The 55,761-nt window shown below is 47.8% G+C and overlaps 4 protein-coding genes, 3 non-coding genes and 1 pseudogene across 7 annotated transcripts; 6 read left to right on the forward strand and 2 right to left on the reverse strand.

The window, feature by feature from the left end:
* Positions 1-1,482: 1,482 nt before the first annotated feature.
* Positions 1,483-2,657, reverse strand: LOC137302055 (zona pellucida sperm-binding protein 3-like). The gene is made up of 6 exons (XM_067971750.1): positions 2,485-2,657; positions 2,273-2,399; positions 2,113-2,192; positions 1,912-2,033; positions 1,705-1,839; positions 1,483-1,626 (listed from the first exon to the last, which is right to left on the reverse strand). The coding sequence occupies exons 1-6, from the start codon at positions 2,586-2,588 to the stop codon at positions 1,508-1,510; spliced, it is 687 nt and encodes a 228-aa protein (XP_067827851.1). The 5' UTR covers positions 2,589-2,657; the 3' UTR covers positions 1,483-1,507.
* Positions 2,658-13,968: 11,311 nt separating this feature from the next.
* Positions 13,969-14,040, forward strand: trnah-gug (transfer RNA histidin (anticodon GUG)). The gene has a single exon. It is a non-coding gene; the product is annotated as a tRNA-His (tRNA).
* Positions 14,041-17,057: 3,017 nt separating this feature from the next.
* Positions 17,058-17,132, forward strand: trnaf-gaa (transfer RNA phenylalanine (anticodon GAA)). Its single transcript has one exon. It is a non-coding gene; the product is annotated as a tRNA-Phe (tRNA).
* A 2,335-nt stretch (positions 17,133-19,467) lies between these two features.
* On the forward strand, positions 19,468-19,539 carry trnae-uuc (transfer RNA glutamic acid (anticodon UUC)). The gene has a single exon. It is a non-coding gene; the product is annotated as a tRNA-Glu (tRNA).
* Positions 19,540-32,638: 13,099 nt separating this feature from the next.
* On the reverse strand, positions 32,639-35,941 carry LOC137302231 (ferritin heavy chain-like; annotated as a pseudogene).
* A 990-nt stretch (positions 35,942-36,931) lies between these two features.
* Positions 36,932-40,606, forward strand: LOC137302054 (ferritin heavy chain A-like). Its single transcript, XM_067971749.1, has 4 exons — positions 36,932-37,123; positions 38,614-38,760; positions 39,371-39,496; positions 39,921-40,606. Exons 1-4 carry the CDS (start codon positions 36,968-36,970, stop codon positions 40,071-40,073), a joined length of 582 nt encoding a protein of 193 aa, XP_067827850.1. The 5' UTR covers positions 36,932-36,967; the 3' UTR covers positions 40,074-40,606.
* Positions 40,607-42,876: 2,270 nt separating this feature from the next.
* On the forward strand, positions 42,877-45,857 carry LOC137302232 (ferritin heavy chain B-like). Its single transcript, XM_067971886.1, has 4 exons — positions 42,877-42,978; positions 44,239-44,385; positions 44,795-44,920; positions 45,274-45,857. The coding sequence occupies exons 1-4, from the start codon at positions 42,877-42,879 to the stop codon at positions 45,427-45,429; spliced, it is 531 nt and encodes a 176-aa protein (XP_067827987.1). The 3' UTR covers positions 45,430-45,857.
* A 6,085-nt stretch (positions 45,858-51,942) lies between these two features.
* On the forward strand, positions 51,943-52,599 carry LOC137302233 (zona pellucida sperm-binding protein 3-like). Its single transcript, XM_067971887.1, has 4 exons — positions 51,943-52,115; positions 52,201-52,327; positions 52,408-52,481; positions 52,584-52,599. Exons 1-4 carry the CDS (start codon positions 52,012-52,014, stop codon positions 52,597-52,599), a joined length of 321 nt encoding a protein of 106 aa, XP_067827988.1. The 5' UTR covers positions 51,943-52,011.
* The last annotated feature ends 3,162 nt before the right edge of the window (positions 52,600-55,761 follow it).

Below are 55,761 nucleotides of genomic sequence, written 5' to 3' on the forward strand. Positions count from 1 at the left end.
CCACCACCTTCTCAAGGGCAATTAGGGATGCCCACATCATGAACGAAAAAAAAAATATGATGAGCGAGAGGAAAGTCACCTGTTTCTGTAGTTTAAGATACTAATGATTTAGTGAAGAATTTCTGCCTTGGGATCTTTCACAATGTTACAAAAAAACCTAAAATAATTCTCCTGGCCGATATCCACTTTGTAAAGTTTCTCTGCGATATTTACATGTAAATCAGACAACTGTCAGAAGAGGGCAGAATGAACTTACTCTACAGATGAATGGACTGTCTTCTAGTGAGGTTTAACATTTCCTATCACTATAAAAATAGGGGTCAAAAAGCTTCCAGCTCAGTAAAGTTAACATTCTCTTATTAATCTGAACACCATTTTGTCAACAAAATTCAGTATTTCACAAGTCAAGGGTGTCCCAGACATGAATTGTATCCACCTCACCAATTCACTGTAAAAAATGTCATAAAACAGACAATTTAGTGACTAGGGGACAGACTAGAAATTAGAATCAGGACACACTTGTACACGGAAAGTGTGGGAGAAGTTTGGAACTCTTCTGCAAACGGCAGTTGATGCCAGCTCAACTCTTCATTTTAAATCAGATTGATATCCTTTAATAAAAATCTAAGGGATATGGGACTAAGGTGGGTATTTGGAGTTAGGTCACAGATTGACCATGATCTCATTGAATGGTAGAATGGACTCAAGGGGCTAAATGTCCTTCTCCTGTTGCCATGACAACCCCTCAAATACAGTGAATGATCAATAATTTAAACTGATAGTCGGACTAACTACTTACAATACAATCCTGGGGGCCTGTTGAGGGGAAGCTGGGGATATAAAGAAACTTCAATCTGTGCTCACAAAAAAAACCAGGTGATTTAACTCTGCAGGATTTGAATTTCACAACCACTGGGCTCCCCATTCCTCGCACTCTCACTGTGCCTGTACCCGATGGGCACAAAATTGCTCCACCCCCCCACATTCACCTTTACACTGAGCATTTGAAATCTACCTGGAGCCCCACCCCCACAAAACAAGAATCTTCACACCAGGGGCCGAGATCTTCAATCTTGGAGGAGAGTTCCAAGTCCACTGACTTTCAATCCTATTGGTGTTTGGACAATGAGCTCCAAACAGGAAAGTTTAACTGGAGTTTGGAGCCCGTGTGGGGATTAGTGTGATCAATGGCCACAGAGCACCAAGGGAATGACTGGGCTGTCAACCAGCCAGCACCAGTACCCCAGGCCAGTCCCACTGTCCCTTCAGAGTTCATTGACCTGCACAATGAGGGCCTGGCAAGCCTTCACCCATTGCTGCAGCCATCCCCGGACTGGGCCTGGATACACTATTAACAGCCATTCTGCCACTAGTTACAGAGTGCGGAGTGTTACTCACACTCTATTGAGCACTCATTGTCTGTCTCCAGTCAACAACATGCAGTGAGAAATGAGCAACCAGTCATTAGAAGATACAAGTGGTCACTGCTTTATTGGTCATTTGATAACTAGTTGAACTGGGTTTGCTTGTGTTTCCTGTTCAGGAACAAGGCGATCAAAGAAGCAGAGATCAGAGAGACAGCGGTCACAGTCAGGGCCAGGATCAGGACCACCTCAGACTCCACACCTAAAAAGCAACAAGAAACCAATGGTTAATGAAAGAAATACTGAGGAGAAAATGGAAACTAGCAGTCAACCAACTCACCACCCGGAGACCTCTCCTGCATCCTTTGCTCAACCTCATTAAGGGACTCAGTTGCCAGGTCTGTCACATCAGGATACAGGATGACCAGGGGTCCAAGTGAGGCCTCACCCTCCCACTTCAATTCAGCATCACTCTCTGCAATATCAAACATTCCAGTTAGAGAGGGTAAAGGGTGACCTCCAACAATAAAGAGGATCAATGTCCTACCAGGTCCAGATACAAGATCCCTCCTTCCTCTGGAATCAAGTTGGAATTCCCTCGTGACACTGCAGTTGCCCAGTTGACAACAGGCACACACGTCATTGGTCGATTCTTCCAATGGGGTCCAGCTAAACCAGAGAATCAGTTCATCAACCAGGTTGTCCATCACCCTTTAATCAACACATCCCTGAACGAGAGGGAACTTACATATTCTGGAAAGTACAAGCTTTGTTCATGGAATCTCTCCGATCCACTGCAGCAACTTTCAGGTGACAGGTGATAAAAATCTGAGGGACACATTCAATACAAGTTATTATTTAGTGACCTCCTCCCAACATGGGGAACCCAATGTTTGGCTTCCTCTTACCAAGGAACGGTCATCTCCAAAGAAGCGGAACGCATCCAGGTCAAACTGGAGTTTGTCCAGCTCACGTTCACCTCTTGGCAACACAAAGGTTGAAAAGGAGTCCTCAGCTTTGCTGTCCAGGAGGCAACTGAAGAAAGATTTTTTAAAAAGGACAAAGTGAATTAAGTGAACCTATTGAGACAACGAGCTGGAGAAAGCAGAGAGCTCCTTACCCATGGTAGTCAATGATGTTGTATCTTGGGGTGGATTCCTTGTCTGGGCTCAATGCAGCTGCACAGCTGTCAATGTAGAGCTTCAAGGGCATGTGGTTGGTCATTGAAACAGAGGCCTCAATGTGAATGAGGTCACCCAGGTAGTAGACAGTCGAGGTGCGCTCTGTCAGCCAGTCATCTGAAGTACAAGAGGACAAGGGTTGGAGACAGTGGGTGTAACTCCCAGTGGGAAACGACAGAAAAGCACTCCCCATCCACCCATCACATACCGTTCATAAGACGCAGTGAGAATGACAGAAGCCCTTCTCCAGACTTGGTCGAGCTGAATGGGATCCAGGTGGGCTTGATAGGGTCACTGCTCACATTGCCCTTCCTGGAAGGACAGTAGATAATTTCAGGACAACTTCAGAGAACTGCACCTGCTGTAGACCTTATTTGCCACAGAGGAAAGATTCTTACCTAAAATAGTGGCACTCAATGGGAATGATGGCTCCATTAGTTCTCACAATGACAGATCCACGAGCATTTGGGGTGTGGTTCAGGTGGGTGGTGTAGACCAGGAAATCTCCAGCCATCTGAAAGACATCAGGTTAAGGAATGAAGAGCTGGTCTCATTGGACAAAAGCTATTTCTGGTCATTTTCCTGCCCTGTTAAGCAGCAGTTTGAGGGGTTTTAGCTGCTCCTCAATGACACATGATTGAAGTAGCTCCACCATTGGCAGAAGTTGTCTGGAGCAGCCTCTGTTACTCTGCTCAGTCCACCTTCTATTACAGGGGACTTCAGGCCTGCAGTCAGAAACCCTGAAATGATTGGCACTGCCAGATTTGATGAGCATTCTTTCCCATATAGATTAGAGCTTTCACCTTAAGGGGCTTCAAGTTACCCCTGATATGGAGCACAAAACACATCACTTCTAAAACTGTGTCCATTAAAACAAGGTGATTGGCAGGTGTAACAACCAAAAGTGGAGTTCCCCTTTAATACATTGGGATACAATTATTATTCCACTTGTTTCATCATTTAAGAGCAGTCTCAACAGGAACTCACACACTGAACATTCATTGACTACAAGTTGAGGCAACAGGCCTGAATATCCACGAGAAGGCACGGAAAAGATAAATCAATTGAGGCACAAGAGAACAGAGTAGTTTGGAGAAATGTAGGTGAAGGTTCCAGGTCAATAGAATTGAATCTCAGAGTTAGAGAGTGGTAATGACCCATTTAAGAAAGATGCAGTCCCTCAGTGACAAGTTGAAGTTCTTTTTAAATATAAAGCTAAGATTAACATGTCAATATAAAGAAAGTAGTTTCACACAGGGTGATATTTAACAGTGGGCAAGAATTTATACGCTGATTTCATTCAGGGATCTCCTCAGTGGCTGGAATTTCACCTGATGTTAATGAGCTCAGAGTGGGCAGTAATCCACACAGTGAAATTGGAGCAAGAGTTGAGGAATCACATTACCTGCAATCTGCTACCACATTCATGGAGCCCATAGTCAAAGAGGACAGTGTGGTTCTGAGAGTGGATCCCAGTTGGCCGACAACCTGCTGTCCCCAGGGTCAGGTCAGCAGCTTTAATCAGGTGCCTAGTTCTAAATAAATCCATGTCTACCCTCACCAGCAGGTTCTGCTCTCCACACTGCACCATCACAGTCTGCAGTGGAGACAGACTTCTCCCCTCAGACACACTGAAATGGGAACCAAAGGGAGGCACAGGGAGAGGGACTCTCTGGGGCACAGGGGTGGGTTTTACTCTTCTCCATGGAAATCTCTGCCCTCTAAACTGTTGCCAAATATCAGAGCAACAAACCGCTCCAACTAACACCAGCACCGGGAACAAACCTCTCACTACAAAATCCCCCATGATACCAAACAACTCAACTATCACTTTACCCACCAACCAGCACCTTTTATACACTGCAGTCACCTGACTCCAATTCAATGAGTCGCTGTTGTGATACGATTGGATGTGTTTCAGAAAAAAACTTTTTTTTTTTTTTTCTTTTTTCTTTTTCTCTTTTTTTTTTTCTTTTTTTTCTTTTTTTGGCAGTGGGAGGAGATGTCTTCTCCCAGATAGCCGGAGCTGACTAGGCTCAGTCCTCCACAGATGACAAAAGTAAGGAACTTCACCCAGGCAGCTCCAGCTGACCCGGGCCAGACACTTGGGGGTGGAATCCCCTGTTGGAAAAGGATCTTCTTACCTCCCCCTACCTTTTTTTTTTTTTTTTTTCTTTTTTTTTTTGCCCCCCTTTTATAAGAAGGGGGGTGTGGGGTGTGCTTAACAACTAAAAACCAAACAAACCAAAACCAAGTGTTCAAATCAAAATTTTATTATCCTCGTTCAGGATGCACTCCAGCCCCTGCGGTGCCCACCGATCGCGGAAAGCCTCGAGCGTACCGGCAGACACCGCGTGCTCCATCTCCAGGGCCACCCGGGCGCGGAGCAACCCGCGAAAGAGAGGCAGACAGGCCGAGCGCCCGCCCCCACGGACCGCGAGCATCCTGGACCTGTGGATAGCCACCTTGGACAGGCCCAGGAGCAGGCCCACGAGGACGTCCACCGACCTGCCCGCCCCCCTCCTCACCGGGCGGCCAAAGATCAGGAGCGTGGGACTGAAGTGCAGCCAGAACTTGAGGAGCAGCCCCTCCAAATAATGGAACAGAGGCTGCAGTGTCGCACACCCAGTGTACAGATGGAACACGGACTCCTCCAGGCCGCAGAAAATGCAAGCGGCCTGGGTGTCCGTAAAATGGCGTAGCCGCCTATTGCACGGGACTGCTCCGTGCAACACCCTCCACCCCAGATCCCCAAAGTAACACGGGAGTCCTCCTTTCATTCAATCACTTCCATTGTCCTATTTCATAAGTTTCTTTCGAAAGAAAGGAAAAAAAAGAAAAGAAAAAAAGATGGAGATAGTGAGCGGTGTAACTGAGTTCAGAGATGCAGCGAGACACCAGCAGAGGGAGGTAGAGAGCGGTGTAACTGAGCACAGAGATACAGAGAGACACCAGCAGAGGGAGGTAGAGAGCGGTGTAACTGAGTTCAGAGATGCAGAGAGACACCAGCAGATGGAGGTAGAGAGCGGTGTAACTGAGTACAGAGATACAGAGAGACACCAGCAGAGGGAGGTAGAGAGCGGTGTAACTGTGCACAGAGATACAGAGAGACACCAGCAGAGGGAGGTAGAGAGCGGTGTAACTGAGCACAGAGATACAGAGAGACACCAGCAGAGGGAGGTAGAGAGCGGTGTAACTGAGTACAGAGATACAGAGAGACACCAGCAGAGGGAGGTAGAGAGCGGTGTAACTGAGTACAGAGATACAGAGAGACACCAGCAGAGGGAGGTAGAGAGCGGTGTAACTGTGCACAGAGATACAGAGAGACACCAGCAGAGGGAGGTAGAGAGCGGTGCAACTGTGTACAGAGATACAGAGAGACACCAGCAGAGGGAGGTAGAGAGCGGTGTAACTGAGTACAGAGATACAGAGAGACACCAGCAGAGGGAGGTGGAGAGCGGTGTAACTGAGTTCAGAGATACAGAGAGACACCAGCAGAGGGAGGTAGAGAGCGGTGTAACTGAGTACAGAGATACAGAGAGACACCGGCAGAGGGAGGTAGAGAGCGGTGTAACTGAGTACAGAGATACAGAGAGACACCAGCAGAGGGAGGTGGAGAGCGGTGTAACTGAGTTCAGAGATACAGAGAGACACCAGCAAAGGGAGGTCGAGAGCGGTGTAACTGAGTACAGAGATACAGAGAGACACCAGCAGAGGGAGGTGGAGAGCGGTGTAACTGAGTTCAGAGATACAGAGAGACACCAGCAAAGGGAGGTCGATAGCGGTGTAACTGAGTACAGAGATACAGAGAGACACCAGCAGAGGGAGGTGGAGAGCGGTGTAACTGAGTTCAGAGATACAGAGAGACACCAGCAAAGGGAGGTCGAGAGCGGTGTAACGAGGTGCAGAGATACAGAGAGACACCAGCATAGTGTCCAGGAAACCAACCTTTTTTCTGAAATCTGAGGCGGGATCGAAACTGCACAGTAGAGGAAGCATTACTGTGTATCTAACCCGTGTTGTACCCTCCCTGGGAGTGTTTGATTTGACAGTGTCGAGGGAGCTTTGCTCTCTATCTAACCCGTGTTGTAACTGCCCTTCGACAACTGGAAAGTTTCTCCTTCTTTACTCTATGAAAACTCTTCACAATTTTGAACACCTCTATCAAATCTCCCCTTTACGTTCTGTGCTCTCAGGAGAACAGCCCCAGTTTCTCCAGTCTCTCCACATAACTGAAGTCCCTCATTCCTGGCACCATTCTAGTAAATCTCTTCTGCACCCTCTCTGAGGCCTTGACATCCTTCCTAAAGTTTGGTGTCCAGAATTGAACACAATACTCCAGCTGAGGTCTAACCAGTGTTTTATCAAGGTTTAGTATCAATTCCTTGCTTTTGTATTCTATGCCTCAATTAATAAAGCCAAGGGCCCCATTTGCTTTCTTAACAGCCTTCTCAACTTGTCCTGCCACCTTCAAAGATTTGTGTAACTACACCCCCAGGTCTCTCTATTCCTCCACTCCATTTAAAATTGTTCCATTTAGTTTATATTACCTCTCCTCATTCTTCCTACCAAAATGTATCACTTCACAATTCTCTGCATTAAATTTCATCTGCCATGTTTCTGCCCATTTCACCAGTCTGTCTATGTCCTCCTGAAGTCTGTTACTATCCTCAACATTGTTTATTACATTTCTGAGTTACGTGTTATCTGCAAACTTAGAAATTATACCCTGTACACCCAAGTCCCAGTCATTAATATATATCAAAACGAGCAGTGGTCCTAATACTGAGCCCTGGGGGACACCACTGTATACTTGCCTCCAGTCTGAAAAACAACCGTTCACCACTACTCTCTGTTTTCTGCCCCTTTGCCAGTTTTTTATCCACGCTGCCATTGTCCGTTTAATCCCATGGGCTTCAATTTTTAAAACAAGTCTATTATGTGATACTTTATCCTCCCTTAATCTCTCCCTGCATAGAAACTCCCCGACCCATATTCATGGCCAGCCCCTCGACCTTGCAATCACGTGGCCTCTCTACGCCCGATCGTGTCAATCATGGATAAGGCCATCTCTGATCACTTCCTTGTATTCCTCTCCACCCACATGGAATCATAGAATCATAGAAAGGTTACAGCACGGAAGGAGGCCATTCGGCACATTGAGTCCATACCAGCTCTATGCAAGAGCAATCCATGTCGTCCCACTCCCCCAATGCACATCACAGAATGAACACAGGAATCCCACTTTCTATGAGCGGTAACAGGCTGCGGTTATGGTGCAGACCGGGACCCAGGGCTGAGGCTGTGCTCATCAGTTACTCTGGGAGTGGCACAGTCTGTTTCATGACTATCCGGGGGTGGGAGGAACACCAGGGAGTCAGGCTGGTGTTTAGAAGGGTGTGGGTTCCAGCTCCCATTCCAGGACTGGGACACATGATCCAGGCTGACTGTGTCGTTCTGAGAGGGAGCTGCATCGTGAGAGGTGCTGTCCTTTGAATGAGGTGTTTAATGGGGGTCCCTTCTTTCTGCTCCGAGGTTTAAAAGATCCCGTGACAATTTGTGAAGAGCCGTGTCTCGTTCCTTGTCTCACTGAGACTCTCAGTTAATTGGTTTGTTCTCTCCACAGATTCGGCCTGACTCGCTGAGTTTTTCCAGAATATTCTGTGAGTGTTTCACTGAGCCTCGGGTTTTACAGTGAATGATAAAAGGATTGTAGTCAAACACTTGGCCATGAGCTGCTGAGTGACCTGTCGGGACATTGTTGCTTTTAGTGCACTGTCCCTTTAAGAGCTGTGGTCTGCCTCATTTCTCAGTGTGATTGTGGGTCTGACACAGAAGTGAGAGAGGAAGCAGCAGCCACAGCCCGAACTGCAGGCAAATTGCGAGGCTGGGACTAAAAATCTATTATGCCCACACCGGGAGTCGAACCCGGGCCACCTGGGTGAAAACCAGGAAGCCTAACCGCTGGACCACATGAGAACTGAAGAGATGGTCAGCAGGAAGGGTACTGAGACTACACCCAGAAGGTTTAATGGAGGTTCACGATTGTGAAAGGTTTTGATACAGTAAATAAGGAGAAACTGTTTCCAGTGATGGAAGGGTTAATAACCAGAGGACACAGATTTAAGATCAATGGGCAAAAAAGCCACGGGCGGGGGAATGAGGTGAGATTTTTTTACGCAGCGAGTCTTTATGATCGGGAATGCACTGCCTGAAAGGGCGGTGCAAGTGGATTCAATCGTAACTTTCAAAAGGGAATTGAGTGACGAGTTGACATGAAAAAATTTGGAGAGATATGGGGAAAGAGCAGGGGAGTGGGACTAACCCACTTCCTTCTGTGTTCATCCCTGGAAAAAACTCTCCCCCAGGTCACTTACAACAGCACTTTCAAATTCCTAACTGTCTGGACTTTGGCCCTCCATTCACCACGACATTTCTGCAGCTACCCATCTGCTCGATCAGACCCTCACCTCCATCTTTGATGCCCTTCTCCCCATTAAAACCATTACTCTTCTCTCACCCTGGTCGATCCTCCCAGTACTGCCCTCATTTCCACTCCTGTGAGCCCAAGGGACGCAGACTTGAACATTTATGGTGGACAACTGGTTAACCATTCATCACCAGATCTGGCTGGACCACATAAAGCACTATCGGGTCCTGCTCTCCTCTGACAAAACTGCTCACTATTCCAGGATCATCCTGGAATGTAAAGATAACCCCCGGCTTCTCTTCTCCACGACAAACCATCTTCTGACACTCCCCTCCCCCATCTTCTGAAACATCTCAATTAGATCACCCCTTAACCTCCTATACTCAAGGGAATAAAAGTCTCGTCTGCAAGACCTGTCCTCATAATTTAACCCTTTTAGCCCCGGTATCATTCTGGTGAATCTGTTCCACACCCAGTCAAGGCCAATATGTCCCTCCTGGGGTACGGTGTCCAGAACTGAACGCAGTTCTCCCGATGTGGTCGAACCAGAGCTTTATGCATCTGTATCATAACTTCCACCTTTTGTATTCCAGCCCCTTGAGATGAAGGCTCACATTCCATTAATTATTTTTTGTACCTGTCCACTAGTTTTTAGTGATTTCTGGAGATGGACCCCTGAACCTCTCTGCTCCTCCATAGTTCCTTGTTTCTCGTCACTTAGAAAATACTCTGATTTATCTTTTTAATGTTCTAAGTGGATTATATCTCACTTCCCCACATTGAACTCCATCTCCCACAGTTTTGCCCTCTCATTTAATCATCAATGTCCCTTCACTACTTCCTGCTCCCATCTGCACTATTTACTGCGTCACCTAACTTGCTGGTTTAAGGGTGAAAACTGCCCTCCGCTTCACTGTAAGTGCAAGAGACAACTTTGTCGATGCCGTGTAGTGTTGCAGACCGGCTCGTTGGACCTGCTCGTTTCATCTCATCTCATTTTCAGCAAACCGGAATATTCCTGAAATAGAGGATGGTGAATCACAGCTCGAGAAACCGATCCCCTCGACCAATGGGGACTGCGCCTTCCAACAAATAGGCATTGATGGGGCAAAGTGAGTCTGCTGCTCAGAAATAATACAGCACAGATCATCACTCGTGCAAGCTTCACACCCTTTAGTTTGGAAAAGTAAACTGATGGGAGACAGCTGCTGTCGTGAATGGGTTTCCAAAACTCAAATCAAATGGATTTGTCCTGTGTTGTGAATTACTATTTGTCTGATTCAGGTCATCAGAGCAGTGGGGACTGCATTTTGTACATTCCGAATACCAATGCCCTGTCACGTGAGCCTGTCGTTCTATTCCCGTTCCAAGTCCTCTTTTAAATTTCGATGACTTCCCCGAAATTTGCTTGGAGGACTGTTCGAATCGCAGTCCAGCCCTTCCCACTGTCGCATCCTCTAAATCTCCACCCAGGATTTTCACTGGTGCAACTTTCATCAACTTGGGCTACTTTTTAATTTCAAAAGTAAAGTGCTGCGGATGCTGGAAATTTGAACTATAAACAGAAAATGCTGGATACACTCAGCCGGTCAGGCAGCATCTGTGGAGCGAGTTCTGATGAAAGGTCACCGACCTGAAACATTCCCTCTGTTTCTCTCTCCACAGACGCTGTCTGACCTGCTGAGAGTTCGCAACATTTTCTGTTTCTACTTTTTAATTTGTTCTTTGCATTAACTGTGCCGATCGTTCCTCGACCCACTGCGCGGCATCTGGTGGTTCGGATTCGGGGCTCTCATCTCCGCGGTGTGGGTTCGATTCCCGATCAGGGAAATAATTCTCACAAAACAATTATGAACTTTCATAAATGAACACATGAAACTCTGTGAAAGTTGAATAATTGTTGTAATCGCCATTAATGAAGCGATAACTTTCTGCAGACTGACTGACGGAAATACTAACATGGTTACCGAGTGACAGTGACACGTGGGGAAGTTATTGTGTTTTGCATTTAATGAACTTTCATCCGTTCTCATTTTAAAGACTGTATTTTAAGAGTCTGGTTAAAATGTTCAGTGTTTATGACACCAGGAATGTGGTACAGCCGTTGTTAAATTCAACAGGAAAAGCCAATTATCTCCCACTTTTCACAAGAGCAAATTCCCAAATAATATTCCCACCTGGGAACCTTTCGCGTGTGAGGAAAATGCGATAACCGCAACACGATGGAAACCGCTGCTCATGTTAATTCAATTGTGTGACTCCTCCATTAAACAACATCACTTCTGTCCCACACTAAAAGCTCTCAATCCTTCCCTTTCACAAACATTTCACTGAACTAAACTTCACAAGTCACAGAGGAAAACGTCTTCATTCCAAAATCATTAAACTCCCGAAGGAGCTGCGGGGACAGACTGAGCAAACCTGCGTTCAGTCGTCAAAGGCGGTGTGTGAAGGGTGTGGGTGTGTTGTCATCCTGAGAGACAGCGACAGGCCCGTGACACAGAGCGAAGGCAGGAACTGAGAAATGTGGCCATTCAGGTCCATAAATAGGCAGACACTCAGTCCCAGTCATTCATTCCGACACACGGTCCGGTAGTTAGTCAGTCAGTCGGGTCGGGAGGCCTGCAGACAGCAAACAAAGAGCCAGAGAATAAAGCAGAGACTCAATCAGACGGATAAACCGGGAGACAGACAGACAGACAGTGAAGCGGGCAGGGACTCAGCCCTGTAGATAAGCAGACTGAATCCTTTGCCTTTGACCCTGATTTGTCAGTAATAATTTAAAACCGCTTCTGGTTCGGTCCCTTCCTTTAATCCTGTACAGCAGCAGTGACAAAAACTTTGTGGATTTGAGGGTTGAGCCGAATCCGAGTCAGTTCCCGGTCCCCGGGAGAAATTCCCGAATTCCTGGGCACTTTGTATCAATCAGCAGTTAGCAGCAAAAAGTGTTATTCATGGGAGTAGTGGGACTGAGAAATATTTAAACAGCCGACACCCTGTAAAACAGAGCTCCAAGTATCGGTTTAAATAAAGTTCTGAACTGACAGAGCGGAGGGCAGATGAGGATTGAATTAAATCCCAATTCACTGAATCTAAACAAGGTTTAAAGAAGTGAATCTGTCCGGAGTGGGATTCCTGGGCCTGTGTGTGAGCTGCACCTGGATCGGTCCCGTTCAGTAAAGAGAGACCGGCAGGCGGCTCCCAGACACGGCTCAGGCCGGGACCGGCAGCTCTCGGCCGGCAGCGGCTGGATTAGAGAGCGGGGATCCTGAGCTGTTGTTGAGGCGGTCTGGCTGCTGCTGCTTCCGCCTCTCGCCCTCCGAGAGTCCCGGCGGCGGTCGGTACCGATCTCCCTCCTCTGGATCCGGATCCACCTCCTGTCGCAACTGACAGCGTCTGATTCCCGATCAGAAAACTGAGAGTTCGAATCAGGTCGGGATCACAGCATTTTCACAGTGGCTCCGGGTCCTGGGACTGGTTTTATATCAGTGTTTGAGGGATGGGCTGTTCAGGTTTTATGCTATAATAATAATCAGAATTAAGTTTGATGCTTAAAATACTTTTTTTTCCTGTTACTTACTATTTACACACTCATCAGTTTCAGACAGAAACGGGTAACAATGTTTAAGGGATGTGATGTGCAGCCTCATCTCCCATCCTTTAAGTCCAAGGTCGCAGACTTGAAAATTTATGGCGGACAACTGGTTCAGCCATTCATCGCCAGATCTGGCGGGAACACTTAAAACACCATCAGGTCCTGCTCTCTGCCAAAACTGCTCACTATTCCAGGATCATCCTCGAATGTAAAGATAACCCCCGGCTTCTCTTCACTGCAAACCGGTTTCTTAAACCCCTCTCCCCTGCCCCTCCCCCCTCACCTCCAACAACAAGTGGGAGGAGCTCATGGATTTCTTTGTCACTAATACTGAGACCATCCGTTCAGCTGCCTCTGCCGTTTCCCTCCCTTCCCCCACCCACAAGCTAAACTTCCCCTAAGGTTCCCCCTGCCCCAGCCCTGAACTCACATCTTTCTCCAGTTTCTCTCCTATCTCCCCTCTTGCCCTCTCTGAGCTCATCTTGACCATGAGACCCACCCCCTACTCCTTCGACCCTATTCACACCAAACTACTGACCACCCAACTTCCCTTCCTGGCCACCATGTTAGCCCGATATTGTTAACGGTTCCCTCTCCTCAGGTACTGTCCCCCTCCCCTTCAAATCTGGCGTCATCACACCCTCCTCAAAAAACTCACCCTTGACCTCTCGGTCCTTGCAAACTACTGCCCCCATCTCCAACCGAGTTGAAAAGTGGGATCATTATATCAAATCGAGAGACTTTTCACCTCCCCCTCCAAATATTCAAACCACCGTTCAGGAGGAGAACCCCTCTGCTCGCTGACCTACATTGGTTCCCAGTCCACCAACATCTCAAATTTTAAATGATCATCTTCGTGTTCAAATCCCTCCATGACCTCGCCCCTCCCTATCTCTGTAACCTCCTCCACCCCTACAACCCTCCGAGATCTCTGAGCTCCTCCAATTCAGGCCTCTTGCGCATCCACGATTTTCATCGCTCCACCATTGGCGGCCGTGCCTTCAACCGACTGGGCCCAAAGCTCTGGATTTCCCTCCCTAAACCTCCCCGCCTCTCTACCTCTCTCTCCTCCCTTAAGATGCTCCTTAAACGCTCTCTACTTGCTTAAAAACTGTTTAATCTTCAACCTTTTCCAGTTCTGACGAAGGGTCATCGACCTGAAACGTTAACTCTGTTTCTCTCTCCACAGACGCTGCCTGACTTGCTGATTATTTACAACATTTTCTGTTTTTATTTCAGATTTCCAGCATCCGCAGTATTTTGCTTCTAATATCTCCTTCTGTGGCTCGGGGTCAAATATTATTTTAAAAAGCTCCTGTGAAGCGCCTTGGGACGTTTTGCTACCTTAAAGGCGCTATTTAAATAGTTCGGGCAGATCGCTGACCACTGACATGTGGCGCCGTGATCGTATAGTGGTTAGTACTCTGCGTTGTGGCCGCAGCAACCTCGGTTCGAATCCGAGTCACGGCATAGTGTGCGCTGCTTCTTTTATTCTCTCCCGCGCTTGCAAATATAATGCAACAATCGATCAATCCTTAATACGTGAAAAAAAAAAAATTTTTGGTGGCGAAAACCTATTTATTCCATCAAATCCCAGCACTCTCACATGCCTGTACTTGATGTTCCACAGTTCAAACCCGCCTCTTCTCCCAGCTTTTTCATCCTTCCACAATCAATAGGCCGCCTTTACTTTCCTCCTTCCATTTCATGGACACTTTCCTGCTCCATTGCCGACTCTAACATTCACTTTCACGATCTCACGCCTTTAAGTTTGTTCTGCTCCGACCGCTGTTTCCATTGGGCACATGTCCCATTCGCACCAATGTTCATTTGTGCCTTGAAACCAGTCGATACATTTCGATCTGCGTGACCGCTCGACAGACAAACACGACGAAAGCAGGGCTGGCCTCTGGAAAGACAGCCGCCCGAATGTTCACGAAATTTACTTGGGGAATCTTGTGATCCAGGGGATGGTAACTGAAGAACTGGTTTTTGTTTTGATGCTTGTTGGCTCTTTTCTCTCATCAGTTGAGTTGCGTGAGCGACGGGCAGCGCTGCAGAGCTGTGAATGGCGGTTGAAAGGTGCACATTTGGCAAGTTGGGGCGGTGCAGTAAGAGCGGAAGTGTTCCGCCTTGATCTTAATAGTTCTGTTGAAACGTGCAATTGAATCGAGTAGAGGATAAATGTAAAGAGCGCCTGTGGGGAAAAAGGAGCGATTACAGGCCATGAGCGGAAGGTCTTTCAAATTCTCGTGGCGCAGGACGCTGTGTGCGGAAACGGCAGATTTTAAAGCGCGTGTGTCGGAAAGTAAAGTGCGATCTTGTGTGTGAGAAGAGCACAAGAAAGTTGTGCTTGAAGCTGCGCCATTGAGGCAAGTTGCAGGTTGTCAGGAAAACTGCAATAGTGAAAGCTCAAAAATAAACCCAGAAACTGCTGGTAACACTCAGCAGGTCAGGTAGTATCTGTGGGGAGATACTCAAGTATTTATCCAATTCTCCTTTTAAAGTTACGATTGAATCGAGCTCCACCTTCCTTTAAGGCAGTGCGTTCCAGATCATAACAATTCGCTGTGTAAAAAAATCTCCTTGTTTCCCTCTAGTTCTTTTGCCAATTATCTTAAATCTGCGTCCGTTGGTTGCCGACCCTCCCGCCAGTGGGTGAAGTTTCTCCTTATTTACTCGATCAAAACCCCTCTTAATTTTGAACACGTGGATTACTTCTACCCTTAACCTTCATTGCTCGAAGCAGAACAATCCCAGGTTCTCGAGTCTCTCCACACAACTAAACCCCATCCCTGGTATAATTCTGGGAAATCTCCTCTCCATCCTCTCCAAGACCTTGACCTCCTTAATAAATTATAGTGCCCAGAATTGGACACAATACTTCAGATGAGGCCTGAACAATGATTTATAAACGTTTAACATAACTTCCTTGCTTTTGTGCTCTATTTCTCTATTATTAAGCCAAGGAACTGGATGCTGTTTTAACGGCTTCACCAACTTGTGCTGCCACATTCAATGATGTTGCTGAAAACTGTCGAAACTTAACACTATACAAATGCATTAACACCCAAACAAGAAGTAGAATGAGAAACTTTATTGAACCCCAACTTGTATACAAGTGGAAGTGCACCTCATACAATGGTTGAGGGTGCAACTTCGCCGAGTCAATGAAGCAGCTCATGTTTATACAATTCATTCGGCAACGCCCACCTGTTGCAGAATATGGGCGTACACGTACATTCTTTATTGGCTCAGGTAGTTGGTCAATCAAGTAGTGAGCCAGCCCCCGAACATCCAGAGCCATCACGGAGGCCTGAGCAGATGTCAGCTCTTTTCTTTCTCTCTGCATTCCTGTTCCTTGTTATCAGTAAGGCTGGAGCCAGTCTCAAGGCTTCATGGCCATTCATCAGCTCTATTATTATTATATTCTGTCCTTATCTCAAGGAAGGCCAGGCTGTGCTAGGCTTAATTATCAACATACCAAGGCTCAAACGCAATTACACAATTGTGCTTACTTTGTGTTTGTGGCTAATCCTATCATGTGAGTTAATAAAGAGTTAATATGGTCAAGTATCCCGTCATGCACTTCCACAAAATTACCAGTAACACATTGGGTGAGAACGGATAACACAGCACGGGCCAGGATGGCGGAGAGAGACAGAGACGCCTGTTGTGATCTGTAACTTTTTATAAACACTTCAGCTTATTTCACTCCGTGTCCAACACCGTGCGATCTCACCTGGTGTGTCAGCTTTCTGTGTTTATACAGAGTGTAATATATTGAATTGTCTCTTGGATCACACGGGGTGGTAGACGGGGGTCTGTGTGCGGAGGGTTTGGGGGGTGAGCTCTGATTCCCGTCCTCTTCTGGATTGAAAGGAGAAAAGAATGAATGAGAGAGAGAAGCGATGTGGGAGAAGGGATGATGGAAGAATTTGTCCATGAACCGGATTAAAGTGGCCAAAAATAAGATAATATTAAGATATCATCAGCAGAACATTAATACAAGCTGTAAAACAAAAGCAAAGCAAAATACTGCAGATGATGGGAATCTGAAGTAAAAACAGAAAATGCTGGAAATACTCAGCAGGTCAGGCAGCATCTGTGCAGAGAGTTCTGATGAAAGGTCATCGACCTGAAAGGATGTTTCTCTCCACAGATGCTACCTGACCTGCTGAGTGTTTCCCGCATTTTCTGTTTTTATTATTAATATAACCTGAGCTCTGTCGAGCGTTTGTTGTTCGATTCACTGATAAAGCTGGGAATTGAGGGGGAAGCTGGTTCATGGCGAACCCCAGCTCTGAATCCCCCCGGCAGAGAGTTCAAGGAATGTTTAATATCAATGAGATTCAACGACAGTATCAGAACATCTCTGCATGATGGTCGGTCTCATTCTCCCGAAGGGAGGAATGAGCGGGAGGGGCAATTCCACCCGGGGTTATATTTTATTCCAAGAGGATGACCCAAAAACTAGCTTGATGTGGGGCCGAAATAGCTCAGTTGGGAGAGCGTTAGACTGAAGATCTAAAGGTCCGTGGTTCGATCCCGGGATTCGGCCGTTTTCGGGTTATTTTGTTTCTTCTTCTTTGGGTCGATTCTCAAACATTTATTTACACTGACATTTTTACCCGACACTGAACGGTTGGGGATGGAATAGAGAGACATTAAGGATGTCTGTATTTAGCTTTTATTTCTCTATTTCCTTCTGCCTTTCTCTCTGGTTTTTGTCTCTCTCGGTGCTCGATGAACATTTGATTTGATGCATTTGTCCTAAACTGATGCCTTTTCCACATCTCAGGGCGGTCAGACACGCTCTGTCTGTCTGTTACTGCTTGTGACCATTAACGGGAACAGGCCGCGAGTTAAACATTTATCAGCAAACCGCCAGAGAGATAACACAGCGGGAATAAAACACATTGCCTCACATTGTTAGACACCGAGTGACACAGATTGTAATGTGTGTCAGTAAACAGACCCGGAAAACAGAGTCCGAGAAAGGAAAGAAATAGAGAGATAGAAAAGAGTGATAAAAAGAAAGAAAACCCTTTCTCCACCCCAACAACAACAACAACTTGCATTTATATCGCGCCTTCAACGGAGTAAAACGTCCCAAGGCGCTTCACAGGAGCGATGATCAAACAAAATGTGACACGGAGACACATAAGGAGATATTGGGACAGGTGAGGTAGGTTTTAAGTGTCTTAAGGGAGGAGAAAGAGGTTGAGAGGAGGGGAGGTTTCGGGAGGGAAATCCAGAGCTTTGGGCCCAGTCGGTTGAAGGCACGGCCGCCAATGGTGGAGCGATGAAAATCGTGGATGCGCAAGAGGCCTGAATTGGAGGAGCTCAGAGATCTCGGAGGGTTGTCGGGGTGGAGGAGGTTACAGAGATAGGGAGGGGCGAGGTCATGGAGGGATTTGAACACGAGGAGGAGAATTTTAAATTTGAGATGTTGGTGAACTGGGAGCCAATGTTGGTCAGCGAGCAGAGGGGTTCTCCTCCTGAACGGTGGTTTGAATGTTTGGGGGCGGAGCTGTGATAAATATCTCGATTTAATATAATGATCCCACTTTTCAACTACCCCGAATTCTTACAATGCTGACCTGGAACAATCTAGGACATACCGCAAAACAAGACATAAAGATCAATGGTCACTTTAGCAAGGAGTTTAAAAGATTCTTCTAAGAAGGAGAAGGCTCAAGAAATGGACTGTGAACATTTCATGATGGCCGATTTATTTGTGTCCAGGGACAGGGATGAGACACATTAAATGTTTCACACATTTCAAATCTCCTCGGTCAGACTGCCGATTGTTTATTGATCAGGAAGATGGCTGGTAATAATCTGAGACCCCGTGAAGAGGTGAGAACAGAGAAGCAGGGAATGATCCCAGAACAATAGGAGCCAGCAGCTCACCGTCTGGTCCCTGTGTCAGGGACAATACACAACACCTCAGCTCCAGACCAGGAACAGAGAGCTGCTGTTAACGTGGCCCAGCCCTCGCAAACTGCTGGAACTGTGGGATGGAAATCAGACTTTGGATCTTGGAGGCTGCTTTAGGGGCTCAGTGGCTCGTCGAAAGAATGATTTCTATTAAAGAGCAGGGCTCTGCTCCATCACAGACTGATACTGTACAGTACATGGCAGAGTAAAGCTCCCTCTACATTGTGCCATCAAACACTGCGGGGGCAGGTGCATCAAGGGTTAGATCAAGATTAAATCTCCCTCTACACAGTCACAGAGGATGTCATTTGTGACTTTGACAAGGGCCGTTTCAGTACTGTGGCAAGAGTGGAAACCTGATTGGAGGGATTCAAACATGGTGTTGTGGGAAAGATGGACATGGATTTGGGAGGCGACAACACTTTGAAGAGGAAAGGGAGGTGGGAGATGGGGTGGTAGTTTGCAAGGACACAGGGGTCAAGGGTGGGTCTTTTATGAAGGAGGGTGATGATGGAAGATTTGATCGGGAGGGGGACCGTACCTGAGGAGAGGAGAACATTAACAATGTCAGCTGACATGGGGCCAGGAAGGGAGGTTGGGTGGTCAGCAGTTTGGTGGGAATAGGGTCGAGGGAGCAGGAGGTGGGTCTCATGGTCAAGAGAGCTCAGAGAGGGCATGAGGGGAGATCGGAGATTAACTTGGTGAGCTCGGGGAAGGGAGGGGAGCTGCAGAGGCAGCTGAATGAATGGTCTCAATCTTAGTCACACCCCCCATGACTGTCTTTCAATTTACCTTAAATCTTTCTCTTCTGGTTATTAACCCTTCCATCACTGGAAACAATTTCTCCTTAAATACTCTGTCAATACCTTTCATAATTGTGAATACCTCCTTTGAATCGTCCGTTAACTTTCCGGTTGTAGTCTCAGTGCCCTTCTTGCTAGTTGGTTTTTCAGTTCCCATATGGTCTAGCGGTGAGGATTCCTGGTTTTCACCCAGGCGGCCCGGGTTTGACTCCCGGTGTGGGAATAGTGAACTTTTAGTCCCAACCTCCCAATTTGCCTGCAGTCCGGACTATGGCTGCTTCTGAATTCGCACCACAATCACACTGAGAAATGAGGCAAACCACAGCGCTTGAAGGGACAGTGCACCAAAAACCCAGTCCCACAAGCTGAAGGGAAGCAAGCAACAATGTCCCGACAGGTCACTCAACAGCTCATGGCCAAGTGTCTGACTGCAGTCCTTTTATTATTTACTGTAAAACCCGAGTCTGAGTGAAACACGCACAGAACAATCTGGAAACACTCAGCGGGTCGGGCCCCATCTGCGGAGAGAACGGACCAATTAACTGAGAGTCTCAATGAGACAAGGAAGGAGACACGGCCCACTGTGAGAAACAAGGAACTTGCATTTGTATAGCACCTTTCACATCCTCAGGACATCCCAACGCACTTCACTAGAAGTTCAGTCACTATCGTTTTATCAGAGAACGTAGCAGCCAAGTTGTGTACAGCAAGATCCCACAAACAGTGATGAGATATTGAGCAGACCTCCTGTTTGTTGGGTGCTGATGGTTGGGGAAGGAATATTGGCCAGGACACCGGGAGAACTCCCTGCTCTTCACAAATTACCACTTAACACCTCATTCAAAGGACAGCACCTCTCACGATGCAGCTCCCTCTCAGCACGACACAGTCAGTCTGGATCATGTGTCCCAGTCCTGGAACGGGAGCTGGAACCCACACCCTTCTAAACACCAGCCTGACTCCCTGGGGTTACTCTCACCCTTGGCTAGTCATGAAACAGACTGTGCCACTCCCAGAGTAACTGATGACCACAGCCTCAGCCCTGGGTCCCGGTCTGCACCATAACCGCAGCCTGTCACCGCTCATAGAAAGTGGCGTGGGATCCCTGAGTTCATTCTGTGATGTGCATTGAGGGAGTGGGACTAGCTGGATTGATCTTGCATAGAGCCGGTAAGGACTCGATGGGCCAAATGGCCTCCTTCCGTGCTGTAACCTTTCTATGATTCTTTGATTCTATGTGGATGGAGAGGGATACAAGGATGTGATCAGAGATGGCCTTATCCATGATTGACACGATCGGGAGTAGAGAGGCCACGTGATTGCAAGGTCGAGGGGGCGGCCATGAATATGGGTCGGGGAGTTTCTATGCGGGGAGAGATTAAGGCAAGATAAAGAATCACATAATAGACTTGTTGGCAAAATTGAAGCCCATGGGATTAAACGGACAATGGCAGCGTGGATACAAAACTGGCTAAGGGGCAGAAAACAGAAAGTAGTGGTGAACGGTTGTTTTTCAGACTGGAGGCAAGTATACAGTGGTGTCCCCCAGGGCTCGGTATTAGGACCACTGCTCGTTTTGATATATACTAATGACCGGGACTTGGGTGTACAGGGTATAATTTCAAAGTTTGCAGATGGCACGAAACTCAGAAATGTAATAAACAATGTTGAGGATAGTAACAGACTTCAGGAGGACATAGACAGACTGGTGAAATGGGCAGAAACATGGCAGATGAAATTTAATGCAGAGAATTGTGAAGTGATACATTTTGGTAGGAAGAATGAGGAGAGGTAATATAAACTAAATGGGACAATTTTAAATGGAGTGGGGGAATCGAGAGACCTGGGGGTGTAGTTACACAAATCTTTGAAGGTGGCAGGACAAGTTGAGAAGGCTGTTAAGAAAGCAAATGGGGCCCTTGGCTTTATTAATTGAGGCATAGAATACAAAAGCAAGGAATTGATACTGAACCTTGATAAAATACTGGCTAGACCTCAGCTGGAGTATTGTGTTCAATTCAGGACACCAAACTTTAGGAAGGATGTCAAGGCCTTAGAGAGGGTGCAGAAGAGATTTACGAGAATGGTGCCAGGAATGAGGGACTTCAGTTATGTGGAGAGACTGGAGAAACTGGGGCTGTTCTCCTGAGAGCACAGAACGTAAAGGGGAGATTTGATAGAGGTGTTCAAAATTGTGAAGGGTTTTCATAGAGTAAAGAAGGAGAAACTTTCCAGTTGTAGAAGGGCAGTTACAACACGGGTTAGATAGAGAGCAAAGCTCCCTCGACACTGTCAAATCAAACACTCCCAGGGAGGGTACAACACGGGTTAGATATACAGTAATGCTTCCTCTACTGTGCAGTTTAGATCCCGCCTCAGATTTCAGATAAAAGGTTGGTTTCCTGGACACTCTGCTGGTGTCTCTCTGCATCTCTGCACCTCGTTACACCGCTCTCTACCTCCCTCTGCTGGTGTCTCTCTGTATCTCTGTGCTCAGTTACACCGCTCTCTACCTCCCTCTGCTGGTGTCTCTCTGCATCTCTGTGCTCAGTTACACCGCTATCGACCTCCCTCTGCTGGTGTCTCTCTGTCTCTCTGTGCTCAGTTACACCGCTCTCTACCTCCCTCTGCTGGTGTCTCTCTGTATCTCTGTACTCAGTTACACCGCTCTCTACCTCCCTCTGCTGGTGTCTCTCTGTATCTCTGAACTCAGTTGCACCGCTCACTGTCTCCATCTTTTTTTCTTTTCTTTTTTTTCCTTTCTTTCGAATGAAACTTATGAAATAGGACAATGGAAGTGATTGAATGAAAGGAGGATTCTAAAGACATTGAGTTTTTTTTTCTGAAAGACATCCAATCGTATCACAACAGCGACTCATTGAATTGGAGTCAGGTGACTGCAGGTTGCGTATAAAAGGTGCTGGTTGGTGGGTAAAGTGATAGTTGAGTTGTTTGGTATCATGGGGGATTTAGTGGTGAGAGGTTAATCACTGTGGTACTGACAACGAGCAGAGCAGAGCAGAGCAGAGCAGAGCCAGCCTGAGGAGAGGAGAAGGAGACGAGAGGAACCATCAACAGGAAAGGAGGGAGAAGGAGAACACCATCACCATCAACATCAGCCGTGAGGGGTGTGCTGCTGCGGGTTCGGCTGTCAACACAGAGGGAGGAAGAGGAGGTCGGCGCCGTGAGGTGTGGACGGCTGGAGGTAGGGGGAGGAAGAAGATCATAAAAGGACAGGTGGTTTCCCCCTAAGTGTCTGGCCCGGGACAGCTGCAGCTGCCTGGGTGAAGTAACTTTTCTTTTGTTTCCATCCTTGGAGGACTGAGCCGAGGCAGCTTCGGCTGTCTAGGGGAAGACATCTCCTCCCCACTGCCCACCAGAAGGAAGAAGGTGCAGCCCCGCCCCTCTTTGACCCACTTCAGTGGCAGCCCACCCCTGCGGACTCCCTCCTTTCTTTGGGCGCCATCCCTCCCTCACTTGCTCTCCTGCTCTTGTGAGCTATACCTCTTAAGGCATAAACATCGGACAAAGGAGCCCCTCTCCCAAATTAATATTGGCAGACGTGGGAGAGGCGGTTATCCCGACGTCCATTAAGGCCGTCTCCATCCATCGGCCTGAGATTATGGCGTCACCATCTTCGCCGGTGCCGGGACCCAGCAGGACGTATGCGGGAGTTGCCGCGGCGGCCGCTCCTGCTGTTTCTGCCGCTCCTGCTGGGCCGGCGCCGTTTCGCCTCTTGACGAGGAAGAATGGGGTCAAGGCCTACGCCCACCCCAACATGACCATTGAGGCCTGCGTAAAGGCCATGGCCGAGGTTGTCGGCCCCTCGGCCATCGTTGCGGCCTCCAAGGTCTACGGGAAGGCTGTTGTCTTTGAGGTCCGAGCGGGCGGTGTCCCTGGCCCTGAGCAAGGGGCTCACGGTGGGCGGGACTTTCCTGCCGGTGGACCCGCTGGAGGCCACCGCGCAGCGGGTTGTCATCTCCAACGTCCCGCCCTTCCTTCCGGATGAGCTCCTCCTCCCCCACCTGCGTAAACTGGGGGAGGTGAGGTCGGGGATAACGCCGCTGACGCTCGGCCTCAAGGATAACAGCCTCCGGCATGTTTACTCCTTCCGTCGCCAAGCCTTTATTACACTGGCACGGGAGGAGGTGACGGAGGGGGGCTTTAACGCCCTCCATGAGGGGACAGCCTACCGTGTCTTCTGGACGGCGGAGGGTGGGCGGTGCCATGCCTGTAAGGAGGTGGGGAACCTAAAGAAGAACTGCCCCGCCTCCCAGGCCGCCAAACAAGCTACGGCGGCCAAGGCTGGCGCCGCCACCGCTCCTCCCCCTAACCCCGCCCTCGCGTCGGGAGAGTCAACTGCGCGGGCGGAGGTTGCCGACGAGGCCTCCGCCGGGGGGGAAGGAGGGCGCCCTCGGCCGCGAAAAGCGCTGAAGAAGACGAGGCACCAGGAGGCTGGTCCCCGGGACGTTAACGGGTCTAGCCAGCCCAAGGCCGTGGTCGTGACCGCGGCTGATCAACATCTCGCGGTCGCGACAGAGCCCGGGCTGGCGGGTAGTCAGGAGGGAGCGGAGGTGGGGGCCCCCGCAGACATGGGGCTCCCCCTCCCTCCGCGACCCTCCGGCAAGAAGAAAAGGCGCCGCTCCCTGGAAGCAGGGGGGAAACCTGCTGAGGGACGGCCCCCCGTGGATGGGGAGTTGGCGCCACTCGCGGATCCTGCGGCCCCACCCGCTACATCGAAACAGCGGCGGGGGTCTTCTGCCTCTCGGGGGGAGGAGGTCGTGCCCGTGCCGCCCGGGGGGGATGGAGAGACCCTGCTGATAGGGGGGGTCGCGGATCCGCCCATAGACATACGTACCCCGTTCACCGGGTCGGGCGGCCTGGGTGCCGGGGCGGGCGAGGCCGAAGAGGCCGGATTCATCTGCCCCCGGCTCGACCTCTCCCAGGACCTGCTCGACCTGGTGGCGGGGTTTAATAAAAATATCTCACGGGCCGGGTCGGTCGGTGGCGACGTGGGTGGGGGGACCCCCTCCTCCCAGTATCTGGGCACGGAGCCGGGGGAGGTGGGAGAACTGGAGTACACGTTCTCCCCGGTTTCCCCGGTTTGCCCCTATATCCGGGTGCCTGTTTTTCACCGCCCGGAGGAGGGGGAGGGTCCCCGGCCGGCGCCACCCTCTGACCCGGAGCCCCCGGTAGAGCCCGGGGGGGACTCCTCTGCCGACGATCCGGGGGGTGGGATCGTGACAGAGGCGGGGCCGGCCGGCACGGCCGTCTCGTTCTCCGCACCCTGTGCGGGGAGTGGGTCGGCCGCGAGCGACGATGATCCGGAGGAGGTCGGGGACTCGGTGGTGGGCACTGGGGAGGATTTGGAGTTCGCCGCCAGTGAGGTGGTGGACGCCCTCGTGGACGCCCTCGTGCCCGGCACCGAGTCTCCCCTCATCCCCGTTGAGGAGCTCCGGGATTTTGTGTCTGTTTGGAGCCATCGTCGCGATGACGTCCGGCTGGCCCTCGACCGTTGGTCGGAGCCGACGCAATTAATCCGCTCGGTCCGGGCCGCCGTCGCGTCCGTGGCCGCAGAGGAGGGCGGCGGCAGGGTCGGGTTGCGCCGGCTCAGGTTTCTCCTCACCGGGCTCTTGAGGGAGTGGCGGTCGACTAGCGGCCCCGCTCCCTCCGCGCATTAGGTTTAAGTAGGTTGCGCTGTGCTCTTGCCATGGAGATCACCATAGCCAGCCTCAACATCAATGGCGGCAGAGACGCCCGCCGTAGATTTGACAAGTTCTCGGTCCTGCGGGACGGGAAGTATGCGGTGTGCTTTCTGCAGGAAACCCACACCGTTCCGGGAGACGAGGCCACGTGGATCCTGGAATGGGGAGGGGGGGTCTACTTGAGTCACCTCGCCAGCGTTTCGAGCGGGGTGGCCATCTTGTTGGCCCCGACTTTTCAGCCGGAGATCTTGGGGGTCAAGGAGCCGGTGCCGGGCCGCTTGCTCCACGTAGCCCTTCGCCACGGGGACGTGCCGCCTCACCTGGTGAACGTGTACGCCCCCTGGTCCGGAGCCGAGCAAGTGAGCTTCTTTGAGGAAGTGTCCACTTACCTGAACTCCGTCGACGCCGGCGAGTGCATTATCCTCGGGGGGGATTTTAACCGTACCCTCGAGGCGAGGGACCGCTCCGGTCCCGCGGATCGCCGGTCGGCGACGGGGAAGTTGAAGGACCTGGTCGGGTCCTTCGACTTGGTGGATGTCTGGCGGAATCTCCATCCCGACTCCAGCCAGTTCACCTTTGTGAGGGCTGCAGGAGGGAGCACCAGAATCGACCGCCTGTACGTTTCGCGGGCGTACGCCTCCTGCGTCCTGTCGGCCTCCATCCGGCCGGTGTCGTGCTCGGACCACCACCTGGTGTGGATGGAGCTCGCTCTGCTCCGCGCCCGGTCGGGGTCCGCGTACTGGCACTTTAACAACCGGCTGCTGGAGGACGCGCGGTTCCGGGACTCGTTCCGTCTGTTCTGGAGCGACTGGAGAGGGAAGCGGGGAGGCTTCTCCTCCTTGAGGCTATGGTGGGACGTGGGCAAGGCTCACGTCCGCCTCTTCTGTCAAGAGTACGCGAGGGGGTCGACTAAGAGGCGGGAGTCCGAGGTCAAGCGGTTAGAGCAGGAGGTGCTTGGCCTGGAGTCCCGTCTCGGTCAGGCCGCCGAGGATCCGGCCCTGCGGCAGGTGTACGAAGAGAGGAAGGACGCTCTGAGGGACCTGCAACTGGTCGGGTCCCGAGGAGCGTACGTGAGGTCGCGGCTCCAGCTCCTGCGGGACCTGGACCGCGGCTCTCCCTTCTTCTACTCGCTGGAAAAGCGGCGGGGGGCTCGTAAGCAGCTCCTTACGCTGCTGGCCGACGACGGGTCCCTCGTCTCGGACACGGGGGGAGTCAGGGCCCGTGCTCGATCTTTCTACGAGGCTCTGTTCTCTCCGGATCCGTCCAGCGAGGAGGCGCGCAGAGTTTTGTGGGAGGACCTGCCGAAGGTCGGCCCGGAGGACGCCGACAGTATGGACGCTCCGCTGAGTTTGGCGGAGCTGACGGGCGCCCTCCACCAGCTCTCCAGGGGCAAGTCCCCGGGGCTGGATGGGCTGACCGTGGAGTTCCTCAGGGCCTTCTGGGACGTCCTGGGGGGCGACTACGCGCGGGTCCTGGGGGAATGTCTGGCGACCGGGGAGATGCCCCTTTCGTGGCGCAGGGCGGTCGTGGTCCTGCTGCCTAAGAAGGGGGATCTCCGCAACCTTAAAAACTGGCGCCCGGTCTCCCTCCTCAGCACGGATTATAAGGTCTTTGCCAAGGCGATGTCTGCTCGCCTGGGCACCGTGCTGGCCCACATGATCCACCCCGACCAGTCCTACACGGTTCCGGGCCGGAAGATCCACGATAACATCCACCTGGTCCGGGACCTGATCCACCATTCCCAGAGGGCTGGTCTGTCGGTCGCCTTCCTTTCCTTAGATCAGGAGAAGGCGTTCGACAGGGTGGATCACGAGTATCTATTCGGGACTCTGCGCGCTTTCGGGTTCGGGTCGCATTTCGTCGCCCGGATCCGACTTCTGTACACCGCCGCGGAGTGTCTGATTAAGGTTAACGGATCCTTGACGGCGCCCCTTCGCTTCGGGAGAGGAGTGCGTCAGGGGTGCCCCATGTCCGGCCAATTATACACCGTCTGCGTGGAGCCTTTCCTGCGCCTCTTGCGAAAGAGGCTGTCGGGACTGGCTCTGCGCGAGCCGGGCGTGGGTGTCGTCCTTTCGGCTTACGCCGACGACGTGCTCCTCGTGGTCACCGATCCCCTTGACTTGCGGAGGATGCGCGAGTGCCAAGAGGTCTACTCTGTGGCGTCTTCCGCAAGGATCAACTGGGAGAAATGTTCCGGACTCCTGGTGGGTCAGTGGCGGATGGACTCCCTGCCGGAGGAGCTCAGGCCTTTCGCCTGGAGTACCACGCACCTCCGGTACCTGGGAGTCTACCTCAGCCCTGCCGAGGAAGCCTGGCCGGCGAACTGGGAAGAGCTGGAGGCCAAAGTCGCCGCTCGCCTGGCGCGCTGGACAGGACTGCTCCGAGTGTTATCCTACAGGGGTCGTGTGCTGGTCATAAACCAGCTGGTGGCCGCCATGTTGTGGTACCGGTTGATCACTTTGACCCCCCCCCCTGAGTTTGTCGCCAAGATTCAGAAGAAGTTTGTTGACTTCTTCTGGGCCAAAGGGATGCACTGGGTCGCTGCCGCGGTCCTGAGTCTCCCATTTAGGGAGGGCGGTCAGGGGCTGGTGTGCGTCCGCACCCAGGTGGCAACTTTCCGCCTTCGGACGCTGCGGCGATACCTGTACGTTGAGCGTCTTCTTAGATGGCGTGCGCTGGCGACGTACTTTTTCCGCCAGGTGCACGGCCTGAACTACGACACGCAGCTCCTGTTCGTCTCGCTGCTGGGCGGCCGCACGTCTTTGCAGGAGCTGCCTGTCTTGTACCAGGATCTGCTCAGGGTCTGGACCATGGTCGCCTCCGGTCGGAGCTCTCGCCCGTCAGGGGTAGCGGCCGTCTTGCAGGAGCCGCTGCTCGGGAATCCGTTCCTCCGCGATATCGGCTTCGGCCACTCGCGGCTGGCGAAGCAGATGGCCGTGGCCGGTCGGGTAACCAGAGTCAGGGACGTCCTGGATGGCGGTGGGTCGGGTTGGTTGGAGCCGTGGGCGCTTGCCGCACGGATGTCCTCGTGGCGTGCCGGGGACGCGGCCGCCGCCATCCGGGCGTTGAAATCGGCGCTCGGCCCTGACTCCACTCGGGGTGTGGAGGCGGCTCAAGCGTGCGGAGCCATCCCGTCCGATCTGACCCCCGTTCGGACAGAATTCCTCATCGGCGCCAGGCCCCGAAACCTCCCTCGGAGGGCTGCGCCTCACAACTTGAGTCGTCTCTCGGAAATTCCCTCCGTGCCGTTTCACACCGCGCGGAGGGATTTCCTGTACGGGCTGCTCCTGCACACTCTCCACTTCCTCGCCCTCGTCTCTCGCCCGGACACGCCCTGGCGTGCCATCCTGCCGTCCGGCGGAGACGGGGGTCCCCAGTGGGGGGCTCTCTACTCAGGGATCCTCCCGTGTTCCATCGGGGATCTGGGGTGGAGAGTGTTGCACGGAGCAGTGGCGTGCAACAGGCGTTTACGCCATTTTACGGACTCCCAGGCCGCCTGCAATTTCTGCGGCCTGGAGGAGTCCGTGTTTCATTTGTTCACTGGGTGTGCGAGACTGCAGCCCCTGTTTGATTATTTGGAGGGGCTGCTCCTCAGGTTCTGGCTGCATTTCAGACCCACGCTCCTGATCTTTGGCCGCCCGGTGAGGAGGGGGGCGGGCAGGTCGGTGGACGTTCTCGTGGGCCTGCTCCTGGGCCTGTCCAAGGTGGCCATCCACAGGTCTAGGATGATCGTGGTCCGTGGGGGCGGTCGCTCGGCCTGTCTGCCTCTCTTCCGCGGGTTGCTCCGCGCCCGGGTGGCCCTGGAGATGGAGCACGCGGTGTCTGCCGGTACGCTCGAGGCTTTCCGCGACCGGTGGGCACCGCAGGGGCTGGAGTGCATCCTGGACGAGGAGAATAAAATTTTAATTTGAACACTTGGTTTTGGTTTATTTGGTTTTTAGTATTTAAGCACACCCCACACCCCCTTCTTATAAAAGGGGGGCCTAATTAAAAAAAAAAGAGTTGATCAGGAAAATTAAAATTCTTATTTGACTCTGGTTATTGATTTGTATTAAAAATAAAGTTGTCATCCTAAACCTACCCCCAGCCAAAGGGGCTTAAATAAAATCAAAAGCAAAAGAAATATCTAAATAAACCCGTTTAGGAGACACTGGGTTTGCCCTCGTGTCATCAACCCAAAATAAAGGATATCGAACAAAGGGGCACAACTAATAAACACCAAAATCAAACAAAAGACAAAGAAAACTTAGCAAATTAACTCATAATATTATTGGCAGTGTCTACCATACACTCCAGTCCCTGCTGTGCCCATCGGTCGTGGAAGGCCTCAAGTGTACCTGCAGACAACGCGTGCTCCTTCTCCAGGGCCACCCAGGCATGGAGAAAGCCACGGCAGAGAGGTTCGCAGCCAGAGCGACAGCCCCCATGGGCCATATCCAACCTGGACCCGTGGCTGGTCACCTTGGCCAGGCCCAGGAGCAGACTCATGAGGAGGTCCTCCGACTTGCCTCCCCCACTCCGCACCGGGCAGCTAAAGATCAGGAGCGCAGGACTGAAGTGCAAAATTCAATTAACTGTGATGCTGAGACAATATTCAAAGCAATCAAGTAGCCTTGAGTGAATTTGCAAACCAACCATTGGACAGAGAAATGGAAATTCCATCCCATGGATGGTGGGAATCGCCCCCAGTTCTAATATAGAGAATGGGTGTGTCTGAGGATTGGCAGCATGGGGGCATCAACTGGGCAAAGCATTGTGGGATGTGTCATTTTTAGTTTTGATTCTCATGAAATGTTGTTTGGTAAAATTCAGGATATTCAGCGAGAATGAGAGGGAGTGAAGATTACTGAATGCAATGTCACCCACACAAACATCTCCATTTGTGTCAGCTGTGGCTCAGTGGCAGCACTCTCACCTCAGAGTCAGAAGGTTGTGGGTTCAAGTCCCACTCCAGGGACTGGAGTACAAAGTCTAGACTGATACTTCAGTGCAACACTGAGGGAGTGCTGCACTGTCAGACATAAAAACATAAGAAATAGGAGCAGGAGTAGGCCATATGGCCCCTCGAGCCTGTTCCGCCATTCAATCAGATCATGGCTGATCATCGACCTCAAATCCACTTTCCTGCCCAATACCCATATCCCTTGATTTCCCCTTGAGTTCAAACATCTATCTGTCTCAGCCTTGAACATACTCAACAACTCAGCTTCCATGGCCCTCTGGGGTAGAGAATTCCAAAGATTCACAACTCTCTGAGTGAAGAAATTCCTCCTTGTCTCACTCTGAACGGCCGACCCCTTATACTGCGACTATGCCCCCTAGTTCTAGACTCTCCAACCAGGGAAAACAATCTCTCAGGCCTGTCAAGCCCCCACAGAACCTTATATGTTTCAATGAGATCATCTCTCATTCTTCCAAACTCTAGAGAGTTTGGGCCCATTCTACTCAACCTCTCCTCAGAGGACAACCCTCTCATCACAGGAAATAATTGAGTGAACCTTCACCTCGAAGGCAAGTATATCCTTCCTTAGATAAGGAGACCAAAACTGTACGTCGTCCTCCAGGTGAGGTCTCACCAAAGCCCTGTATAACTGTAGTAAGACTTCCTTAGTCTTGCACTCCAACCCCCTTGCAATAAAGGCCAACATGCCAATTGCTTGCTGTACCTGCATGCTAACTTTTTGTATTTCTTTGTACGAGGACACCCAACATTTCTCTGAACACCAACATTTACTAGTTTCTCACCATTTAAAAAATATTCTGTTTCTCTATTCTTCCTACCAAAGTGAATAACCTCATATTTCCCCACATCAGATGTGCCATCTTTCAGATGAGACATTATACTGAGGCCCTCTCTGCTCTCTCAGTTGCCTGTAAAAGATCCCATGGCACTAATTTGAGGAAGAGCAGGGGAATTCTCTCCAGTGGCCAATATTTATCCCTCAACCTACATCACTAAAGCAGATTATCTGGTCATTATCACATTGCTGTTTGTGGAACCTTGCTGTGCAAAATTTGGCTGCCCCGTTCCCAACATTACAACAGTGACTCGACTTCAAAAGTACTTCATTGGCTGTGAAGCACTTTGGGGCGTCCTGAGGTTGTTAAAGGTGCTATAGAAATGGGAGTCTTTCTTTCTTTCTATTTTCTCCATCGTGTTCCTTTTATGATCAGCGTTCAATGAGGCTAAAGAATATTTAAATCTGATTGAAATGAGACTCTGATGTTCTCTAACAGTCTGGCTCATCACATTGGTGTTTCTCTGAGATCCAAAGTCTTGACAGCTGGTTTCATTGCAAAATGGTTGAGGTTTTCAGTCCTGGATTATGTGATGAGATATGTTGCCTTGGAATAAAACTTTTTTTTTTAGATGGGCTGGAGGGGATGGAAGTGATTCACAGCTGGAACCACCAATCATTGTACAAACACTAGTCTTTTGGGAGATGCAACCCATGAGCATCGTTGACCCACATGAACTGGAAATATAGCTGGTATTTATACCTGTATTGGCCAGAAAGGATCCAAGATGTAGCGAATGACCTGCAGTCATGCAGAGCTTCAACCAAATGGATGGACACCACAAGTTCATCCTCAACAGCCAGGCAGGTGCACACCAGAGACTTCAATTAAGTCCTTTGATTCTTGGCTCTGCGAGTACTTGATTTATGCTTTGCACAGGACCTTTAAATTATGTATGGAATACTTGTAGGGAGTCTACCTACAAAGAAGCAGAGCTCTGCCTCGTTGTAGGCAGACTGTAGGAAACATCAGTCGGGTACGGGGTGATTATTAACCTAATAGTCTGTATGGTGTGAACAGTTAACCAGCGTTAGCCCAGTTGAAATCTGTGGAGGGAATACTTGCAGCTGATGCACATGGAAGTTCAGCACATTAAAGACTGGTTTGTCTGAACAATGAAGCCATCAAACCCACCAGCAAACTCGGTTGCTGCTCAGCAACATATGAAATGTTTAATATGACATCATATACTTCTAACATATCCAGACAGTTAAAAAGTTTTTTTGGGGTTCACAAAACTGCAATCCTCTACTACATTCTTAACTTCAGTTGTAAATTCTGGATAATTACAGCTATTGCATCCAGAGTCTTTGAATCCACTCCTAAGTGTGAAGGAGACAAAGGGAGAGCTGGTAGGATTTGGAAAGGATGATAGATTTATGGAGGAGCGATTGTATTGACTTTATGAATTGATGGATGAGTGGTGTGGAACAACAAAAAAGTTACAATATCTAATATTTTGTTACATCAAAGACAACACACAACACCAGTGACAACAGTAACTTCTATTACAGCATTGCTCTTTACTTCTGCTTTCAACACAATCATTCAAATGCATGAATGAAATTTGCAGTCAAGGTTTACACAGAATTGAAATTTGACCTTCAACACGTGGCCCTGAACATCTAATTCTTCAGAATTACTCCAAAAGGGAAGAAAAACAACTCAGAAATGAACCCGACACTGGAGCTGTTAAATGTCATTAATCTGAAAAAGCTACTACTCAATTTAAGAGACAAAACCCAGTGCAATGTTAGAAACAGTTTATTTCCAGTTAATGACAATTACACATCAAGGGTCCAGATCTCACCTCTTTGTAGAAAGTCAAAAGCTATCAATCCTACAGGATGGGGGTCTGACTAGACTATAAACAGGAGTACTAAACACAATAGGCTTTATCCCTGCAGTCAGTTTAATCACTCTCCCCCAATGTGTGCTTGTCAAACAGGTACACTCCCATGCCATTCTCAGGGGCTCCCAGTCTCTTCAGGTTGGTGATGTGATCTCCAAGCTTCTTGATCATCTTCACTTGTTGATCCAAGTAGTGGGTCTCCAGGAAGTCTCACAACTGGAAGAAAAGATGGAGAATAGTTATGTCCAGCAGGAGATATCGTGGAACATCTAAGTTTCCCCTCGAGCGTTTGGATTTTAATCCTCTTGGTCTGGAGGATTGGCAAGTGTTGCACTTCAGATTGATGCATTTTTTGCATCATTGGAGCAAACTTACTGTACAGTAAGTGCTTAGATCCTGGGGTCACTGGGACACACTTACTGCTAATGTACACAATAGGCCAACTTGCCTGTCTCCCCCCTCCCCAAAAAATTCCAAGAAAGACACAAACAAACAAACCGATTAGGAATGAAGATCTTTTGAATAGGCTCAAGGACAGCAAGGTTCCTCCATCTCTAACTTACCCAAAAGCCCACATTAACAGCATTAGGAACTTACATGAGGGTCTGTCCTCAGTGGACAGTTTGTGCAGATCCAGCAGACTCTGGTTCACATCCTTCTCCATCTGCAGAGCTCTCTGCATCGCCTCCAGACCATTGCTCCACTCATCCTGCTCTGGCTTCTGAAAAGGAAGTCTCAGCCAGTTCACTTAATGGATTAAACAAACGAACAATACACCAGAAAGCATTGAAGGAAAATAGGGTGGAAAAAGTAAAAGTCCATGTTACCATGAACCAATTGTGTTAAGAATATAGAATTACTGAATTAAGCCATCACAACCACAAGAGTCAAATTAATGACAATTAGTATCGATGCATTTAAAGGGGAGCTCGACATGTACATGAGTGCAAAAGAAATAGAAAGATATGCTGATCACATTCGATCAAGTAAAGTGGGAGGAGGCTTTTCTGGAGCATGGACATAAACATAGACCAGTTGGACCAAATGACCTGTTTCTGTGAAGCAAATTCCATATAAATTGGAACAAGCAAAGTGGTGCCATGTAAAAGACCACTTGTTTGCTGAACCCAACCTGGATATCCTCCAAGATGATTCTGGAATTTCAGCAATTTCTCAGCATCCTCATGTTTCTCCTGTGACTGCTCCTTGAAGAACTTGACAAAGTGATGCAGGGCAACATCATCCCGGTCAAAGTAATAGGACTGTGGAGAGATCAAAAGTAGTTGGATATCTCAAAGACCAATCATGGGTATTGTACATGAAGCCAACTTCAATATTTTGCTTTCTGGCTCACTCAACTGGTCTGCAGATTGTTATGAAAACTAGCACAGGCCAACTTGCTTCACTAATCTGGTAAAGATGGTGGATAATTTCATTCCCAGCAATTGGGAAGCTGCCAATGGAAAATAATCACCAATTCAGCTTTAATTAAAATTTTACTTGAATATGCTCACAAATCAATACTTGCTTAACTTGAAATTATGACACTCAATAGTATATCTGGAAATTAGTGAAGGACCAATAATAACATTCCTTTCACCAGGATCATGCCCCCATTGAATGCAGTGTATTCCAAAAGTAAATTGGAAGAAGCTCAGAGCCCAGGAACGTGAGTCAGAGATTGAAGAAACTCAGCCTAGAGTACAATTACTGTAAGGAACAGGGAGACAGTTTGTTTATAACAATTCAATTTAACTTGCACAATTACAGGTTTCAAAAATACACCCACTGTACATAGATTGAGGGATTGAATAGGGTCCAAAAAAAAGACTCACTATGGAGAGATAAACATAGGAGGAATAGAGCTCCATATTGATCTGCTTGTTGACACCATCCTCACTCCTTGTGATAGTTCTAACACACCTGGGAATCCATTCTAACTGTCTAAGAATGTATTTTAACGAGCTGAACCAGGCTAACGTCTTCCCAAACTCTTTTTTTTTCTTATTTTTCTTTTTCCTATTTGGCCGCCCTTTTATAAGAAGGGGGGGTGTGGGGTGTGCTTAAATACTAAAAACCCAAACAAACCAAAACCAAGTGTTCAAATTAAAACTTTATTATCCTCGTCCAGGATGCACTCCAGCCCCTGCAGTGCCCCCCGGTCGCGGAAAGCCTCGAGCGTACCGGCAGACACCGCGTGCTCCATCTCTTTTTTTTTCTTTTTTTTTTGCTTTTGATTTTATTTAAGCTCCTTTGGCTGGGGGTCGGTTTAGGATGACAACTTTATTTGTAATACAAATCAATAACCAGAGTCAAATAAGAATTTTAATTTTCCTGATCAACTCTGTTCTTTTTTTTTCTTTTTTTGCAAAGCTTTTTTTTTGTGTATTAGGCCCCCCTTTTATAAGAAGGGGGGGTGTGGGGTGTGCTTAAATACTAAAACCAAACAAACCAAAACCAAGTGTTCAAATTAAAATTTTATTCTCCTCGTCCAGGATGCACTCCAGCCCCTGCGGTGCCCCCCGGTCGCGGAAAGCCTCGAGCGTACCGGCAGACACCGCGTGCTCCATCTCCAGGGCCACCCGGGCGCGGAGCATTCCCAAACTCTTCTATTTCTATGTCTGGGGACAGCCTGCCTGTAATACAAGGCGTGGCATTCCCGATGATGAGTAAAAACTCACACTAGCCATTCAGAGCTCTACGCCCACTGAGGACACCAATCAAGAAAGAGGCGTAGTCGAGATTGTATTTAAGGCCAATCAGAACATTTTTTTTTCAATTAAGTAGATTTGTTTTGAATCAGGTTGACTTTTTTTGTATGTTTCGATCCCCTTTTATGAGATTGAGGGAGGGAGGTTCAGGATGTAACTTTATTTTTTTTTAAAAAATCCAAAAACTAAATGATAACAGAGTCAAATAATAATTTTAATTTTTTTTATGGGCAGTCAGCTTTTTTTGTGTGTTTTAGGCCCCCCTTTTATAAGAAGGGGGGGTTAGGGTGTGTTCATGTGCAGTAAATCCAAAAAAAAAAAGTGTCAAATTATAATTTTATTATCTCGGTCCAGGATGCACTCCAATCCCTGCGGTGCCCATCCGTCGCGGAAAGCCTCAAATGTACCGGCAGACACCGCGTGCTCCCTCTCCAGGGCCATCGCGGTGCGAAGAATGCTGCGGAAGAGAGGCAGACGGTCGGAGCGACCGTCCCCATGGGCCGGGTCGAGCCTGGATCTGTAGATGACCACTTTGGACAGGCCTAGGGCCAGACCCATGAGAATGTCCTCCGACTTGCCTGCGCCCCCCACCCCCAAACTCCCCACTCCCCTCAACGGGTGGCCAAAGATCAGGAGCGTGGGACTGAAGTCCTCGTGGGTCTGGTCCTGGGCCTGTCCAAGGTGGCCATCTACAGGTCCAGGCTAGACATGGCCTATGGGGGGGGGGGCGGTCGCTCCGACTGTCTGTCTCTCTTCCGCAGCATTCTCCGTGCCCGGGTGGCCCTGGAGAAGGAGCACGGAGTGTCTGCCGTTATGTTTGAGACCGGGGACTGGAGTGGATAGTTGATTACGACAGTGACATTTTGGTTTCATTCGGTTTCATTGCTATGATTGGGTGTGCCACAAGAAAAAATTCTTACAGCACTTGAATAGGTTTTCGGGGTTCCTGACACTGGGGCTCAAAGACCCATTAGAAAAAAAGAGAAACTCAGTGTCTCCTTCTTGTTCAATTAAAAGAGTAACATTGAGACAATGGCACCGAGGGACTGGATAGCATGCTCGTAGTGGAAGGAATATTTTTTATTGAAGAGAGTGACTCAGGCTGACTGATGCACAGGGACATGGACACACAGGCTGCAGACTGCACAGTGTTACAAGGGGACATGGGAATGGGTGGGATTCTGGGGAATGGGGGAGATGGGGAGAAAAGAACAGAACAAATGAGGAGCAGGGGGAGAAATCATTAGAAAGAGAGGTTAAAAAACAGACAGGTCACAGAATAAAAACAAACAGCAGGTTAAAATGAAGTGAAGAAACTTATGAAATAGAACAAGAGAAGTGATTGAATGAAAGGAGGATCCTGAAGATATTGGGTTTTTGTGTGTTTTTCCCTTTTTTTTTGGTGTTTTTCGGCCCCCCCCACTTTTTTCAGGGGGAGGGGTCAGGGTTTTTTTCCGTTCGTGTGATGAGAAAGCAGCTATTTGATTGGCTGCCAAACATTTATCATCAGTGATGTCACATCCTGTAGTTAAAGATGGGTTGGGTCTGAAAGAATAAATATAGCAGCTTAGGTTTGAGGTCCTTATGTTCATATTGTTTATAGTCAGTTGCTGGTCTATTAAAAAAAAAGTAGTTTGGATGGCTTCTCAAGTGTGTCAGAATTACCACAAGGAGTGTGAGGATGGTGTCAACAAGCAGATAAATATGGAGCTCTATTCCTCCTATGTTTATCTTTCTATGGTGAGCTTTGGGTTTCTTTGGGTATTTTGTCTTATTAACTAATGTAGACTTACTGAATTCTAGTGAATTAACCTTTTAAATTCAGTAAAATAATTGAATTTGCTGTTCTAATATTTCTTTTAAGTATCTTTATAGTTGTGATGTTTTATTATCCTTTCAAATGGATTGTCTGGGTCCTTTTTTATATAGTTTCCATGTTGGAGTTTACATTGAGACTGTGAAATGCATTCCCCACCCCCCAAAAAAAAAAGCCTATTCAGTACATTGGCCAGTGAGTGTCTTTTGAGTTACAGATGACTTGCCCATAGTTGGGGTCTTTGAAACACCTGTGGTGAAATCTTTAGTCAAAACACAAATCCATGGGCATTCTTAGCCATAGCTCCATACTCTTGATCTTGTAACCTGTCTTTTCCAGCCAAAAGCTTAATTGAACTTCTCAAAGTTTCTAAAATCAAATTGGGAATTTACAAAATGGGTGGAGTTTCTTGCTTAATGAAGGGAGTTTTGTTCAGGTTTGGGATGGAGTGTAACCCTTGTCTGTACAATAGCAAGAAACTTGTAATTGATGGAATGTATAGAACACAGTGGAGAAATGTGTGCCTTTTTTAATCAAGTAAGGCTGACATTGGGTTGCTCTCTGTTGTTATCAGGAAAGTGCCCAATTGCTACAAAGCAATGAACATAAAGCCTAATTTGAGCAAAAGGAAATTTATATCTCACTCTTCACTGGTGCCGACTGGTCATGGCCTCAAATGTGTGTACTGGTGGACACTGCATGCTCCCTCTCCTGGACCACATGGGACTGGGCAAGACCATGAACGAAGCAGGTCAGCCCTCCTTGGGCTGTGCTGATCCTTGACATGTGAATAGGGGGTGGGGGTTTGTGGTGAGTTCAGATTATTGATTTGGAAAAGTTTTTCAGATGTCAAATGTACATCTAAATTTTCCCTAATTTAGTGATCTGAACTAATTTGAGTTTTATCCTCTCACATTGTTTGTCTCTGTTACAACTTATTTTCTTGGAATGTCACAAGTTCTGATCCAGTACACAGACCCTCTAAAAGGAGGAGACTCATTGCATGAGTTAATTGACTAATTGTGCACCGTGGTCTTTCTGAATCACTTGTGGTGGAACAGGTAGCTTTCGGCACCTTGGTCACAGTATCCAACACTGAAGGAGGACCTGTCATGTGACTTCCTGGTTAATGCTTTGTATAAATTGAGATGTGGGCAGGAGGTACCTGAATGGCCAAGTAGCTCAAGCTTGAGTTTAAGTTGAGTTGCTCAGTGTGGTCAAAGACTGAGGTGATTCCATTCTCCACTGGCCACCTGTTGTCTACTTTCACCAGGTGAACTGAGTTAGGAAATATGAGTACTCTTTAAAAATGATCAAACTCCTTGGTTCCCTGATCCATGGTGAAATCACTGGACTGATGTTTGTTCTCTATCTTAATTTGGTATGATTGTTTAATTGACTCTTGTGCCTACAGTCCTATTACTTTGACCGGGATGATGTTGCCCTGCGTCACTTTGCTGAGTTCTTCAAGGAGCAGTCACATGAGGAACGGGAGCACGCTGAGAAACTGCTGAAATTCCAGAATCAGCGTGGAGGCCGAATCATCTTGGAGGACATCAAGGTTTGTTCATCGAATCAGGCCATTTGGCTCATAGTGTCTGTGCTGGCTCTTTGAAAGAATATCCAATTAGTCCCTCGTGCCCTGCTCTTTCCCCATAGAGCTGTAAATTATTCCTTTTCATGATTCTATACATAAAAATCTGTTCTGACAGTTGCTATTGAATCAGCTTCCCTTTCAGGCATTTCATTCCAGATTGTAACAATTCACTGTTTATATATGAAATCTCTATCTTCCCTCTGGTTCTTTTGCCCATTATCTTCAATGTGTCCTCTGGTTAATGACCCACCTGCCAGTTGTTGAGATCATGACTGGGCCAAATGTAATTTATTGAGGCTTATTTTCATATTGAATGATTGGTCCCCAGTGCAGCCTCTATCCAGCTTTCAGAATGTGGAAAATTTCTCCACAGCAGAGAAGATGTTTTCTCATTAATGAGCCACATGTTCTACATTATAACTGAACAGAGTACTTGTTGCTAACATCAGGGCAAAAATCAATTTTCTTGCACTCTCCAGTCATCCTCTTGTTTCAGGCTAGTTTGAGATTAATACTGCATGGGATGCAGATGGGAGCTTGAGCATTTTGTGACTTGAAAGACTTCCCTTTTCAGAAGCCAGAGCAGGATGAGTGGGGCAATGGTCTGGAGGCGATGCAGAGAGCTCTGCAGATGGAGAAGGATGTGAACCAGAGTCTGCTGGATCTGCACAAACTGTCCACTGAGAGGACAGACCCTCATGTAAGTCCCTAATGCATCAGTGGCGTTTAGCTTTTGGGTTTATTTTTAATTTGGGATTGTGTAATTTAGCACTGTCCTTTAAAATCACATCAGACTGAATGCAGCTCAATACTTTCCATTTCTGAGGTTTGTTAAATCTACTGAAGGTGAGCATTAAAATCTGTCCTTGAAATCAATCTGTTTCAAGGGTTGAGATATCTTGGGCTTGAAGGGAACCTTCAAATGGATACTGACTTTAGGTGAGGGACTGGGGCAGGGCAGCATTTATTTTCAATACCAGTGGCTGGGAGGGCAAGGAGTTAGATCTAGTAGTCTCTTGGCCATATTTTGTAATGAGACCTTGAGTATTCCCCAGTAGGGAAGTGAGATTAAAGGAACCTAATGATTCAAGTAGCTAGCTTGATTTTTATTTTTCCCTTTCCAGTTGTGTGACTTCCTGGAGACCCACTACTTGGATGAACAAGTGAAGATGATCAAGAAGCTTGGAGATCACATCACCAACCTGAAGAGACTGGGAGCCCCTGAGAATGGCATGGGAGTGTACCTGTTTGACAAGCACACCCTGGGGGAGGAGTGACTGGACTGTTGTCCATGTTGCAGATATTCAACTTGTGTATTGAAGTTTTATGTTGCCATCTCTCTGAACTGGGAATGGAATTCAAAGTCTAAGATTAACTTCCAAACATTGCAGTTGAGTGTTCTTGCAGCTGAAATAAAACATTTTGATGTTGAACTGGTTCCTTTTCTTCAGTAATTGAGCACATTCTAACACCAATGCACGTGGCCTTGCGTCAAACAAAAAAACATTCTAAGAAATAGGTTGTCACCGTGATAAAATCTGATTTGTTTGGGCACATGGATGTTTTAACCCCTTCCCCTCCAGAAGGCTTAATTTGGTTTTGTAGCAGCCTAGGATGGCCATCAGGCCAAAATTAGATTTGTACCTAACAGCTTTCAATATTTGGTGTTCTGTAGTAGAGATTAAAGTGTAATCTGATTAAAGTAAGACCTCTTCCTCCACATAGGCTTGAATCCCTTTTGGAGAGTGTGCATTTTTTTATTACTATTCGTTCATGGGATGTGGGCATCAATGGTGATTACAGTAGTTAACCTTCTGAATAAACAACCCCACACATTGCTGCTGACTTGTCCATTGTAGGACATGAGGAAGTAGTTACAAAAATCCTGGAGCAAAGTAAGACCAAATCTCCAATTGTTCCTGCTAGGGTTACCTGGCTCTTTCCTCCTTCTCTTCAGCCCATCTTTTTCTTCCTGTGCAGAACTTTGGTCCAGCTCCTGCTATTTGTTTCAATCTCAATTTTTATTTTCCAGTCTCTGTTCACCTCCTGCACCTTTTATATCCTGGACCCCATAGCCTCTAAAATACTTCCATTTGCTGTTGCAAATCTAAGAGCCCCTCTAAGTTTCCCTTGCTGGATTCTGTTTCATTAAACAGTTCTTGCCCCATTCCCCGCTCCTTGCGAATACAATCTTTGTGTAATCTTATTTGGCCTGGAACCAAATAACACTAGATCCCAATTGCCAAAACTGCCACTTATAAGTCTACTGAAGAGTTGGAGAATAGAGCCATCTAATTAAAGGCTAAACCACCAACTACTTGGTCTGTTTAAAGCTTTAACTGAGTTTGCACCAGTGATGTTCAGGTTATTCTCACACAGGGATCATATGATCAGATCAGTCCATCGACCCCACTTTTCGTTGCTTCATCTTTCCTTCACTAGGTTCCACCTTTGATTTTTTAGCCTGCTGTTTGTTGTTGATCCGACAGTATTCTGATGTGATCTGGAACACAAAATATCCACGGGGCCCCATCCTTCCCTGACCGGATTTAGGGAAATATCAGTAACTCCCCTTTCTAATGAGAAAATTCACCACTCGACTCTTTCCACTTGGTGTTTGACTGTCCAAAAAGTACAAGAGATTAATCATTGAAACAAGGGATTAACAAACCCAGGAAATACCAGATAGTCTGTTCACCACTGTCGCTCACTGTTTTTACAACCAACACTACACACAGTGTTTGCCTCTCACCGCAATCCCTCCCAACACCAAACCCCCCCACCCACAAATCCCTTCAGTCAATGGTCCACAGTCTCTTCCCCGTGGAGTGCTCTGCATTTTATTGTTTGTAAAATGTCATGATGACAAAACAAGAACTCAACATGCCGTGGCCCCCTTCACTTTCCAGCCGATGTGTGTACAGATGCTCACTGACCCTAGAATTGATGGAGTATTGAAGGACTTGTGTTTAACACGTTCATCACACCCACTTTCCATTCGCCTGACTCGCTGTTGGTTGCTGTTCACAGGCTCTGATCTGTTTGGATGTTGCCTCAAACCCGCAGCTACTTGCCAAATAACCAACTCACGGATCCATCCAGAATTATTCAAAGACACTGACCCGCAAACAACAATTAAACCTGTGGTTCTGGATCTTTGAACCGTCACGATCAGTGACCATAACCGATGGGATGGGGGCAGATCCACCAATTGACAATTTGGTCCATTATGGTCAAGTGCCCGGGTGGCCCCGGAGAGGGAGCATGTGGTGTCGACCGTTACGCTTGATGCCTTCCGCGACCGCTGGGCACCGCAGGGTATAGACTGTCTTTCAGACATCAATAATAGAATCCTGATTTAATTGGGAAAGTATCCTGTTGTTTTTGGTGGCACTTGATGCTTATTTTGGTATCTTTTCAGTTTGATTGGACCATCCAATATTAGTGGTGCCCTGAGAGGGCCACTTGTGATGGTTTATGTTTGGTGACCCTGGGGCAACCCAGAGTCTCCCTTATTGGTCCATCAAAGAAAGGTCGATTATGGTCAAGAATATGGTCACGATCAGATTTTTTTTTTCTTTGGAGTGTGGGATGGAAGAGCAGCCATGGTTTTTTTGCTTTTCCTTTCTTTGTGTTTTAGGCCCCCCTTTTATAAGAAGGGGAGGGGGGGTTGGTTGTGTTTATGTGCAGTAAATCAATAAACCCAAAATAAGTGTCAAATTATAATTTTATTACATCGATCCAGGATGCACTCCAGTCCCTGCGGTGCCCACCGGTCACGGAAACAGATTTTACAGTTTGAGGAAAGTCAAAGCAATTGGATCTTTATTGAATTGTCAGCCAATGATGCTCCTCCTTCAAAGTTCTGACTGGCTCTGGGTGTCATCTCCCCTCCTCCCTTTTCTTGATTGGTGTTCTGAGAGAGGATGTAATTTCTGATTGGGTATTGCCAACTGTCACGCATCATCTAGGCTGCCACGCCCAGGATTAACCAGCAGTATAAATATGGAGCTTTGGGTGGCTGTTTTTCAGTTTCTTGCTTCAATAGAGTTGTTTAGTTTTGTTAAAGTTAATTTAAAGATGGCTTCCCAAGTGTGTCAGAACTATCACAAGGAGTGTGAGGATGGTGTCAACAAGCAGATCAATATGGAGCTCTATTCCTCCTATGTTTATCTTTCTATGGTGAGTTTTGTTTCTTTGACCCCTTCACATTGGAGATTCTAATGTGACATTACAAAATTCTGTTTTCTCCAACTCATCTATTGCCTTTTCTCTAATCTGCACCCCCTCCCCCCAATTGATGGATGGTGAGTGTCTTTTTAAAGCTGTAATATAATGTGATTTATCATTATCAAAATGTCTCCCTCTTCCTTGCAGTAGTTGCACCACATTCTATATCTTAAATCTCAATTGTTCACTTTCCTGGTGTCTGAGCTTTCTATTGAAGTTGTGTTTTGCAATGCACTCTGCATTCAATGCCTGGGATTCATATTTCTTACCCTCTATTCTACATCTCTCCACAGTCTTTCCCCACATTCTCCTTGCAATGGGGGGGGGGGGGTGGGGAGGTCATAATCTTAAATTAGAGCGAGTCCATTTAGGAGGTAAGTGAGGAAGCACTTTTCCCCTCAAAGGTACTGGAAATCTAGAACTCTCTCCCTTGAAAGTCTGTGGATGTTGGGGATTAATTGGTGCTTTCAAGACTGAAATCTTTTGTTGGGTCAGGGTATTGAAGGATGAGTTTATGTACAGATCCATGTTCTAATTAAATCATTGAGTTGGCTCAAATGGCTGTATGTCCCACTTCTGTTTCTATGCTCTGAACCTTCACTTTTTAAGTACCAGCTTGTCCCTGTCTGTCTTCTCTCTCTGCCTTTGCTCTATTGGTGGTAGGGCCTTCAGCCATTTTGGTCCTACTCAGTGTAACTGTTAATCCCTTTGCCTTCCTACCTCTGTCTGTCTCTCAAAGCATTCAAATGCTAACAGTTTCTAGTCATGCAACTCTTACTGCTTGGTATCTGTTTCTCCTCTGAAATGCCTTGATGTTTAGTGTTGAAGGTGCTAAGTTAATGCTGTTTGTGGTAGTTGTAGAAAGGGGTTTGTTTCAAATTTCAGTCATGAAAAGGATGTAAGCTTTTATGTTCCTTCACTAATTTCTAGACATATAATTCAGTCTTGGGTGTGAAGATTAAAGTGAAATATTGTGTTGAGCATGTTCAAAGCTGAATTGGTAATTTTCCATTGGCCAGCTTCCCTATTGCTAGGAGTGAGATTATCTCACTACCAGGTTAGTGAAGCAAGTCAGCCTGTGCTAGTTTTCAGAACCATCTGCCTACAAGCTCAGTGAGACTTGAACCCTTGACAGAAAGCAAAATATTGAGGTTGGCTTTATGTACAATACCCATGATAATTCTGATACCCAACTACTTTTGATCTCACCAGTCCTATTACTTTGACCGGGATGATGTTGCCCTGCGTCACTTTGCTGAGTTCTTCAAGGAGCAGTCGCATGAGGAATGGGAGCACGCTGAGAAACTGCTGAAATTCCAGAATCAGCGTGGGGGCCGAGTCATCTTGGAGGATATCAAGGTTAGATTTAATGGAGTGGCCTTCTGAATGGCTCCCCTTAAATGGACAATTTTAAATATTTCTAAAGCAATTTGTTCTAATGCTCATAATTACATAGAATGTCCAGCACAGAATCAGGACATTTAGCCCAACTGGTCTATGCTGGTGTTTATGCTCCACATGAGCTGCCTCCCACCTTCATCTTGCCCTATCATATCCATCTATTACTGTGTCCCTCAGTACTTCTCCTTAAAGACATTTATACTATTTGACTCGTGGTTGTGGTGGTGTAATTCTATATTCTTGGGACAATTGGTTCATGGCAACATGGACATCTGATTGCTTTTCACCCCTATTTTCCTTCAGTACTTTCTTGTGTATTTTGTTTAATCCATTAAGTGAACTGGCTGAGACCTGATTCCCTTTTCAGAAGCCAGAGCAGGATGAGTGGAGCAATGGTCTGGAGGCGATGCAGAGAGCTCTGCAGATGGAGAAGAATGTGAACCAGAGTCTGCTGGATCTGCACAAACTCTCCACTGAGGCGACAGACCCTCATGTAAGTTTTTAATGTGGGCCTTTGGGTAAGTTCGAGGTGGTGGAAATTTACTGTCCTTGAGCCTATTCAAAAGATCTTCATACCCAATAGCTTTGTTGGTGTCATGCTCAAATTTTATTGGGGAGGGGAGACAGGAAAGGGAGATTGCCCTACTGTCTGCATTGGAAGTAAATGTATCTGATCCCAGGATCTAAGCACTTAATAGAGCAAAGTTACTGTATAAAATGCATCAATCTAAAGTGCACCACTTGACTATCCTCCAGACCAAGAAGATTAAAATCCAAACCCTTGGAGAAGCTCAGATCTTCCTCCATCTCTTGCTGGACATAACTATTTTCCATCTTTTCTTCCAGTTGTGTGACTTCCTGGAGACCCACTACTTGGATGAACAAGTGAAGATGATCAAGAAGCTTGGAGATCACATCACCAACCTGAAGAGACTGGGAGCCCCTGAGAATGGCATGGGAGTGTACCTGTTTGACAAGCTCACCCTGGGGGAGAGTGATTGAACTGACTGCAGGGATAAAGCTTCTTGTTCAGTACTCCTGTTTATAATCTGAAGAACCCCTATCCTGTAGCAATGGTGACTTTGTACTAAGAGCTGTGAGACCTGGGCTCTTCATGTGAAATGTAATAGTAACTGGAAATAAACTGTTACAGAAGACTGGGTTTTGGCTCCTTGTCAATTGAGTGATTTCTTATTTTTCAGATTAACATAATTCAGCTGTTGTAACAAATTACATTGGGCTATGTATTGGCTTTAGGGTGAGATTCTGCCCTATGACATTTTTTCTTCTGGGGTCATATCAATGTAGTGACTTGGGTGTTGAGGGCCAATGTGTCTGCCTTGAGTGTAAATTGTATTTATGCAGTAAAATGATTACTGCTGATTTCAATGCAAAGAACAATACAGTAATGAGTTACTGTTCCTATTAGTACTGCATATTATCAACTGTTTAACTCATTAATGATGCAAAATCAGCTGCTGTAACATTTTGTTCCAATAAAACACAAGGAAAGTGAACTCGTAATTTCAGTCCAATAGGCAATTTTTTTAAGAATAGTATCTGCCTGGGGAAGAACAATCCAGATGCTTTGTTTTCAAAGATGCTACAGACCTCAGTAGGTAGTTGGGGTAGCTTATGAAATCACTCACTATTACTCCTAATAAACTGTTTGTTTGGAGTCAAATAGGTCTCATATGGGGGAGTGCAGGTTCCCTGTTTGTCTATTTCCCTTCATTTTCATCTTCTGCCCTCCAACCCCCTGTTAATCTCCCCCATGAATAATAAATTGGGTATGGTACAGAAAAAATACCTCGAACTAAACTCCAGCAAACAAAATCTTCCTTCTGGGAGACGTAGTAAATGCACTAAACAACTAACTTGAACCATTAAGTTGAATAGATAAGGCTCCTAAACTCTTCCATACCACTACTGTTCCATCAATTCATAAACCCAATATAAGCAGCTCATCCATAAATCTATCAATTTGTATTTATCCCATTGTGCAGTTAATACTAGATTACAATTCTAAATTCTACTGGATCACCATTTCATTTAAACCAAGTTAAATAGATATTTTGCCTGAAACTCCACATCCCAATGCCATCAATTCATAAACACAATACAATCAGCTCCTCCATAAATGTGTCGATTTGCCTATAGTCCTATTGTGTGTTCCATACCAAATTGTAATCAACCTTTCCAAATCCTATGGGTTCTCCATTCATCTCCTTCACCCCTATGAATGGATTCAAATGTTGATGCTGTAGCTGTAATTATCCAGTGTTTCCAAGTGAAGTTTAGGAACTTGTGACTTGCACTGGGTGTGATAGAATTGCCGTCTTCAGTCAGTCCATGTTAATATCTTTATATTGATGGAGTAAATAAGGGGAAACTGATTCCAGTAGCAGACCGGTTAGTAACCAGCAAACACAGATTTAAGGTGATTGGTAAAAGAACCAGAAGTGACACGAAACTTTTTTCAGTGTTCTGATCTGGAATGCATTGCCTCATCGGGTGGTGGAAGCAGATTTAATAACTTTCAAAAGGAAATTGGATAAATACTTGAAGGGGGAAAGAGCAGGGGAGTGGGACTAATTGGATAGCACTTTCAAAGAGGCAGCATAGGCACAATGGGCTGAATGGCTTCTTTCTGTGCTGTAATAGGATATTATGATCTCTGAAGGCACTTTTGGGATATCAATGTCACCACATTTCATACGTTGTTGAGCCATAATTTTACGAGTCAGTGTGGATTATCTGGTAGCTTTGACTGCTGCATAGTTCGCACCTTTGAGGTGTAGTCACTGTTGTAAGGTAAGAAATGCGGCAGTCAATTTGCCTCCAGCAAGGACCCAAAAACAGCAATGAAATATTGAGCTGATAATCTGTTTTAGTGATGTTAGTTGAGGGATAAATATTGGTCCAGATATTGGGGAGAACTCCGCTGCTCTTCCTCGAAATAGTGCTGTGGGATATTTTACGTCCACCTGAGAGAGCAGATGAGGCCTCGATTTAATATCACATCCAAAAGACGGCACCTCCGACAGTACAGCACTCCCTTAGTCAGCCTAGAATATGTGCTCAAGTCTCTGGATGATGACTTGAACCCTCAACCTTCTGACTCTGAGGTGAGAGTGCTGCCACTGAGCCACAGCTGACACAAATGGAGATGTTTGTGTGGGTGACATTGCATTCAGTAATCTTCACTGCCTCTCATTCTCGCTGAATATCCTGAATTTTACCAAACAACATTTCATGAGAATCAAAACTAAAAATGATGCATCCCACAATGCTTTGCCCAGTTGATGCCCCCATGCTGCCAATCCTCAGACACACCCATTCTCGATATTAGAACTGGGGACGATTCACACCATCCATGGGATGGAATTTCCATTTCTCTGACCAATGGATGGTTTGCAAATTCACTCAAGACAACTTGATTGCTTTGAATATTGTCTCAGCATCACAATCACTAACAAGTAATAAACTTGACCAGATTATGAAAAGCCACTTCAGTGAAAATATCAAATTATTATCAAATCGTTCAAAGTTATGATTCCAAGAGATTGAAACAAAGAGAAACTTTCAGAATTTTTGTTTTCTTTTTTTTTCACTTTCAGATTTATTTTTTTCCTTTTTTCTTTTTTTAAATTTTGTTAGGCCCCCCTTTTATAAGAAGGGGGTGTGGGGTGTGCTTAAATACTAAAACCAAACAAACCAACACCAAGTGATCAAATTAAAATTTTATTCTCCTCGTCCAGGATACACTCCAGCCCCTGCGGTGCCCACCGGCCGCGGAAAGCCTCGAGCGTACCGGCAGACACCGCGTGCTCCATCTCCAGGGCCACCCGGGCGCGGAGCATTCCGCCGAAGAGAGGCAGACAGGCCGAGCGACCGCCCCCACGGACCACGATCATCCTAGACCTGTGGATGGCCACCTTGGACAGGCCCAGGAGCAGGCCCACGAGAACGTCCACCGACCTGCCCGCCCCCCTCCTCACCGGGCGGCCAAAGATCAGGAGCGTGGGACTGAAATGCAGCCAGAACTTGAGGAGCAGCCCCTTCAAATAATCAAACAGGGGCTGCAGTCTCGCACACCCAGTGTACAGATGGAACACGGACTACTCCAGGCCGCAGAAATCACAAGCGGCCTGGGTGTACGTGAAATGGCGTAACCGCCGGTTGCACACGACTGCTCCGTGCAACACTCTCCACCCCAGATCCCCGATGGAACACGGGAGGATCCCTGAGTAGAGAGCCCCCCACTGGTAACCCCCGTCTCCGCCGGACGGCAGGATGGTACGCCAGGGCGTGTCCGGCCGAGAGACGAGGGCGAGGAAGTGGATGGTGTGCAGGAGCAGCCTGTACAGGAAATCCCTCCGCGCGGTGTGAAACGGCACAGAGGGAATTTCCGAGAGACGGCTCAAGTTGTGAGGCGCGGCCCCCCGAGGGACGTTCCGGGGTTTGGCGCCGAGGAGGAACTCCGTCCGAACGGGGGTCAGGTCGGACGGGATGGCTCCGCACGCCTGAGCCGCCTCCACATCCCGAGTGGAGTCAGGGCCGAGCGCCGATTTCAACGCATGGATGGCGATGGCCGCGTCCCCGGCACGCCACGAGGACATCCGGGCGGCGAGCACCCACGGCTCCAACCAACCCGACCCACCGCCATCCAGGACGTCCCTGACTCTGGTCACCCGACCGGCCACGGCCCTCCGCACCGACAGCCGCGAGTGGCCGAAGCCGATATCGCGGAGGAACGGATTCCCGAGCAGCGGCTCCTGCAGGACGGCCGCTACCCCTGACAGGTGAGAGCTCCGACCGGAGGCGACCATGCTCCAGACCCTGAGCAGATCCTGGTAAAAGACAGGCAGCTCCTGCAAAGACGTGCGGCCGCCCACCAGCGAGACGAACAGGAGCTGCGTGTCGTAGTTCAGGCCGTGCAGCTGGCGGAAAAAATACGTCGCCAGCGCACGCCATCTAAGAGGACGCTCAACGTACAGGTATCGCCGCAGCGTCCGAAGGCGGAAAGTTGCCACCTGGGTGCGGACGCACACCAGCCCCTGACCGCCCTCCCTAAGCGGGAGACTCAGGACCGCGGCAGCGACCCAGTGTATCCCTCTGGCCCAGAAGAAGTCGACGAACTTCCTCTGAATCTTGGCGACAAACTCGGGGGGTGGGGTCAAAGTGACCAACCGGTACCACAACATGGCGGCCACTAGCTGGTTTATGACCAGCACTCGACCCCTGTAGGATAACACTCGGAGCAGTCCTGTCCAGCGCGCCAGGCGAGCGGCGACCTTGGCCTCCAGCTCTTCCCAGTTCGCCGGCCAGGCTTCCTCGGCAAGGCCGAGGGAGACTCCCAGGTACCGGAGGTGCGTGGTACTCCAGGCGAAAGGCCTGAGCTCCTCCGGCAGGGAGTCCACCCGCCACTGACCCACCAGAAAACTGGACGAAACTGGAGTGCATCCTGGATATCCACAGGTCCAGGATGCTCGCGGTCCGTGGGGGCGATCGCTCGGCCTGTCTGCCTCTCTTCCGCGGGTTGCTCCGCGCCCGGGTGGCCCTGGAGATGGAGCATGCGGTGTCTGCCGGTACGCTTGAGGCTTTCCGCGACCGGTGGGCACTGCAGGGGCTGGAGTGCATCCTGGACGAGGAAAATAAAATTTTAATTTGATGCCTGGTTTCGTTTTATTTGGTTTTTAGTACTTAAGCACACCCTACACCACCCCCCCCTTCTTATAAAAGGGGGGCCAGAAAAAAAAAAAAAGGGTGCTGGTTGGTGGGTAAAATGATAGTTGAGTTATTTGGTATCATGGGGGATTTTGCAGTGAGAGGTTTGTTCCCAGTGCTGGTGTTAGTTGGAGTAGTTTGTTGCTCTGATATTTGGCAACAGTTCAGAGGCCAGAGATTTCCATGGAGAAGAGTAAAACCCACCCCTGTGCCCCAGAGAGTCCCTCCCTCTGTGCCTCCCTTTGGTTCCCATTTCAGTGTGTCTGAGGGGAGAAGTCTGTCTCCACTGCAGACTGTGATGGTGCAGTGTGGAGAGCAGAACCTGCTGGTGAGGGTAGACATGGATTTATTTAGAACCAGGCACCTGATTAAAGCTGCTGACCTGACCCTGGGGACAGCAGGTTGTCGGCCAACTGGGATCTACTCTCAGAACCACACTGTCCTCTTTGACTATGGGCTCCATGAATGTGGCAGCAGATTGCAGGGAATGTGATTCCTCAACTCTTGCTCCAATTTCACTGTGTAGATTACTGCCCACTCTGAACTCATTAACATCGTGGGAAACTCCAGCCACTGAGGAGATCCCTGAATGAAATCTGTGTATACATTTTTGCCCACTGTGAAGTATCACCCTGTGTGAAACTACTTCTTTATGTTGACATGTCAATCTTCGCTTTATATTTAAAAAGAACTTCAACTTGTCACTGAGGGACTGCATCTTTCTTAAATGGGTCATTGCTGCTCTCTAACTCTGAGATTCAATTCTATTGACCTTGAACCTTCACCTTCATTTCTCCAAACCACTCTGTTCTTTTGTGCCTCAATTGATTTATCTTTTCCGTTCCTTCCTGTGGATATTCAGGCCTGTTGCCTCAACTTGTGGTCAATGAATGTTCAGTGTGGAAGTTCCTGTTGAGACTTCCCTTGAAAGATGAAACAAGTGGAACAATAATTGGGATACAGTGTATTAAAGGGGAACTCCACTTTTGGTTGTTACACCTGCCAATACCATTGATTCCACGGACACAGATGAGATTTAAAAGTGATGTTGTGTTTTATGCGCCATATCAGGGGTAACTTGAGCCCCTTAAGGTGAAAGCTCTAATCTATATGGGAAAGAATGCTCATCAAATCTGGCAGTGCCAATCATTTCAGGGGTTTCTGACTGCAGGCCTGAAGTCCCCTGTAATAGAAGGTGGACTGGGCAGAGTAACAGAGGCTGCTCCAGGCAACTTCAACCAATGGTGGAGCTGCTTCAAACATGTGTCATTGAGGAACAACTGAAACCCCTCAAACTGCTGCTTAACAGAGCAGGAAAATGACCAGAAATAGCTTTTGTCCAATGAGACCAGCTCTTCATTCCTTAACCTGATGTCTTTCAGATGGCTGGAGATTTCCTGGTCCACACCACCCACCTGAACCACACCCCAAATGCTCGTGGATCTGTCATTGTGAGAACCAATGGAGCAGTCATTCCCATTGAGTGCCACTATTTTAGGTAAGAATCTTTACTCTATTGCAAATAAGGTCTACAGCAGATGCAGTTCTCTGAAGTTGTCCTGAAATTACACTCCTGTCCTTCCAGGAAGGGCAATGTGAGCAGTGACCCTATCAAGCCCACCTGGATCCCATTCAGCTCGACCAAGTCTGGAGAAGGGCTTCTGTCATTCTCACTGCGTCTTATGGACGGTATGTGATGGGTGGATGGGGAGTGCTTTTCTGTCTTCTCCCACTGGGAGTTACACCCACTGTCTCCAACCCTTGTCCTCTTGTACTTCAGATGACTGGCTTACAGAGCGCACCTCGACTGTCTACTACCTGGGTGACCTCATTCACATTGAGGCCTCTGTTTCAATGACCAACCACATGCCCTTGAAGCTCTACATTGACAGCTGTGCAGCTACATTGAGCCCAGACAAGGATTCCACCCCAAGATACAACATCATTGACTACCATGGGTAAGGAGCTCTCTGCTTTCTCCAGCTGGTTCTGTCTCAATCGGTTCACTTAATTCACTTTGTCCCTTTTTAAATCTTTCTTCAGTTGCCTCCTGGACAGCAAAGCTGAGGACTCCTTTTCAACCTTTGTGTTGCCAAGAGGTGAACGTGAGCTGGACAAACTCCAGTTTGACCTGGATGCGTTCCGCTTCTTTGGAGATGACCGTTCCTTGGTAAGAGGAAGCCAAACATTGGGTTCCCCATGTTGGGAGGAGGTCACTAAATAACAACTTGTATTGAATGTGTCCCTAAGATTTTCATCACCTGTCACCTGAAAGTTGCTGCAGTGGATCGGAGAGATTCCATGAACAAAGCTTGTACTTTCCAGAATATGTAAGTTCCCTCTCTCACTCAGGGATGTGTTGTATTAAAGGGTGATGGACAACCTGGTTGATAAACTGATTCTCTGGTTTAACTGGACCCCATTAGAAGAATCGACCAATGATGTGTGTGCCTGTTGTCATCTGGGCAGCTGTAGTGCCACGAGGGAATTCCGACCTGATTCCAGAGGAAGGAGGAATCTTGCATCTGGACCTGGTAGGACATTGATCCTCTATGTTGAAGGTCACCCTTTACCCTCTCTAACTGGAATGTTTGATATTGCAGAGAGTGATGCTGAATTGAAGTAGGAGGGTGAAGCCTCACTTGGACCCCTGGTCATTCTGGATCTTGATGTGACCGAGCTGGCAACTGAGTCCCTTAATGAGGTTGAGCAAAGGATGCAGGAGATGTCTCCGGGTGGTGAGTTGGTTGACTGCTAGTTTCCATTTTCTCCTCAGTATTTCCTTCACTAACCATTTGTTTCTTGTTGCTTTTTAGGTGTGGAGTCTGAGGTGGTCCTGATCCTGGCCCTGACTGTGACCGCTGTCTCTCTGATCTCTGCTTCTTTGATCGCCTTGTTCCTGTGCAGGAAACACAAGCAAACCCAGTTCAACTAGTTATCAAATGACCAATAAAGCAGTGACTACTTGTATGTTCTAATGGCTGGTTGCTCATTTTTCATTATCTGGTTCCAATCAGCATGCAACGAGTGCTCAATTCTGTTAGTAACACTCCGCACTCCTCCACAGTTCCTCCTGTTAGTGAAATGGGTTTTAATGGGTCCATGTAAGTAGTGGCAGAATGGTTGGTAATAGTGTATCCAGGCCCTGTCCAGGGATGGATGCAGCAATGGGTGAAGGCTTGCCAGGCCCTCATTGTGCAGGTCAATGAACTCTGAAGGGACAATGGGACTGGCCTGGGGTACTGGTGCTGGCTGGTTGACGGCCCAATCATTCCCTTGGTGTCCCGTGGCCATTGATCACTCGAATCCCACACGGGCTCCAAACTCATAAACTTTCCCTTTTGGAGCTAATTGTCCAAACACCAATAGTATTGAAAGTTGGTGGACTTGGAACTCTCCTCCAAGATTGAAGATCTCTGCCCCTGGTGTAAAGATTCTTGTTTAGTGGGGGTGGGGCTCCAGGTAGATTTCAAATGTTCAGTGTAATGGTTAATGTACACAGGGGGCAATGATGTGCCCACTGGGTACAGGCACAGTGAGTGCGAGGGACGGGGAGCCCAGTGGTTGTGATTTAACTCAGTTGGATTTGAATTTCACCTGTCATCTTGTGAGCACAGATTGAAGTTTCTTTATCCTCAGCTTCCCCTCACGACAGGCCCTCAGGATTGTCTTGTAAGTAGTTCGTCCTATTTTCAAATTACATTGTTTATCATTCACTGTATTTGAAGGGTGGTCATCGGAACAGGAGTAGTCCATTTAGCCCCTCGAGCCTGGTCCACCATTCAATGTGAGCATGGTTGATCTGTGACATAACTCCATAAACCTGCCTTAGTCATACCCCTTACCTTTTTGCTTAACAAAATTTTAAGCTGAGATAATAGATTTAACAATTGAGCTTGCATCAACTGCCATTTGTGGAAGAGTGTTCCTAACTTCTCCCACTCTTTGCGTGTAGAAGTGTCTCTTCACTTCACTCCTGAAAGTCCTGATTCTAATTTTTAGGTTCTGTCCCCTGGTGGCTAAACTGGCTGTGTTTTTATAACTTTACAGTGAATTGGGTACAATCCATGTCTGGGACACCCTTGCCTTGTGAAATACTGAAATTTGTTCATAAAATGGTCTTCCGATTAATAAGAGAATGTTGAACTTTATTGAGCTGTGTTTTCGTTTTTGGTAAATCAGAAATTCAGGGGGTCTATTAAACAGGATGGGAGCTGTTAGCAGTAAACACCCTCGCTTCAGACAACATTCTTTGGCAGGTGGAAACCACGCCTCCATTTAAATCAAATCATGGTAATATTTTACTTAAGCTATAATCACTGAAGTTTAGTGTTTAAACATAGCAGGAGATCCAGGCTCGTTCTGTTAAAGTAGAATAACAATAAGTTAGTGGGAACTTTTAACAATAGCAATTCATTTCTGCTCACTGTACACACTGAAGGTGATTTTTCTTCCAGTGGAAACTGCAGTCAGACAGCCCCTCCTCACTTTCACTCTCAGCTTCCTCACACTATTGATAAATAGTGTTTGGAAACTTTACACTCAATAGATGACAATACATTCAAGTGCAGTGTCGGTCCATCCTACCCTCTTCTGACTCTTGTCTGATTTACATGTAAACATTTCAGGGAGACTTTACAAAGTGGCCAGGTCACCAGGAGAACTACTTTGGGATATTTTTACAATGTTGCAAAAAATACCATGTAGAAATGCTTCAAGAATTCATTCTCAATGAAGCTTAGGATCTTGCAGTACAGAAACAGGTGACTTTCCTCTCCCCTCTGTTCCAAGGTCCCCATACTACTCCCATTTAAAATAATTCATGGAGTCTGTCTGAACAACACTTTCAGGCAGAGCTCGACATTGTTTCTTTCCTCTCTGTAAAGATTTTTTTTGAATCATGAACAAGTATCTTTTGCCATGTCACATTTGACACTAGGAGTTATAGAATCATAGAAATTTACAGCACAGAAGGAGGCTATTCGGCCCATTGTGTCTATGCCAGCTGAAAAAGAGCTATCCAGCCTGATCGCACTCTTGGTCTTGGTCCGCAGCCTTGTCGGTGACGGCACTTCAAGTGCACATCGAAGTACTTTTTAAAAAGCGATGTGGGTTTCTGCCTCTACCGCCCTTTCAGCCAGTAAGGTCCATACCCACACCACCCTCTGGGTGAAAAAAATTATCCACAGATCCCCTCCAATCCTTCTACCAATTACTTGAAATATATGCCCCCTGGTTATTGACCTCTCTGCTGAGGGAAATAGGACCTTAATATCCTTTATGTATTTGTTCATGGGATGTGGGCGTCGCTGGCAATGGCAGAATTTATTAACCATCTCTCATTGTCCTTGGGAAGGGGGTGATGAGCTGCCTTCTTGAAGTGATGCAGTCTGTGTGGCCCCCAATAATTTTATACACTTCAATTAAATCCCCCCTCAGCCTCCTCTGTTCCAATGAAAACAACTCCAGCCAATCCAATCCTTCCTCATAGCTAAAATTCTCCAGTCCTGGACCATCCTTGTAAATCTCCTCTGGACCCTCTCTGGTCCAATCCCATCTTTCCTGTAATGTGGTGACCTGAACTGGACACGGGTTAAATTTATT

Source organism: Heptranchias perlo, chromosome 35 (assembly GCF_035084215.1).
Source record: "Heptranchias perlo isolate sHepPer1 chromosome 35, sHepPer1.hap1, whole genome shotgun sequence".
NCBI lineage: Eukaryota > Metazoa > Chordata > Chondrichthyes > Hexanchiformes > Hexanchidae > Heptranchias > Heptranchias perlo.

Coding starts and splice junctions, on each gene's coding strand:
- LOC137302055 (XM_067971750.1), bottom strand. CDS start 2,588: ATGACCAACCACATGCCCTTGAAGCTCTACATTGACAGCTGTGCAGCT. Junction 2,400..2,484: donor AACATCATTGACTACCATGG/GTAAGGAGCTCT, acceptor ATCTTTCTTCAG/TTGCCTCCTGGACAGCAAAG. Junction 2,034..2,112: donor GCTTGTACTTTCCAGAATAT/GTAAGTTCCCTC, acceptor TCTCTGGTTTAG/CTGGACCCCATTGGAAGAAT.
- LOC137302054 (XM_067971749.1), top strand. CDS start 36,968: ATGTTCATATTGTTTATAGTCAGTTGCTGGTCTATTAAAAAAAAAGTA. Junction 37,124..38,613: donor CCTATGTTTATCTTTCTATG/GTGAGCTTTGGG, acceptor TTGTGCCTACAG/TCCTATTACTTTGACCGGGA. Junction 38,761..39,370: donor TCATCTTGGAGGACATCAAG/GTTTGTTCATCG, acceptor TTCCCTTTTCAG/AAGCCAGAGCAGGATGAGTG.
- LOC137302232 (XM_067971886.1), top strand. CDS start 42,877: ATGGCTTCCCAAGTGTGTCAGAACTATCACAAGGAGTGTGAGGATGGT. Junction 44,386..44,794: donor TCATCTTGGAGGATATCAAG/GTTAGATTTAAT, acceptor TTCCCTTTTCAG/AAGCCAGAGCAGGATGAGTG. Junction 44,921..45,273: donor CTGAGGCGACAGACCCTCAT/GTAAGTTTTTAA, acceptor CTTTTCTTCCAG/TTGTGTGACTTCCTGGAGAC.
- LOC137302233 (XM_067971887.1), top strand. CDS start 52,012: ATGACCAACCACATGCCCTTGAAGCTCTACATTGACAGCTGTGCAGCT. Junction 52,116..52,200: donor AACATCATTGACTACCATGG/GTAAGGAGCTCT, acceptor ATCTTTCTTCAG/TTGCCTCCTGGACAGCAAAG. Junction 52,328..52,407: donor TTGGAGATGACCGTTCCTTG/GTAAGAGGAAGC, acceptor TGTGTCCCTAAG/ATTTTCATCACCTGTCACCT.